The sequence below is a fragment of the Platalea leucorodia genome, assembly GCF_965183815.1.
Source record: "Platalea leucorodia genome assembly, chromosome: 4".
Taxonomy (NCBI): domain Eukaryota; kingdom Metazoa; phylum Chordata; class Aves; order Pelecaniformes; family Threskiornithidae; genus Platalea; species Platalea leucorodia.
The window spans coordinates 5,732,220-5,804,308 of NC_138826.1; the positions used below are offsets into that span (position 1 = coordinate 5,732,220).

At 40.6% G+C, this 72,089-nt stretch overlaps 1 protein-coding gene across 9 annotated transcripts; it reads right to left on the bottom strand.

Annotated features, from left to right (window-relative positions):
• Positions 1-9,496: 9,496 nt before the first annotated feature.
• Positions 9,497-48,879, bottom strand: PLEKHA1 (pleckstrin homology domain containing A1). Of its 9 annotated transcripts, none has more exons than XR_014228058.1 (13): positions 48,704-48,879; positions 32,949-33,109; positions 30,284-30,340; positions 28,326-28,371; positions 26,147-26,244; positions 23,836-23,967; positions 22,025-22,168; positions 20,884-20,952; positions 17,600-17,664; positions 16,692-16,755; positions 15,326-15,415; positions 11,321-11,982; positions 9,497-11,118 (listed from the first exon to the last, which is right to left on the bottom strand). XR_014228058.1 is itself a non-coding variant. In XM_082310713.1 (13 exons), the coding sequence occupies exons 2-13, from the start codon at positions 33,087-33,089 to the stop codon at positions 11,757-11,759; spliced, it is 1,173 nt and encodes a 390-aa protein (XP_082166839.1). In that variant the 5' UTR covers positions 33,090-33,109; positions 48,704-48,879; the 3' UTR covers positions 9,497-11,756. The 9 variants fall into 9 exon arrangements, 8 of the variants coding, with proteins under 8 accessions (XP_082166839.1, XP_082166838.1, XP_082166835.1 ...); XM_082310713.1 differs by adding an exon at positions 14,140-14,180 and having other exon boundaries at positions 9,497-11,982; XM_082310712.1 differs by adding an exon at positions 14,110-14,180 and having other exon boundaries at positions 9,497-11,982.
• Between the last annotated feature and the right edge of the window lie 23,210 nt (positions 48,880-72,089).

The window sequence follows — 72,089 nt, forward strand, 5'->3', positions numbered from 1 at the left end:
CCTTGGTTAGTAGCTGAAGGTGGGAAACCCCGTAGGCTCCAACGGTCCCAGTAAAAGCTCCAATACGAACCCCTTACGTCTGCTGTTTCCCAGTAACTTCTACGCTGTGCAAGGCGAGAGATTGCAGGAGAATGACTTGATTTCAGAAGTGACCAGGTAGCAAGGTAGTCATCTGGAACACGTCACAGCAAAACTTCCTCAGTATTAAAATCATTACAGTGTTAAAAAGTCTAAGAAAAAGTTTGAAAATGTTTATAAGTATTTTTAAATGTATGTATATATATATAAACATATATATATTATATGGATAGATATCATGGTAAAGTGTTTCCAAATTATTTGTTTTCCATTACTTATTGGCTACTTTTAATAAGCTTCGGGGCTTGTTTTGGTTTTTGTTTTGTTTTGTTTTGTTCTGTTTTTCCCTTTATTTTTAAAGAGAGACTTTTAAATAAAGTCTTTAAGGAAAGATGAACAGTGTTGAATTTAAAAAAAAAAAAAAAAAAAAGAAAGAGAGGTTCAGAAAAGATCTTATAAGCTCCTATTTGGAAGCAGGAGCAAAATATTCAAAGACCAGTGAATTACCCTGGGGTTTAGTCCTGCCTTGCCCAGAAAGGCTATCTACTTTTCTATCACATTGCCTTTGTCGGATAAGTTACTGTTTGAAGCCATTGGAGCCCTATCTCTGTAGGTAGGAAAAAATTACATGCAGTGGGAAAACTCCTTGTTCAGACATCCTCTCTCCATGGAGGGTTGTTTGTTTGTTTGTTTGTTTGGGGGTTTTTTTGAGTCTTTTTTAGCTTGGTATCCTTTGATATCGGTCATTGTAGGGAGCAAAGGCAAGGCATGAAGAGAGGCTCAAAACAGATTAACAACAGCCCTGTTGACAGAAGCCCACTTGGAATGGTTATAGTTCAGTAAATCAATGCCCTAGTTCAAAACCGAAGTAAAGTGAATGCATCCTTACCTCAAGAGAGGATTAATTAATCAATGAAAGTATGAAGTGTTGACTTAACTGTTCATCTTACAAAGTTTGCAAATCTTAAGCTAAATATTTAACTACTTCAAGAACTACTGCAAGTTTATAGTGTTCTCACATGAAAGTTTGAAACACCAGTTGAGTGTATTTATCTTATCCGTGATGTATGATTCTTTTTTTTGCACAATTCAGCCAGCACTACCAGCTTCAAGCTCTTTTACAGACTACTAAATACACTAGCCAATATTTTTTCTTAAATGAATAGCACAGAAAAGGGAAGTACATTTGTTGATAGACAATCAAGGGTTAAACACCGCAAAGGAAATAAAATATATCCCAAGGTCTTATGTGAAAACCATTAATTAGCAGTTCGCTTTCAAAGAAGTGGACTTGTATTGAGGGCCTTCTGCTGTTATGCTTTTTGTTTCTTAAACCAGGTAAGGATGTGAATCTTAATCTGAGTATTAAAATATACATTTTTTGTAGTATGAATGTTATAGGTTTCACATGGGTGCACACAAAACTGAAAAAAAAAAAAGAAATCTCACTTTCCAAAATAACTGAGGTTAGTCTTTGGGGGGTTTAATAACTCAGTTTACTGACAAATATATTTGCTAATTACTTGTCTAGTCTGTGCCGAAGTGCCTCACACCTGAAAGGTGCTATAAAGCCAGAAATGATTATTTCTCCCCCATCATAACGTTTTCACACAAAATGGCTATTCAAGCCAGAAGACATTTATCAGTGCCCATAGAGGCTGAAAATGTGGTCTGAAAAATACTTACACTTGAGAGGCTTCACTAGTGAAGTATTTCATCTCCTGCTTCTCGAATGGAACTCAATGACAGGAGGCTCCATCTACAGATGACACACTACAAATTCTTCTCAAGGAATGGAGGTTTTGATGTTGCTGGCAGGGATCCGGAGTTTGCCCCGATGTCCAGCCTGGGCCCTGCTCACACCAGGGGTCAGGACAGAGGCGGTCGGCCTTTCCTGCAATATAACGGTGTGCTTTATATTACTTATTATGAAAGTAAGTTTTCCTGGATGCCCGTGAAGATGTCGCCACATTAGCCAAGACGTATCCTTTACTGCCTTTGAAATCTCGGGTTCGGAAGGCAGCAAAACGCGCCGTGGTAAGAGCTGCTACCTCCAGCGGCCTCCTGGGCAAAGGCGGGAGCGAGGGAAGGCAGCAGCGTCTGCTGCAGGGTTCTTGCGTTGCTCCTGCACGTGGGGGCCGAGGAGGTGGCTTTGGAAGCATCTGGGCACGCGTGGGAAGCAAGAAGCAAGTAAAGGATGAAAAAAAGAGTACACTTGGGAGGAGAGAAAGAGGTTAACCTTATAGTGTGGGGCTAGAAGGATCCTGGCCAGAAAAGGGGATGGGGGAAGTTGGGGATGGCCAGAACGCCTATATTCTGAGCAAACTTAAACAGCTTGGACTTCGCAGAAAGCTTTTCTAGGTTTATTATGACTGCGTTATCATTTTGCTTCATTCATTAATGGCTTTCTCCCAGATTTTCTGTGGGGAAAAAAAGTATGCTGTCCTGCGTACTTTTGGCCAGGAGGCAACCCCCCCACTCCCCAAAAAACCCAGGCACTACGCTACAGGCAGGGGCTGTAAAACAGGCATACAAACTTCATAATTAACTTAGTCTTGACTTACAGAAAACAAGTGCACTGCTTTGAAAACCCGCAGCTGGCACCCACCTATTGAGAACAGACATTGCTTAGGTGTCCTGCTGGGCTCGGTTACCATTAGGAGAATGGGGGTACTAGGAATGGCGTGCAAGAGTGGTTTAAATTCTTAAAAGATGTGTTCACTGTACATATTGATATGCAAAATTACAGTGCCGACAGTCGTTTTAAATGCAAACCCCTAATTACAGTGTCAAAGGTACCACTTTGAAGAGCAATATTCAACTACAACTACACCATGACATAGTGCCTTTACAAGTGAGCACCAGTTGCTTTTTCTCGGAGAGGTTGCGGAGAAAATCTGAAGGGAAAAACCGAGGCAGACGTGTGGGACATGGTTCGGTTACAGAGTAGGACTCACACTTACCTTTTCCAGAAAGCAGCTTTCATTCCTTCAGTGGAAGGTCTCAGTACTACTTCAGCAGCTTACTGGCTTGGAGCATCAAATAATTATATAGGTTGTGCTCCAAAATACAGATGAATATTAAGACTTTAAATAACACTGATAAAAGGTAAAACTATACATAGCACAGAGGGCTTCAATTTTTTTAATTTCATTTTAACTTTTAGACTAAAAATGCCCTGTCCAAATTTCCCCTTCTTTCATTTCTTCCCTCTCTCCCACCTCAAATTAATATGGAATCTTTATAAGACCAGTGATATTTCTGTCCCACACCTTCAGAGCGCACCTTTTTGCTGTGCACACTAACTTCTCCATCCATTATAACATAGACTTCCTATAAATCCTAAAAAAATCAGCCTTTGAATATCAACATTTTCTACTAATACAGCCATTTCTATGACAGGAGATAATCAGTGATGCAGTATGCACTTTTAACTCCTTTCTATATAGAATTTTGACTTCTGAACCTATATATGCAATTACAAAACCTCAAAGTCAAAAATTAAAATTATTAAAATGGCAGCTCAGTTAGTAAAGAATGACGTTTCAGACTGGTTAGGTCCCCTCCTTGCGTCGTAGCCCCGATGACTCTGGTCTGCCTCCAAGCCCATCTCTCTGTCTCGCCTTACTTTGCTTGCTGGAGAAGCAGAGATGCTTCCTTTCCAGTCCAGTAGTTGAAGAGCTTGTACTCGGACGAGGCGTTTTAAAGGTCCTTCTGGCCAGCTGCATCGCTCTGGATAACCAGTTCCCCAGGTACATTCCAGGGTTTTTAAACTGCAATAATTGAAAGTCAACTAGCTCAGCTCAACATCTCTTACTACAGAAGAAAGGTACTGCCTTGCACTGCTAGACATCCGCATGTCCTTCAAGTGATAATTAATGTTTTGAGCATGCACATTTCATACAATCATCTAACACATACTTGCTTTTCATTCAAAACAGGCTGCTCTTACCAGAGTGAATATCTAGCTATTAGCAATAGGTTTCTCTCGTACTGGTTTATCATAGGAAAACATCAGTTCTTTAGGACTGATTTATTTCATTAGTGCTGTGGTTTGAGTTTTGCTACTTTGAAGTATGAAAAAGCAGATTCTCCGAAGTGTCAGTTCTTCAATAAATTCTTTTTCAGCTATTTTTTACTACACTCTGATTGCCTGTAATCGCTTTCCACAGTCAGTCGCACCATGAGAAGCCTCACACTGTCATTATTGACTGGACAGGTTAACAGGTTGTTCACTTTTTTCCTGTAGCACCGTAGCTTCCGCAGGAGTAAACTGGTATCATAAACAAGAACAGCAGGGAGAAAAGGTCATTTTGTTTCATCGCCAGCCAATTTGCCGCCATTGGTAGTCAAAGCTTGCAAGGGCCAAGAGTTTTAAAAAACTTTGAGTAGTCCAGTGGCTTAACAACTGGAGTTTCAAAATTATTTTTTTAAGATTCAGAAATATACTTAAAAAGGACCACTTCCAAAGCTAGAGCCTGACCTCTAGGTGGTGCTGCCATCCTGTTATTCCAGGAGATTGAGGTATACGCCAGTTTACGAAACTATATTCTGGACCTTTACCCTTTGGCAGTTACCTTCAGGCACGTGGATTGCAGGTTTAGCAGTTAAACTTCTGCAAATTTCTTATTGCAATATGGTGGGTTTAAATCTATAACCATAAAGAATAACTCAATTCCCTCTTCAGTACAGGGGCAACGGCAAGTACACGGCAAATGAAAACGTGCAAGACAGCACGTAGTAAGACAGAGCATCCAAGTCATTCCAGGGACGACAGTTCAGGTCTCAATGGGCTGTGAAAAATAACTTAATTTTTATGAAAATAATTAGAGGGTAAAGAAGTTGAAAGCTAAACAGCAGAGATGCATGCGATATGATAGATGAACAATAAATGGTATTTTCAGTGCCTTGAAATGAGCTTGAGTTGCAGCCAGTAATTACATTTTATTCTGACATTTATTACTAGGAAGAATAAACTGTATTGCTGTATATGGATTAGAATGATAGAATAGTTTGGGATGGAAAGGACCTTTAAAGGTCACCTAGTCCAACCCCCCTGCAATGGGCAGGGACATCTACAACCAGATCAGGTTGCTCAGAGCCCCATCCAATCTGACCTGGAAGGTTTCCAGGGATGGGGCATCTACCACCTCTCTGGGCAACCCCTTCCAGTGTTTCACCACCCCCGTTGTAAAACATTTCTTCCTTATATCTAGTCTGAATCTCCCCTCTTTTAGTTTAAAACCATTCCCTCTTGTCCTATCGCTACAGGCCCTGCTGAAAAGTCCGTCCCCATCTTTCTTATAAGCCCCCTGTAAGTACTGAAAGGCCGTAATAAGGTCTCCCCGCAGCCCTCTCTTCTCCAGGCTGAACAACCCCAGCTCTTTCAGCCTTTCCTCACAGCAGAGGTGCTCCATCCCTCTGACCGTTTTGGTGTCCTCCTCTGGCCCCGCTCCAACAGGTCCATGTCCTTGTACTGAGGACCCCAGAGCTGGACACAGGGCTCCAGGTGAGGTCTCACCAGAGCGGAGCAGAGGGGCAGGATCACCTCCCTCTCCCTGCTGGCCACGCTGCGGGGGATGCAGCCCAGGGTACAGTTGGCCGCCTGGGCTGCAAGCACACATTGGCAGCTCACGTCCAGCTTTTCATCCCCCAGCACCCCCAAGTCCTCGGCAGGGCTGCTCTCAGTCCCAGCCTGTATTGATACTGAGGACTGGGTAGTGAAACACTGGAAGGGGTTGCCCAGAGAGGTGGTAGATGCCCCATCCTTGGAAACATTCAAGGCCAGGTTGGACGGGGCTCTGAGCAACCTGATCTGGTTGTAGATGTCCCTGCCAGTTGCAGGGGGGTTGGACTAGATGGCCTTTAAAGGTCCCTTCCATCCCAAACCATTCTATGATTGCCCTGACCCAGGTGCAGGACCTTGCACTTGGCCTTGTTCAGCCTCATGAGGTTCACACAGGCCCACCTCTCCAGCCTGTCCAGGTCCCCCTGGATGGCATCCCGTCCCTCAGGCGTGTCAACTGCACCACTCAGCTTGGTGTCATCTGCAAACTTGCTGAGGGTGCACTTGATCCACTGTGTTATTGATGAAGATATTAAAAAGTACTGGTCCCAGTACAGAACCCAGAGGGACTCCACTTGTCACTGATCTCCATCTTGACATTGAGCCATTGACCACTGCCCTCTGGATGCAACTATCCAACCAATTCTTCATCCACCAAACAGTCCGCCCATCAAATCCATATCCTTCCAATTTAGAGAGAAGGATGTTGTGGGGGACCGTGTCAAAGGCCTTACAGCAGTCCAGATGACATCCATAGCTCTTCCCTTGTTCACTGATGCAGTCACTCCATCACAGAAGGCCACTAGGTTGGTCAGGCAGGACTTGCCCTTGGTGAAGCCATGCTGGCTGTCTCAAATCACCTCCCTGTCCTCCATGTGCCTTAGCACAGCTTCTAGGAGGATCTGTTCCATGCTTTTCCCAGGCACAGAGGTGAGGCTGACGGGTTGGTAGTTCTCAGGGTCCTCCTTTTTACCCTTTTTAAAAATGGCTGCAATATTTCCCTTTTCTGAGTCACCAGGGACTCACCTGACTGCCATGACTTTCCAACTGTCATGGACAGTGGCTTGGCAACTACATCAGCCAATTCCTTCAGGACTCTGGGATGCATCTTGTCGGGTCCCATAGACTTATGTATGTTCAGGTTCCTCAGGTGGTCACGAACCTGATCTCTTCCAGTGGGAGGGACTTTGCTCCCCCAGTCCCTGTCTTGCGGTCCATCCACTCGAGAGGTGTGGGAAGAGAGGCTGCCAGTGAAGACTGAGGCAAAGAAGCTGTTGAGTACCACCACAGCCTTCTCCTCGTCCATCGTTACCATTTTGCCAGCCGTGTTCATCGGAGGGGTACGCTTTCTTTGGCCTTCCCTTTCTGGCTGACATACCTGTAGAAGCCCTTATTATTATTATTTGCATCCCTTGCCAAGTTCAGCTCCAGCTGTGCATTGGCCTTGCTGACCACATCCCTACACAATTGGGCAGCGTCCCTATACTCTTCCCAGGATACCTGTCCCTATTTCCACTGCCTGTGCATTTGCTTCTTGCCCTTTAGTTTGACCAGCAGGTCTCAACTCATCCATGCCAGTCTCTTGCCTTCCTTTCCCGATTTCTTACATCTGGGGATTGAGAGCTCTTGCATTCTATTGAAAGCGTCCTTAAAGACCTGCCAGCTCTGTTCTGCTCCCTTGTCCCTGAGGGCAGTTTCCCAGGGGGTCCTATTGACTAACTCCTTGAAGAGCTGGAAGTTTGCTTTCCTCAAATTCAGGGTCCTGACTTTACTCTTCACCTGACCCGTGTCCCTCAGGACTGCAAACTGCACCAGTCCATGATCACCAGCCCAGGCTGCCTCCAATCTTGACATCACTGATTAGCTCACTTGCGTTGCTCCAGTACCGCATCCCCTCTGTAAGGCTGTCTGTTACCTGGCTTAAGAAGTTATCCTCAATGCACACCAGGAGTCTACTCCTCATCGCCGTGCTACTTTTCCAGTAGATATCGGGGTGGTTGAAGTCCCCCAGCGGGACGAGAGCCTGTGAGCACGAGCACGATGCTTCCTGTAGCTGGAGTAAGACGACTTCGTCAATAGGCTCCCCTTGATCAGGCAGCCTGTAGTAGACACCAACCACAAGGTTCCCTTTGTTGCCTCAGTCTCCAATTCTTACCCATAAGCTTTCAGCCTGCTCATGGCTATTCTTCAGAGACAGCTCTTCATGCTCTATCCATTTCTTGATGTAGAGGGCAACCACTCCACCCCTCCTTCCTCATCTGTCCCTTCCCAACAGCTGGTAGCCGTCGATAGCCACACACCAGTCATGGGATTTATCCCACCAAGTTTCAGTAATGGCAACTAGGTTGTAGCTTTCTAGCAGCACGGGGGCTTCCAGCTCCTCCTGTTTGTTGCCTGTGCTGCGCACAGTGGTGTAGAGGCACTTCAGCTGGGCTGTCGGCCATGTCACCTTCTTAGAGGAACACCCCTTAATTCCTTTGAGGTATTTCACCAGTGTTCCCCTGTTGGCTCCTATTGCCTCAGGAGCCCCTGGCTCATCTCCGTAAGACTTCAAGTGTGCTCCAGTGTACCCAGCAAGTCTCAGAGCAACAGGCTGAGGGCCCTCACTAGCACCCCGACCCTCTAACCTTGGTGCGTGATCCCACAGCTTGTCACGGGCAAGCCTGATATTATCCCCTTCCCCCTTCAAGTCTAGTTTAAAGCTCTGCCAATGAGCCCTGCTAGCAAAGACCCTCTTTCCCTCTTTGAGAAAGGTGAATCCCATCTGATGCCAGCAAGCCTGGTGCTGTGTAGGCCTTCCCATTATCCGAAAACCCAAAATTGTGGCAGTGACACCAGCCACGGAGCCATGTATTAATAGGCTGGGTCCGTCTGTTTAGTATCTCACTTGGTATACCAACGACCATCAACTCCACGCTGCTGCAATCAAGCCGCTTTTGGAACTTCGCGATGTTATGATAAAGCTGCAACTGTCAAGTTTAAATGTAGCTGGGCTAACCAAAGGTACAATTGTATACACATTTCATACCAACTCTGGCCTGTGGTGCAACTGGTTAGAAGGAAAGCTTCAAGACAGTGCAGTGACTCCTCTAGAAGTCGTATGTTACGGAGTAAAATGTTGGAGGCAATAGCATGCATATTTTGACATTAGTGTAACTGCAGATGTGTACATACCTGGAATAATTCACAGTCGGAAGATGTCACGGTCAAACCGGAATTTGGGTAACTGTACAGCGTATATGAAAGATCTTATTCAATTACCGTTCTTTATCTGAAGCTTGCATACTGTTGAGGCAGACCGATTAACTGTGCTGCATTACAAAAGGGAAAAACGGACTCGAGAAATGCGGTCACTCAAGTGTGATCACACTGTCTGCTGTACAGCTAGTGAGGTGCTTCCAGATGTCTCGTAAGTGCCCTTATTTCAGGAAAGCATTTTTGAGAGAGAAACTTTGTTATGCAACAGTATAATGCCAGAAAAATGCAAGTTACTTTTGTTGTGGGCTTTTTTTTCCTCTTTCAGACAGTGCCCGAGTGCTTCCAAATGGTTTACTTGACATTATTATGCATCGTCTCTTCCCTTCTATTGATTAAAAAGAAACCTGATTGACTTCCCTGGCATAACATGTAAAAAAGTCACGGCGGAAACTGAGAACAGTAAAAGAAAAACAGCTCATTCTGTTCGATTTCTTTCTTAGGCTACAGGACCTGATCAGATTTGAAGAATTAAAAAGACATTATAGCTGAATAAGAGAGAATCTGACCTCTTATATGCTAAAAACGAATATATCTGATAAAATAGTTAACATGGTGCGAGGAAACTCAGTCAGATGTTATTTTAAGTTACCCAAACTGATTTATTGACAATTTCAATGTGACATATTTACAGTACTGTTTCTAAAATAATTTAACAATTTTCATAGATTTATAAAAGCACTGATAAATAGGAGACCCTGACAATTACTAACCACAAATATTTCCCTATGCTACTGAACTACAATAGTAGTTCTTTCTTTTTGCTTCCCCTCCTCCTCTAAGTCCCATAATGGAGCTGCTTTACCTCCACCCAATGTGTAAAATTGCCAATACCAAAATATAATAAAATGAACATGCAGTGTGAAAGCTGTACCAGAGAAGCAATTTCAGATGTTAGACTACAGTAAAAATATGTCAATGCAAAGTGTCTTCCACACAGAATGTACTTGTGAAAAAATAAGCTTTTAAAGAGCTATTGTTTTATCTTTATAGAAGTTAAAACCTACAACACTAATTCAGACATTTACAGTAAATTCCAATTCTGTGCTAGTTTTCACATATATGTAAAGAGTCAAAAAAACCTAGTAATTTACAAACACCACTGCCTTAAGACAGTGGTTAGTTAGCTTATGGATAAAAAAAAAAAAGAAGGTGCTGATATAATTTAAGGTTTTGAAATTAGATTGTATCTCATTCTTATCCGACACTAATTATTCTAGCCTTGGATCAACAAATTATTGTGGCAAAGCCATCCATATCTCTCAAGCAGGAAGTCAGTTTGGAAGTTGGAGAGAAGATGGACTTGTATGATATGTATCTTAGGTTACAGTAGACAAAAAAAAAGTATCACAAAGCTCCACAATCCGAATCACAATAAGCAGCAGCATGAGATATTTGTGGGGTTTTGATTAAAGCAAACGTTTTTCAAAACCGATGAAAAGTACACACTCAATCAAATCCAATACTTGAAATGTAAAGGTTCTTCTCATTTGCATCACTGAAGCCCCATAACACAGTGTACGCAAACAACAAATATTCATTTTTTTAAAAACATATATTGCACAGCTAGTGGGTGCAATACCAGAACACTGGTATCCCTAGCATAAGTTTTCTATTTTAAATAGCTGTTTTGAAATATGCTATTCAGAGCAACTCCAAGCCAACGTTCAAGACCAAAAAGAACGGTTTATGTACATAATTAATCCAAAATTGTTTCAACAATGTGAGAAAAAACACAGGCACTTAAGATTATTAGTGCACCAAAAGTTATAGGCCACAATTGCATGACTATGAACAGTTCAGTACCAATAATGACAAAACGAAACGAGGAGGATCCATATAGAAACAAGAACTGTTCACAAAGCACTGCTAAGAAAACCGTTCTCAAAACAGTAATCAAATGATACGTTCAAGACACTTAAGAAAAATAATTGCTGCAAAGCCTAATGTAACACAATATAAACCCTACTTAGTTCAAAAGATCTAAAGTGTCCAAATTCAAAAGTCCAATTTCTCTTCTCCCCCCTCCAAAACACCATTACATGCATTCCATCAAAATCCAAATGTGCAAAAAGTTATAACCCACCTTTAGGAGTGCATCAAAAATAGGCTGACTAGTCAAAACATTATTTTAGTGGAAATTTTACAGCACCATAATTAGAATTTCAAGGGTGTTGAGAATTCTTTTTCTGATAACAAATCAGTTGACGCTGTTGATCCTAAAGAACAGAAGAAACATTTTGTGCATTTCCTGGTATCTGAAAGTCACGGAGAGAAACAATTCTCATCTATGCCTAAAATCTTACTGTAGTTCAAAATGAAATGAATCAATCACATTTGTTGGCAATAAGTTCCCCACAATATAGCATTAGTTGTAAATTTAGTAAATTTGCCAGATTAGGAATGAAAAGTTGCTGGTACCTTGCTTACTTGCAGAAGTACTTTTTTGGTTTTGTCTTTTGTTTTCTTTTCTTCTAAATGGTGCAGTTTGGCCCCTCCCTGGTAAGGGATTTACTATCAGACTTTAAGAAAATGCATAAGGTCCATTTCTGACCCTCAGCTGAAAGGCAATATACAAACACATTATATATAGACGTGTGCACAGAACCACACACATACATATATATATATATATATAGAAATCAGTGTTCCGGTTTTTTGTTCTCATTTCCTATAATTTTCTTTGGTTAAAAGTCCAAAACAAGGAAATTAGAGGACCGAACAAATGGATCATTCTCCAAACACTTCCATCACTACACATCACTAACTGGAAGGCTTGCATCATCCAGATCCACAAGGCCAGGATCCTGTTCCTGAGTGCCATTTTTACTTCGGGGTTCCGAGAGGCCCCGTTCAGTCACTTTGGAAGCTGATTCTCTTGGAGTGACAGCCTGGATCTTGTAGCTCCCTGGCTTGCCCTTGGTAAAAGATTCGTGAAATCCTCGCTTCTCCAAGGCAGGGTATTTGGCGTGAGGGTTTGGGACCAGAGGGCTGCTGTGAGCGGCTGTGGAATGTGAGGCGGCTGGGGCTGGGACGGCAGAACGGAGAGCATGGTTGGGTTCGGAAGAAGACTCGGTATGCTCCTGGAAAAGAAGAGCAGGGGTCAGATGAAGTCACTGACATCATGTTGGAAAGATGCGGTTTCAGATTTCACTCTTGGGGGGGAGGGGGGAAAAAAAAAAAAATCAAGACAGAAAATACACAAAGCGAAGCATCAGCCACAGCAGCAGGAGGCAGGCGCTTTCTCGAGGCAGCGTAGTATTAAATGTGAGCTTACAGCAGGATGTGACAGCAACATCAGTTTCTTCATTTGAGGAAATTAAATTTCTCAAATCAAGCGCAGCAGCTCTTTAGACTTTATAATATAGTCCAGCAAATTGAAGCTTCTCATTTTACTAAGATGTTAAGTAACCTTTTGAAGATACACACTTTAAAGGCCACTGAGAATGACATCTTTCCAAGAGAAAAATGTATTCAAACATATTCATATACATCAGGCACTTATATGCTAAATCCTGAAGTAATGCACGTTTTACTGTTCCCTTTTTTGGGGTACAAATCTCCCCAGTTTGTTCCAGGGACCAAACAAAAACAGTAACTGTTTTGTGCTATCAAGACTGTATAACAATTTCCAAAGTTAATGGACCTAGAAAAGCAACTGATCTTCAGGCTATTCCTTCTGATTATCAAGTTATTTTCTTGTGTTTATTCTTGTTAACTGCCACTCTGTTGACCTTTATGTAACTCTATTAGACTGATACTGTGAAAATCATCTTCCACCATTTACTTACTGACAGAAGCAAGTTCCCAGACTACCTAGGAATGATTTGGATATCTAAAGCATAGGCACAGAGTGCCATTTTAGATGTCCTAGGATATCCTGCCTGACCTACAGCTGTATCTCCAGAACAAAAAATTCCTCGGGTCCTGCATCGTATCTATCAGTTCTGTAAGGATGTCTCAGATACCGAGGGATGTCTAAAAGAGCGCTGGATACAGTGTTAAGTGATATGATCAAAATGATGTGCGACGATGCAGTGAATACTTCACCCTGCATGCATTAGGAGCTGCAGCTGCTGCCACTTCTGCCATCACCAATGTTAGTACATGAACTGAAGACACCTGCAAACCCATCTGTGTACACAAACCAAGTCACTTCTCAAGCACATTTGTTAGCAAAAAACCATCACAGATGTGTGTCCAAGATGCAAAATATACATCCTAAACGAAATACTTCTTTTTTCACCGCAGTTTTCCAAGTTTCTTTTAGAATGCTATGACATGAATTCATAAGTTTACTCATAATGGATTCTGCCAAGTACTACTGTATTTCTTTTCATAAATTAACTAATATTATTGGGTGAAGGAGCTGTGCAACTTTTTTTTGGACTTCAGTTTTGTGTTCAATTTCAGTGAAGTATTTCACATTATTCACATTGCCATATTTCATACCTGACTTGATACTCCACTTAATGAAAAACATTTACTTTAGCAGAACATATGATTCAGTGATTTACCTACTATTATTCTTATAATTAATAATTTTAGTTCGACAAATAGGACAAGATCTCTATAATAAACATTTTGCTAAATTGAACTGAAGGATACTCAGATTTTACTACCCACACTGACGGTAATTTCACAGTTAAAAGGCTATGCTGCTGTATTACTCCTAAGGTGTACTGCTCTGAACAGTGTACCGATTATACACTGTAATGCTTCTACATTTGAACTAATAATTTCATGCAGAGACTTACAAGCCATGCAAATCAGGCTACAATATTACCCTTCCAATTACTAGAGTTACGACGTGCATTTTTTGGGTGCACGCATCTGTATTAGTTTGTGGGTAGCTTAAATTTAATTTTGTTTTTGCGCAGTTTCAAAAAAATGTAAAGTAAAATGGAAATATGAACTCTCATGCAAATTAGTTTTAATACTTTCCTATTAAAATGACATCACATAACTTACATTTAAATACATAGTATGCTTTGAAGTACAAATACATGTTTTTGCCATTTTTAATTTCCAATTATTTTAAAAGTAAGAAAAAACAGTGCAAACCTGTAAGTGAATGATATAATTTATGAGTTAGTTTTCAGTAATGGTAACGACAACAGGTAGCATTATTTTTAGTTTTTTATAGTGCAAATTAGTCTCTAGTCCTAGCCCTCTGTTAAGAAGGCAAGTTTACATGAGAGCCCACATACGTGCTGCATTCACCAGTTCTTGATGTATACCTCTGTATACAAGGATTCGACAGCCTTCTGGCCTGCCGCATCTGGAACACAGTGCAAAGCTAAGATTAGAGTAACCTATACTTGGGGAAAGAAGAGAAGAGAGGGAAAAAGAAGAGTGATGCAGACAGTAATAGCTAGATTGCTCAGCTAGCCCCACGAAATAAAAAGCATACACAAAGGAAAAAGTTATCTGCATATTTTCATTCCCCCCAAACGAAACAAAATTTATGATAGGAAGTTCTATTTAAAAGCATGAAGCGGCTCCCAGCTTCAAAAAATAGAGAGCTTAGATTGAGTTAACAGAAACACAATATCAATGCAAATCTGTAGTCAAAAGCCAGAATTAAATTATTAGATTTCAGATTATGGGGGTAATGATATATTCAGCTTATTACAAAACATTCCGTAGCCAGAAAGTGAAAACCATAGCTTGCAACATCTGAACTGTAAAGTATTCCATTTGTTGAATCTGGACACACTTGGAGACAGCGTGATGCTACAGTAACCTTCGCTAGTCACAAGTTAATGCACTTTGTACTGAACATCTAATGCAGTTTAAATGCACGTAGGTATGAAATGTTAGCATCCACATGGCTTCCCAAATATTAAGATTTCTCACCGTGCCCCAGTTCAGTAGTGCTAGATGGTATTCACACTACGTTTCCACCAGCAAAAAAACTAATTCATGCGAGCAGAGATCTCAGAGAAGTTACTTTAAATTTGAATCTGTACCTGCATATACAATAAATTATCAACAACAGAGAATGACAATTTAGTAGTGAGAATTGTTAAAAACAAATTCGGATATTGTAATTTGATTGCAAAATTCAGCAATTAGCAGAAACACCTCGCAGGAATTAGAAAGTTTCTATTTTACTTCCAAACTAGTAGCAGCAGAGTGACAAAGATCATACTGAACTCAGAAGAATTTTTCTAGGTTAGCACTTGCATTATCTACGTGTTCAAGACAATACAATGCACATAAAGTTACATACATGTAAGACTAAGATAAATGCTCAATTAAAAATGCAAAATATTTTATGCCAGTCTGTACGAAAGTTCATGCAAAGATGCCACGTTACTACAGGACAGGATAGAGGACAGGCAAAAAGGAAAAAACAACTAGACTTTCATGTGCACAAGTGAACAACAAATCACATTTTCTCTGAGGTTCAGAATAACATACGGAAGCCGCTGATCTTCCAGGTCCCCGCTGTGCTACAATGGCCCCAGAAATTGCTTTTATCCAACTGTGCATGTCTTCTGGACTGTCCGCCTGGATCAGACAATATGCGTTATATTTAGCATAATCAGCTCTCAACTTTCCCAGTGTCCTGACCATCTGCATTAAAATGACAGCCTTACCCTACTTTAGTAGTTTGTTATTTAAAGCCACAGGGACTTCCATTTCTTAACCCAGACATTTCTTCAAATCTTACCCTGAATTTACTAATATATATATATATATAAAAAGTTATAACTTTATATATATATAACTATATATAGTTATATAAAATAATAAGGAAGAAATAAGTATTTTTATACTATTTGCATACTCTAGACTCAATTTTTTTTACTTTCAGCAAACAAAAAATTAAAGCACCCGAAGAAATTCTTACAGGAGATCTGTTGACCCTTCTTAGCAGACTTTGGCCAACAACCTAACTTCTGTACTTTTCAGTCACTGTTGCACTTTACTTCTATGAGGTATTTACCAAAGAGTTACAGTAAAATAAAAATCAGTCTCTGTCGGGGGTCAGCTGTACATTTACTTAGAACAACAATCTAACAAAGATGCAATAGATTAACAGCGAATACCAAGGGTGTACATATCTGGGATAAAGACAGCTAAAAAGCTAAAGCTATCTCCTAATTAGGTTGCAACTTTATTAAACTAGCACATCCACCCAGCAAGAAACATCTGCAACATGTCACTTAATTATTTTCAGCTATAGGACAGCTCATAACTCGGCATCTGGCACCACTGCCTGTATTAGACTATACAGGCCTTTCTGATCCTACAAGAGAAACTCAAAAATTATTTCCAGTACTATAAGCATCGCGTTCCCACAGAACTAGGAGAACAAGTCTTTGTGATTTGCATTACATCCAAACATTTAAAAGATAACATGGTAAGGATGCAGCGAATAAAGCGCATATTACCAAATCAGTACTGAAATCTAAACACTGCTGTGCTTTAGTAGATGTTTTAATGTGGAAACCAACTTGAATCTGAGAACTCAATACATAAAAATTCAGTACTTCAAAATAAAACATTTAAAATACTGAGTTGATCCTACAGAATTTGAAGACCTGAATGCCAACAAAATCACATTAGGATTTATTGTTTATTGCTTTCATACACTACCGACATAACAGTTGCTGTTACGTGGAATATTTCTTATATGCATCTTTCTGGGACATAATGAAGATCACATTGCCTCTGAAACCCATGGCATAGTTAAATACAATGTAAAAGCAAAACGGCGCTACTGCTTTGCTTTGACTATGGCAGTCTCCTGGTTTTGCCCAAAGTTTAAAAAAGAAATTACCTGTACATAAAAGGTTCGGGAAGTTGTTACAATTTCAAATAGGTTGTCTCTCATCATTATATCACTGTAAATGAAACACACAAAAATACTTCAACAGTAAGTACAACTTCCTATTTTAAAAAGCCTCTAGGATGTGCAGAGAACCAGACCATTTGTTGTCTGAAGACCTTTGCATTTCTTTATCCCTCTACTGTGTTGTTTTTTTTTTTTTGTAAATACCAAGTAGAAAAAGAAAACCAGCATCTCTTACTCATTTTAGTCCTAAGACTCTTTATCAGTGACATGTGTGCTACTATATATACTTTTAATTGGAACATTCTAAACTATATCATGTTAAGTTTAAAAATATTTCTTGTTCTAGTCAGATTTCTGTAAAATTTCACATTTATATTTCGTTATGTCTTCGCAAAGTATTTGTCCTAAGCAGTGGCCTGCTAAAAAAACCCTACCGCCAAGGCAATTAATTCCTTAGTATATTGCCATTTAGTGGGAGGGAAACAGTAGGAGGAAGAGTGTTCTCATCTAAATTCAGACATTTAACATAAGGTAATGTCCTCCAAAGGTTTAGAGATTCTATAAGCAGAATAGAGACTCCTAAAATTGCCGCCTCAAATCAGACAGCACCCATGCATCTCTAACTCATGACTGCATGATACTGCCGTGTCCCACCCTTGTCCAATGCATTTACATTCTACTGAATGTTGCAAGTTTGAAACACACACTAATGCAGAACCTCAAAACCAGTTTTATGCACAAAACTTAGAGGACAGCAAGTAGTTAAGAGTATCACACATGCATACATCAGCTGAAGTTATTAAAAAGTTCTCCACTGTTTGCAGTAAGCAGTCTAGCCATGACAGAGCAACGTACTACATCCCATGTAACCACATCAGTGCTTCTCTCCTCACCTTTGTTTGCATTCCTGAACTTTATGGACCTCCTTAAGTGGTATAACCCTGAGAGGTTCCTTTTCCTGGAAAAAAAAGGCAAAAACATTTCAGTAGAGTATATCTAACAACTAGGATACAGTTAAAAAGCCAGAGGTCAGGACAGTTGACAGCAGCAGACTTATGGAAATGAGACTTTCAAGGCAGTCACTTATGCAAAAGGTGACGTCAACCAAAATTTAATTTGCTTTTGTAAGTATTAAACCTACCATGGCGCTTGCAACGAAGAGGAGGTGAAATGAAGAAGTAAAAAAAACCCCAAAACATTCATTCACCCTACCATAATGGGGACAACCTCTCCTGTCCCCTTCCCCTAACTAGATCAGAAAATTGAATCTGGCCTCAGGCAGCTTATTTCAGTAAAACCATGATTATGTTCGTTTGCTATGAAATGCTACAATACAACATGCTTTGTTAATGGTACTGCATGACATGACTTTAAATAAGATTAACTGTATCCTATACTCAATACAATGAAAAATAATAGAAAGAAGTCAATCATACCAAAACCAGCAAAAGAGAAAGTATTCTTAAAACATACGAAAATTCTGTTACCATAACAAAAATAAGCGTTACAATTCTGTTAAAGCTTCACACAGCAGGGAAAGTACGTGAGAACATCCAAACAGAAATACTTTCACTTTTGCCATGACAAGGTAATGCCGTACATACTATTATTTTCCTGCGGTTGTTGCAGTAAAACACAAACAAACCACAACTTATTTTACCTCCTAATATGTTTTCTTTAAGCAATGTTACAATGGAGTGCTTCAGTTGGCTTCAGCTTATAGACAAAACAAAAGCTGTCAGCTCTGGAATGACTACTTCCTCTACAATTTCTATTATGTATACCTAAGAGATTTATGCTGTTACAGCAAACAGCAAGTGTCACCCAAGTATAACCATCCTCAGATGCCAGTTTACACTAGATCACTTGGCTCTATAGCAGATCAAATGTACAGAGTTTAAAACTCAATGTTTTCTGTTATTTTGCCACTCTTCCCCCCCTCTCCCCTCCTTGCTCTTCCTAGGTTCACTCATCCATTGAAAACTCTGTTGTAAAGTAATACATCAAATGTGAACTGCAAGATCATCCCTGGCATACAGACACCTGTTGCAGGGAACAGCTCGCCTCAGAAATTATAATTTTCCAAGTCTGATATTGCCTGTATTCCACTATGCTCCAGCTGAAGACTGGCATGAGCTCTTCCTCAAACTGAAAAGAGGAGATCATTTAGGGACAGGGGGAGACGACACCAAGCAGCCACAAGAAAAAAATCCCCAGAATCTACAAGTTTTTCAATTAAACAAACAAACAAACAAAAACCCCTCAACATTTTTTTACATTTTTGAGAACAGCGAACTCAGATATATATTTCTACAGATGCAAAACAACAGCACCTCAAGATATCCAGTGAGAGTCACTGGAAGTACTGGTGAGCAGGCTGGCTGTCAAGACAAGCTAACTTCAAGAGAGAGCCATACTTGACTGCAGACTGCAGCTATTGGGAACTGAAGTCCAACAGAAAGAGTTTTTCCAGAATTAGAAGTCTGATGCCACACTAGCTGAATACGACCTCCATGCCATAGCCTTCTTAACCACAAAGGCATGACAAACAATCGCTATTGAACTTTTTTCCTCTCTTTCCACTACTCTCATTAGGAACAGGAGATTATTAGGGAAATGGAGATCCCACACATTGCTGAAAGAAATCATTCACCACTTGAAATCTTCAGAAAAGAGCACTTTACCCTTTTTGTGTTTGTAGGAGAAAAACAAAAGTCTGATGGACATATTGGTTAAGTTGTTGCAGGTATTTTCTTCTTGGTGGGCTGCTCTCTGTGAAAGTTTTGCTTTTTCCAGTACAGATTAAATGTCTCTCCAACATGTATGTTGCAGACAAGGGAGATCCTAATTGTTTAAAAAACTATAAGAAACGTGACTCTCATAATTAGGTTCCATGACCATGGAATTCTTTGATTAACCACTGCAGTCCAATAAAAGGACACTATATTCTCCATCTATTCAGCACTTACTTCCCTGAAAAGAGAGATGACTCTCTTAAAAAGGAAAAAAAACCTAATTTCAGTAAAAATTGTTAAGCAAGATCTGCTTCCCTGTTGTCTGACAGCTGGTGAGTCCAGTACCTTCTTCAAACCGCAGCAAGGGGATAGAGGACACTACAAGATTTTATATTGTTCAAAATAGTTAAACTGGAAAGGAGCATGATGAAACACTAAACGCGTATGCATTTCTACCATCTTTCTAGTATACTCTCACATAGTACAATTCTTCACTGAGTTAGAATTTGCTTGTGAGCAGCATGCACTCAGATTTTTTTTTTTTTTTTAAATAAAAATAGTGGGTTTATTATAGGCAATGAGTCAGAATTGTGTTATGCTGACAGTTTAACAAAGACAACGATGCAAGATCAAACTCCTGCTATTAAACTCCTGCTCATTTAAAGTAAAGCAAAAGTTCTCTTCAGGAACCGCCTGAAATTTGGGTTCTTGACATTTTACATCTTACAGTTGGCCTGTAAACTCAATTTTCCTTAATTTATAATACTCTACAATTCAGACTTCGTTCCTTAGGTACAGATTTTCTCATGTTTAGTAAGCCTGGGGCTCCTTTTTGGGGAAAACAGACTGTCTCTGGTACCAGCCACTTCATTTTTAAATGAAGCCTGAAGGCACTTAACATTTGGTCAAAATTGGTCAAAAGGTTGAAGAGCGATGAGTGGGCATGAAAGATCATGAAACCAAAACAAACTCTGTAAGTGTTGCTTCTGAACAGTAAAGTTCTCTGCCTGTCTTGGCTGCTGGCGAAACAAGTCTGTGGGAAAGATCCCATCATTTGTATGATAAAACACCCTATAATTCTAACTTTTAATTAAGAATGGCAAGATTACAGTTTTGTCTCTCCACATAATGATCATCTGTTTCAAGAACACAATTAATTATGTGAGTACAAAGTGACATAAGATACTAATACAAGATTCAGGGTGATTGTAGAATATATCTTATTACTGTTCCTCAGTGCCCTACAGACAGGTTCCCAAACAGATTGAAGTCCAAGTTAACCACCACCCTATTAATTTTTTGTTCTTCCTGATCATGAGAAGTTATTACAGAAGAGAGTTAAGAGTTGCGGGAGCAGCACAGCACATTTTTCAAATACAAGCGTATTTGTTCAGGTTTTCTTGCAACTATCACTGGAAAGTCACACACATTTGGAAACTTACCAGTTCAGACTTGAAATATCCTATTGTGTTTTCATCTAACTGAAAGTATCTTCTCTTCCAGTTCTTCATCTGTTACAGGAAAATAAATATTTATGTATTTTATAAATAAAATAGAAATACACTTACATGTTACATATTATTCATATATATTTATTTACTTTTATAATTCTACTTTATATTTATAATATATGATATTCTATAATTCATATTTCTTTATAATTATTAACCTATAATATTTAGAATTTATACATTATATTTATTTACATATTATATATAATATATATATTTATATATTATATATATTTGTTTATATGTGTGCTGTATATAAAGTGCCCCCAAAATAATTCTGCAACTCTGCCCAATTAATTTTTTTTTTTTTTTTTTGAAGACTGCAAAAATTAAAAATTCTGGAAGCTATTATTTTCTATTATAAGAATTTTTCAACAAATCTCCACTGAAAGTGTAGCAACTCAGCAACATAAATACGCTGTAAAAAATGTTAAAAGACAGTACACTAAAAGTTTCTAGTTTATTTTTAACTAAAAAAGGAATATTACAAAAAGAAGCTTCATAATCCAAGATAAAATGAGTCTGAGAACTCACGAAGCATGCATATCTTGCTTAATCTGAACTATTTGTTCCTTCTTTTAGCAAGGCATTAGGTGAGTAGTTCCACTTGTGTTAATCAGTCTGATAAGTTGTACAGTTCTTCCTCTGAACTGAAAAATTAGCTTTTTCTAAACATTTTAGTGATTTAAAAAGCATGCAGACATTGAACTTCTGCCTTAATTTAGATGCTTCTAGTAAGTGAAATAAGGATCTCTACATAACTGTAGAACAGAAGAATTCCTAGCTGCATGCACTAAATATGTGACAGTCTCTGCGCGCACAACTTTTCCTCTCCAAAACATCTCCAACAACATAACACTGAAGAAAGTCATGAAAAGAAGTAATATAGACATAAATTACATGCTACTGGAGGGTAAGTTTTATCTTTAGCCATCCTTAATATTGTTAGTAGTGCTAAAGTTCCTGGTAATTGTGTCGTCTTTTTTTTTTTTTTTTTCAAATCATCTACTTGATAAATACAACTACCACCATTGTTCTTCATTAATGAAACACACTGATCCCAAATACTTACCACTGCTCCTTGTTTTACACAGTAGCCAGCTTTGATAATAGCATTATCTGGGGGATGCTTAGCAGTAAAATAAGGAAAGTGACTTTGTGACCGTTTCAAATAATTCCTATCAGCCCCTTCACTGCACTCACTGGTTTCTTCTTTCTAGAAAAAAGCAGAAAAGTTCAGAATACTCTCATGTTTTTCTAAAGGTCAAAGAAGAACTATGCTAGTGATAATAGGAAATAATTGTATCATCCCATGCTCGTAAATCCCATTTCCAATTTGATTGAAAGGATAAAATATTTCAACTGATTTCTAGAGACAACTAATGAGACCCTCCCAGGGCTCTGGTTGAGTACTTGCAAGCTCCATTTAGAAATTAAACTAAGAAAGTGCCGAGTACCCTCAAACAATATTGACGGACACTCAGTGAAGAATGTTACAGACCTGGAAACAAGATGCATGTATTTAGGGCAAACTCATAACATGACTTTAAGGGCAAAACGCTAGAGGTGGCTACAGCAAAGAACAAGCTATTTCTAGGACCATAAGACGCGTCAGAATTCACCAACTTTTTAAATGCAATTCAGGTGTATATATGTCGTTTACGTGACATTAATCCAATCTGTAACTATTTTCAGCTCAGGAAACTTCCAGAAACAGACACAGGTCTATCTTTAACACTGCATAAATTCTTTTTCCATCAGCTTGTGCAGCCGCTCAAACTCAGGAAAGTTTCTTGCATCCATGCCATCTTTTGCAAAGGAGTACTTTATGTTTTATTACCCACTGAAAGAACTCCTTCCCTTCGTGTCACCTGGTTACACCATTAGCTTTATTTAAAAGCCCATAGTTCTCGTACTGGAAAAGACAGTTTACACCTTCCACTCCTGCCAATTGTGATTTTGTAGAGCTCTTACATCCTCCTTTAGTTACTTCTTTTGCACACAGAAGAGTACTAGCCTACTCAATTGTTCCTCATATGGAGATCATTCCACATGGACCAATCGTCCTTGAAATCTTTCTCCGAACCTTTCCGGTTCTAGTTTATAAGATGAGAACAAAACTGGACACAGTAATCAAGGTCTGGTCAGAGACAGGATTTATACAGCAACAAAGATGTTTTCTCTTTTGCTCCTTATTCTTTTTCCTCCACTGTTTTTTTTTTTTTTTTTAGTGGGTTTTTTCCCGCACTGTTACTGAACACTAAGATGATGTTTTCATCGTGTGACTGTAACTCTTACCTCTCACTCAAGTGGAAATGGTTATTTCACAATCTAGTATTTTCTATAAAAGCTAGGATTGCTTTTCCCAGAATCCCTCACCTCGCATTCATTTTCACTGAATTTCACTTGCTATCTTATTTGTCCGCACATGCCATTTCAGAAGGCCGTTCTGCAATAGTTTAATCTGCTGTCATCCTTACTACCTCTAACAACGCAGTGTATACCTAATCAGCTAACTTAATCACTTCCTTTTTTGCCTGCTTTTCCTGGCAGTTAAAAAGACAGAACTTTGGATTGTCAACACCAACAATTCATCTCACACACACAAAAAGATGTTTTCAGCATACTAAATGATATCTGTGAGCAAAAAATCAATACTCAAGTAATTCTTTAGTCTCTTGTATAATTCTCTAATCTTGTATAAAGGGAACAAAATACTAAAAAAACCCCAGTCAGCATCAATAAAAGGTGCACATCAAAGTATAAGTCCTCTGCGCAAGGCGAGAAGCTGACAGCTGTATCATGATACATAACCTATTCTCACCTGTCAAACAACAAAGCTTCCTCTGTCAAATAATAGCCCACTTGTTTTCAGGGTATTACCTGGGTGGGTGTAATGATAGGAACACCGCCAACAATTTCTGTCCTGTAAGAGACTTGCTTCTTTCCACCTGGGCTTTCAGCTTGACGATTTGCATTATCCATTTGACAGAGAGGATCAGACTGCTTTGGTACCTGAAAGTGGAATATGATAATTAACATAGAAGTTTTACGAAGACCTAAAAAAGGCCTAATCATTACTCAAAAATTTTTAATTTGTCTTCAGCAGGATTTAACAATGTTCTCTAACTGGAAAAGGCTAGAAATAGCTTACATGAAAATTTGTTACAATGGCTATGCTTTAGTTCCCGGAAGAAAACTGGTACCAATAAAGACATTTCACCAGGTGTCCTGAAATCTAAAAATCAATTCCCAGTTTTGCCATGCTGGGATGCTTGGCATGAAGACTGTATGTACTGCCTCCACAAATCCTACATATATTGCTAAATTCTGTCCAAAATGACCTTAACTACCTATTTCTAACTGCCATTAAGTATGAGACAATCCTCTCAAATGTGGAACTAAAGCAATCAAAACAGCACAGGAATTTAATTTCCCCAATAAGTGTTTTGATCTTAAATGTTTACTCAAATTTCTGAGTTTGTGCAAGAAGTAAACATCTGTAACCTAAGAAATGCACTGACTGGCTACCTACGACATTTTCATTTATAATCTCCTTTCACCCCTAATATTAATATAGTAAATTTGAAGTGACTTCAACACGAAGAGATCAAGAGTCTCACACTAAAAGATCTTAGCCAGCAACCTACTGGCTATTTACATAGGACATCCAAATTCCTTCAGAAAGGACATGCAAATTCTCTTTACACAGTGAATTACCGTGCAAGACTGCGGCACATTCAAAACTTGAAATTGAACTGATCTAGACAAAAACCAAAGCTACTTCATAGTCTGCTGTGACTCTCAGTTCCTATGCCCAGGACTGCTTATTTTACCAAAAAAAATAAAACAAACCCCATCCTGCAAAGAAGTGCAAAGAGTCCCAAGAGCCCAAATGTCAGCCTAGGAGGGCTCCCCCCGGCCAGGCGAAGGTGGCACTCAGCAGCTTGCTCAGCTGTGGCGTCAGGCTCATTCTCTCATTCGCCTTGCACAGGGCCCAGCTCTGCTGGCCCAGGTAAAAGGTGACTCCATTCACATTACAATCTACAGCAAGTAATGCTCATCTGAAAATTAATAATTGAATGACCTTAATTATTTGATTAAATATTTGATTAAATTTGATTATTTGATTAAATAATTGGCCATACTAATGGCCAATCACTACTCTGAACAGATTAACAGTTCAAAGGCTTGTTCCTTCAAAGGCAAAAAATAATAATGATTTCACCAGCTATTTAGAATGCAAGTTAAACATCTGATAAACAGCTTTCAGACTAAATTCTCATTTGATGCGATTTATTCTTTATTCACTCTATTTCTTGAACTGGAAACAATTCAAGCCTGGTTGTGGTGTGTCCTCCTTATGAAAAATCCAAGTGAGAAGGCTTTGTGTTCCTGTTTTTTTTAATTTATTATTAGTAGTAATGTTTTTATAACGCCAAAGAAAGGGCTGCATCATTAAAACAATGCAAACAACTCATGGAAACATCCTTAGATAACCTAAAAATGAGAAAGTTACTGACAACAAATATGAATGTGTGCACCCACGGTCAGAATCCCTTCTTTGTAAGGGTATGCTCTCAAAACAGTTCATGTCATCACTTCCCCGAAACTGGAGAGAAAACAAAACCAGAACTTCTGCCTCCTGAAAAGACCGAGGTAATACATGGGTTTTCCTATCATGTGATAACAAGCTGTCCTGGTACAAACCAGAAAAGTAATTTAACACTTATCAGAAGAAGGCACGTTTCTTTGCATGGATGTTACTTGAAATCAGGAGAGCGCCTTTGGAACATGGCATGATGTGTTTGCTCATTATTTTAGTGATACTTTTAAGAAATACGAACTTTTGACACCAGGCCAAATGCATGTGTATCTTCTCATTGCTTGCAAGTGTCTTCTGGATATTTCAATTAATATTAAATGTGTATGGTTAATTTTAAATTATTAGAAACCATCATATGCTGTAATGAAAAAGATAATCACATTTTTGTCCAATTTTTAAAGCAAAAACAAACTCAAGTTTAGGGGGAGTACTGTACAGTTTCTCCAAGTCTTGGAAAGCCAAGCCAAGACTTGACTGTAGAGATAAAAAGACTACTCTAGCATAAAAACTGGAGCCAAAGGTTACATTTAAGCACCTTGAGACAGTAATCATTTGAAAGCATTGCTAAATATCAACTAAACCACTTACTGTGATTTTGGTAGCTTTGTTCAGAACATTTACCCATTCAACTAGGTCCTGCTGATCATTGGCTTGTAGAAAGTATTTTCTCATCCCTGCATTCATAACTGTTAAAAACCATTATGAGAGGTTAAACATACTGAAATTTAAGAGCGAACTTAACACCATCATAAAAAGATTTGATCTCGGATGGAAAATCCAGTTGAAGTATTTAAGCTCTCTGCTGCATTTCTTTTTGGAAAGTCATCTTAAGATACATACATCCACTTGACAGGCTTGCTTTATTCTAAAAAAACCAAAACCCTATTTTTCTTTTCTTTTTTTAAGCTCTCCACTTAAATGGCACCATACAGAATGTTAAATGATTTTTATTACATAGAAATAAAGCCTTGAATTTTACCAGAATTTTCTACAGCTCCATTTCCCTTTTCTCAGTTTCCCTAAGCAACAAAATTTTATACGTGGGGCCTTCTACAGTTTCTCCTTTTAATCCTCTGACCAGTATCTGTTGTCCTTTGCAACAAACTCATTAACATGACTATGATCACTGATTTTTTTTTTTTTTTTTAATTTGTGGAAAAAAATCAGTATTGATTACTAACTATATGATACTCAGGACCAAACAACTTTAAAATAGCCAGAACATAAAACTTTATTTTACTTTAGTGACTTGGCAGAGAAAGCATATCTTTAGTAAGCTTATATATCTACTTGGCAACAGCTAGCATACCTTTATCCAAAAAGGACAAACATATTTCTGTGTAACAATAAAAAAAAAAGGTCACAGCTAGTTTTCTCAGAAATTCTAACAACTTATCTTGAAATTAGTTTTAAGGTGAACAGTGACAAAAATCTTCCCAGAATTTTGAAGCACCTCAGCTAAAGTCTGAACAGATTTCACTGCTCTACCGATAGCATAACAGTTCTTCAGGTCATTGCTAACAGCAAACACATGCCAGAAACAGATACTTTTTACTCTTCTATCATCTTTCTCTCCAAAGTGGATGGTTTGAAGCAAACATTATTAGATGCAAACATAAATTGAAAATACAGAACTGTATAATGAGTTGACTGAACCAACAACTCCAGGTATTTAAATAAAAAGACAATAAATGCAAATTTTTCCTCTAAAAAGTATCAAAAATGCTTTCATAAATCAGAAATATTAAAAGCTTTCAGCCAGCACCCTAGATCATTAAGGCTTTTTAGAGCTGGCCCACTGACAAGAGCAACTTTACACTTGATGAAGAAAACACCTCTAGACATGCATGTGCAGAGGAATCTGTAGATGGCACTGAATTGACGTGCCAGATACCAGTCTAGAATCTCCGGAGCCTTACACACAGGGGTGATTTACCAAGCGTTTCATGAGCTCCAACACAGAGATGACACAAGTCTGGTGGAGCTGCCTTCCCTGGGCCTGTACAACACTGCACATGGCAAAGGACACCTTAACTCATGGTCATAAAACCTTCAGGCATTTTCAGTACCTTATCTGAGCCAAAACGCTTACATGAATGCAGCATAAAGAATGGTTATTCATAAACAGAGCAGAGGCTGATTCCAGTCTCTACTCATATTTTTGTGAATACCAATTGCTTGTCAAAACAATCTGGAATTATGGTAAATTCCGGACAAATTACTTATAAGAAAAATCTAAAAAAAGACCATAAGGGGCTTTTATGATTAAAGCTTTACTCGAGTTTAAACAAGTTTAAGTATCAATAAACCTAGAAGGTACCCCAAGCAAATTCTTTTGTCTTCGGTGCAGCAACAGAGGCTGAAATTTAACAAAAGAGCATTGGCTGACAGCATTTTTAGATCAATTAAATCAACTCTTTTATCAGTAATACAGATTAAAATAGTTAAATTACTTGTCTTCATAGCTGACAGGCATGCCATGTTTCTGAAAACACCCATCATTTTTGATTAGCTTATTAATGCCTCAAAAATTTCAAACATCTGAAAACCAGCTCTCACCTACTCCTCATTGAGCTGCAGTATGAAAAGCCACAAAACCACCTTATGACGAAGCCAACATTTCCCTCATACTAAAGAAACAGTCAATACAAACTGTTTTTAAAAAATACACTACCAGCTGTTCTGCAATTCTGTTGCTAGATACATTATCTTTGTTTCAAATTTCTGAAGAATGTACTTGACACACATGCCATATGCAAGAACTTACCAAAACAGAATTCTGCCTTTGGCCTGAGCTTAGTTGCATCGCTAACCTAGTAGGGAAATTAAGATTATAAATATCACTGTGCATACAAAATATACATCAGATATCACAATTTTTTTTTTCCTCTTTCAAGTGGCTAAATTTGAAAATTAGCAGCATAGCAAGCTTGTTAGGTAGAAAGACATATAGATATAACAAAAAAATACTATATAAAATTCAGTTCACAATGTGCAACCGATAGTAAGACGACAGCTTAAGCCATATGTTTCTATTCCTTAAGTTTAAGGATTCATTACCAGACAAGTGTTGAAATCTGAAAACATAACACTTCTACTTGCATTTTGAAGTTCTGCATCTCAACTGAACAAAAAATTCAAGGGCATTTCATACTGTCAAGGATATTGGTTATATTTTGGTTCATTAACATAAAAAGAATAATAGCTACTTTTCTTCAGGAGTCTCTAAAATGTTGCAGCGCTGGGGGAGGAGAGAAGCGGGTGTCCTGTTTTGAGGGAGACATTGACATTTTTACATTATAGAGCACTTCTATCAAGAGTGCGGGAGAAGGCAAAGCAGTCTTACATCAAAACCTTTTTTTGGCCAGAAACAAAAACCATGTACTACGTAACTAGAAGAACTATGGAAAGTTACACAGAGCATCTGCATAGGAGGCACGCTTGAGCTGCCTTCAAAGGTGCACACCGGTGCAAAGGCACAGGTGACCACCCCTGCTCCCATTAAATGTGAGATACAAGATTTCAGATTTCTTAAGATGACAACTGTGAGGCCTAGAGCAGAGTAAGCATAGAAGGAGGAAACCAGGAAGGACATAGAATCATAGAATTGTTAAGGTTGGAAAAGACCCTTAAGATCGAGTCCAACCGTTAACCCAGCACTGCCAAGTCCATCTATACCATGTCCTCGAGCACCACATCTATCCGTTCTTTAAATATCTCCAGGGATGGAGGCTCAACCACTTCCCTGGGCAGCCTGTGCCAGTGCCTGACTACCCTTTCGGTGAAGAAGTTTTTCCTAATATCCAACCTAAACCTGCCCTGGCGCAGCTTGAGGCCGTTTCCTCTCATCCTATCGCTTGTTACTGGGGAGAAGAGACCGACCCCCACCTTGCTACAACCTCCTTTCAGGGAATTGTAGAGAGCAATAAGGTCTCCCCTCAGCCTCCTCTTCTCCAAACTAAACCACCCCAGCTCCCTCAGCCGCTCCTCATAGGACTTGTGCTCTAGACCCTATAGACATAAGCAGCTCTCCACAGACATTTCTATACTCCTGATATAAGCAGCAGCAATGATACTTTTTTACAAGAATAAAAAAAAACAGAACAAGGAAGGTGGAAAGATGCAGTATCACACCATGAAAAGCAAAGGAAGAATGAGAAATGAGCAGAAAGACAAGAGAAAGTAAATTGTTTTTCTCCAGTTATTTGTTCATGCATTATCTGCTACAAATTTAACCATGGAGACTTTCTTACTTCAGTTTTCTTTCAGACATATTTGGAAGTGAGTGTATACAGAGTGTAATGAACTAAGTATTTTCCAGAAATTTTTCTGTTCCACCTGTTAAAGATCATTATTACTTGCAGACTATCACACCCAAAGACTTATCTTCCACTTCATAAATGGTCTGTCTTTTCTCCAAGACTAATTGGAATTAAAATACTCATAAAGAACTGGAACACACAGTTCATAAATATTATTTGAATTATATTAATATTAATTATTTGAAATCACAAAACAAACCTAGACAACACAGTAATTAGTCTGTTCTTATTTTAACCTGATACTATTGACACTTCTCTAAAATTCAGGAGTAGCACACAAGCAAAAAGCTTCCCATGCACTACATAAGAGGCTTTTAAAATTGTCTAAAGTTGAGGCCTTCAGAAGCGGCCCTTGGTAGCTATCACCAAAATTTAGCAACAAGTGTCTTACATATTATCTTACCTTTGAAATATAGGTAAGTTTAATGACTCCAACAGGTGGAGATCCAGAGGGAAGATTCTGAAACAAATCATATATTACAAAGTGAAACTAGTTTATTCTCGTATCACAGTCAGTGTTTACGTATAAAAAGCAAATAATTCAATTCCACAAACAAAAAGAAAATCCTACGTGTTTTTATAGACAATACACAATGTATACTTGAAACAGGATCTAAACTACTTGTTTATTATACACACATCTGTTAACCAACTAAAAACAGAAAGACTGCTAGAAACAATACAAATAGTAATTGTTTCAGAGGTTTATGTATTTTACTAGAGGAAAAAGGATTCTTGCAGGTCTGCATCCAGGAAATCCGGAAAGAGTACTTTTTCCTTAACAGATGTTGGTGCCCTATGCATTTTGACCAGGGCAGGCGGAAGGGACAAGAAGTGACATTCATCTATTACGTCAGATACTTCAAAGGCCGTCCCATGTATTTTCCAAAATGGGTTGAAAAAAAAAAATCAGTTTTAACATTTAATATTAAAGTCATTGCAGGGAAAGACCATGATACTTCCTGAAGTTGCAGTTAAGCCTAAGTATACATACAATCCAAAAAGGAGCTGTCCGTTTTACTCCTTGCTTAGCACAGTCTTAGCATTTACATTACTATTCACAATCAGCTAGTAGCCTAGAAATACAACAGTTAAAGAACTGAGCATCACAAACCATGGTTAACCTTTTTATTAACTGTTTCTTATGAAACAGTCTTCCTGATTTCATTCCTTTAAACAGAGCATTGTTTTCCATACACTTTTTTCCATTACAGTTTTTACTTTCAAACTGGCCCTTTACGTTACAATATCATTCTTCCCACTACAGGCCTCCCTGGGGGCCACAAGAACGGTACTGCATCTGCTCGCTGATCCTTTCCCCAGCTAAAGTGCTCTTCATTACTCCGTTGTGCCTTATGAGCTTCGACATTGCAAAGGGGAGCCTAATGCCACCCACAGAGTCAGAAAGACAGACAAATAATTGGTTTATACTCCGTTCATATTTCAAAGGTAAGAAGTAGGTTAGGTTTACTATAGACTGGTAACACTGAAATTTAAAAAAAATCTTCCCATTCTGCCCAAATAAATAAATTTAAGTTTTACTTTATTAGAATGATTTTCATCCAAGCATACACCAGTTTTATAATCTTTTTATCAGGATAATAATGTGTGGTTAACGGTGGACTTAAAAACATTATTTCTTTGAACAGCTGCACTGATTTTCACAGACACAAATAGAGCACTTCTGTCAGCAACAAAGGGCCCGGTGAAGTTCTGCACACACCGTAGGCTCATCCTATAGGAAGAGTTTCATCGCTTCAAGGATTAAGAACGGTCTCCACACAGTGGCTCTATAAACGCTCTGTAGTTCTTCAAAACTAAAGCAGCAGTGGAAGAAAATCAAGAAGCTTCAGCTTGCCCCTTGCAAGGCACCCTTTCATTTGTGCATGAACTCTAACATTAAAAAAAAAGATAAAGTTTTTAGCTTAGGCTTTCTGAAGAGTTATGCACTGTGAATATCATTAGTCTCGAAACTTCCGATGAACTGCAATTTCTATGGCATTTCAAGGTTCTGCCCACATGTCCTGGTTATATCACAGGAGAAACTGAGGAAAAGAACTGCTTCATATCACTCCTTGAGATCAAACGTTTGAAGTCTCTTATTTCCAGAAATTATTTCTTCTTTCTCCTCAGTAAGAACTTCTGAATGCTTCAGTCACAAGTCACATTCCTTGAACTACACATTGTTTAATTATTTTTTTTCGTTGGTTCCTTTGAACAGTAGACTTCTACTGCATTTTAACTGTAGTCTTCCTGGCAGAACGGTACATGAATATTCTTCTGGCTGACAGTTGTCAGCTGACCTAGATCCTACGCTTTCACTGCCTCTGCACCCAAACCCAAAGCAATTATCTATCTGTTCTCCCCTATACTAGAAAACTGATGCCTGCACACTGTCAAAGTAGCTTTTATATAAAGGATGCTCTCCATCATGACGGATACAAGCTTCTCGCATTCACATACCATTCGTGCTGTATTGAAACTGCAAGCATCATTAGAAATTGCTTTTCAGTGACTGATTCAGTTGAAGTAACATAAAACTGCTAACTGACCCATGCAATGCAAGGAAAACTCCATACTTCCACACAGGCTTAAAGGTGAATTAAAAAGAGCTGAAATAATGAAGCTAGTATGTGGTTCAGCTCATCTGGTTATATTATATAGCACTATCTAGGGCCTGCGAGAACCTGCAATGCACGTTCAAGACACTTGATAGAAAACAAAATAAATATAGCACATCATGATTCAAAACAGATAACTGATTTACTACGGTATTAAATTCAGATTCCTATCTGATCCGCAGTTCTCCTGTCGGCAATTCACTGATGCTGGAGTCGTTTTTAATGTTTTACTGCAATTTAGCTGCAATTGGTAATGTTTTAAACAGAAATATGAATTCTATCTTTTCTGACACTGCTTTACAATGATTTCACTTATGTATCTCCCCACCACCAGCTTCCAGGTCCGTAAAGTAATATTAAACCCCATTTTTCTTAAGTCAATTTGTTAGGAATCTAAAAAAGTTTGAATTGATAGAAGCCAGATAACTATGGCCAAGAACATCTCACCTGTGGGTTATCCATGTACCATACCAGACTGTCTTCTCGTGTGTCCAGAATGAAGTACCGCCGCAGAAATTTCCCACTATTCTCATTTTCTTCAATATCTAGGAAACCACAAATGCGATTCTGACGATCCACATAAGGCATTTCTGACCCTGAACATCACACTGCAGAACAAAAAGCATAGAAGTTAAGCAAAGTTCCTCGTTACTAATTTTAAGACTGTTCTGTGCCTACCCATGACATTTTGAGCAGTTTCAACTAGTAGCTTAAAGAAGTTTCTACAGAAGAATAAGTGAAGCGTAGCCGTTTCCCCCCCACTACTACCACTGAATTTTTAGATAGGTCTTTCTTACTTCTTTGAAGCGTATACTTAGGATATCTAATACCCCAAGTGCAAAGATACAAGTGGTAAATAGCAGATGAGCATCAAGACTAGCTTTTACAAGATCACTAAAGAATAATTAAAGATTCTCCTTCACAACTTGCATGAAGTTGAGATAATGCTAGGTTTACGCTTCCTTCTTTGACATTGCCTTTCATGGTCAAGAGAGGATCTTTGTCAGCAGCTCTACCGTCCAATGTGATTTTTCATATTTTGCTTAAGTAAATTCAACAAAAAGGCTTTTAAAAACATTGTTCATATTTTCTTTTCTCCTACAAGGAGAACTTCATGTCTAACAATGTCTAAGAACAGACATCTTTTCATCCTTACGCATTAAATAGTCAAAATGAAGTTGTACGTGCAGAAACAGAGATGTGAACACACTTCTTAGTCCAAAACTGAAATCCTCAAAATCCATGTGGTACTCAGTTTGAGGGTGGTAGGCTTTTTTTTTTATTTTGTTTGGGTTTTTTTCTTCCTTTTTTTGTTTTGCTTTTAAAAAAATAAATAAATAAAGATCTGTACTGCTGACCACCTATTCCCATTTTGCCTGCTTCACCTTTTATGGCTCTGTCTTAGTGCAGGGTATTGCATCATTTTTTTTGCTTCCTTTTATTTTACGGGACAGTCATTTTACCTTAAGAGCCAGCCTTGTAAGACCAAAGATAAATTTGCGTACTCATCTAAAAATGGCAATAAACCAACATTTAAATATCATAAAAATCACATCAATGTCAGTGTTTCCCAGAGCAGGAAAGAAAGAATTCAGTCTTCTTTACATTTTGTTACAAAACTCAGAAATAGTACATATCCAATAATATTAACATGAGACATAGAAGGTTTAAGCACTTCACACTTTTCACACCATCTTCCAGCTTTCACTCTGTAATATGCAAGATTCTTTTTAATATTTCTTGAAATTGTTTTCCTTCGCTATTCCCTTGCTTAGAGTTATTTGATTTAAATATAGTTATATACACACACAATGAGGCAGACACCTGATAACTATCTGTAGCTAGCTATTGATACACCACAGTAAAACATGATATATGGTTAAGCACATTTTAAAGTGTTTTGGGGAATCAGATATACAGATAAGCATATATTTATTCTGGTGGATCAGATATACAGACCTGTAGATATATGCTTGTATTTACAGCTGTCCTTTTATATGACTAATTAGAATACTAGTCAAGTTTTGCTTCAACCACTTTGAGAAACAATTTTTAAAAACGCTATTATCATGATTTTGATACCATACTAGAATAATCTCTGGTAAACAGTTTTAAGTCATTTAACTCAGTCTGTAAAATAACTAACCTCTTTTGTGCTCAACACCAAACTAATCCTCTGGTGCGAACTCAAGTCTGCTAGATCAAGTTGGGCATCAGGGACCAGATCTAACAATCTCAGTTCAGCAGTATTTGCAAAAAGCTGAAGAGACTGCAGTATCATAGTCATGATGGACTATTAAAAATATTAGTGGTTTGGGTTTTTTTAGTATAAGCTATTAATTCTAAAGTTAAATGCATTTTTGTGTATAACAAAGTTAACGCACTTTTGTTTGAGATGCAAGACATTTTCTATGTAGCTACAAGGACATTAAATGTATATAAACCTCCCAATAAGCACTTGACTGATTTGTTTTTCTTTCCACCTCCAAAAGGTAAATGACTCTCCATATTTAAGGTATGCAATGATGGTTTAAATCTTCAAAGGCATAGGTTTGTTCTTCAATAAAGTAACAAAATTTACTAAGGTAATCTAAATTTTATTGGTATGTTCCTCAATTTAAATATCACAGGTCTAAGACAAGGTCTGTAACTGAGTTATAGTCCTAAGTAACAGCAAAAACAAACACTTGAGCACTCTTAAGACAGTGTCATAATCATAACAAACATCATCAGTAATTCACATGCCAGCTCTTGGGATCACTTTACACTGAAGTAGCATCTCACTATAAACACATCTGTAGCTAGGGACAAGCTTAAGGGTAGCTATCCTCTAAATTATACCTCTAAGCAGGCAGAACTTGGCATCACACGTTGTTTTCATTTAAATGAATTAAAAAATTTGTCATTTACCAGTATTGTCCTCAATTGTGCCAGGTGGTCCCTCAACAAAATACACAGCAGTTCCGGGACACAACTGCAGCTTAATATCAACAGTTTATGAAGCCCAGAAAAGCCTTGTGCCTAAAAAAAGCAAATATTGGTGGCTGGTTTCCTGTTTGAGCAGGCTTAAGCTGCCTTCTCTGCAGATGTGAAGAAAACGAAACAAGGAAAACTTGTTTTTGAAACAAGATACAAATTGATTAAGATTCCTTGAATAAAACCAACTGAATGTTAGAGCATCTATATTTCAATAAAATTTTATGAGAAGTGAAAGGAGGATACTCATAATGCTCCATTATCAGCATACGATTAGCTAAAGTTGAACTACTCCAATACTACCTTTTTCCCCCCAGGGCAAAAGACAAAATTCAGAAGCTTTGTCTTATTTGTCAATAAACCAATTTTCACAGGAAAAAAAAAAAAAACCTAAACTCATACAGATTCTCTATTTCAGATTACTACTAGCTAATTTCTAGCCTACAAAATAATACTACTTGCAGTTCCTTCGTCCTCTGATGAAAATACAGGATAACTATAATTAATTTAAAAACTTAAGGTGTATAACTGCTGTTTTCTTCAGACTAGTTCAAAATTCCTCACAGGATTACTGACATCTACCAGACAGATGCTCTTAAAGAACAAGAGAGAAAAAAACGCCTCTAACTTTATTATAAAAGTGAAATCAAACATGAAATCATGCAATTATTTTCCAGTTTTAGAAGTCTGCTTCCATCATATTACACCTTGGCAAGATTCCATTATAAATTAATACCAGTTCTATTCAGCATTCATTAACGAACCACAATTTGTAGTGCACACAAAAAAAAAATAAAATCAATTTGTGCCTTTCTTCTAGTTACTGAAGCAACTGAACGTACATGACAAAAGCACCACTACGACACCCTTCCTGGCAATGCTAGACTGACCAAAAAAGCAACAACGACAGAATTACTACATTACTTCTCAAGATTCATAAAAGGAATTGTAGAACTCCAACATTAATCCTTCCGAGTAGGAAATCTGGCTGGAAGACCACCAGCCTAACAATTCACCAGAACTTCAACTTAAAAGTGTCTTCAGAATATGGATCCTGTCTTATATAGATATGATTTATTTTTCATGAAATTATTATTTTGGGCAATTATAAAACAAAAAACTCCAAGTCTGTAGATTTTACAGCTCTTATTACATGCACACTTAATTATTTTCTGCAGCAGAATCCGCAGCACAGAACAGTGTAATAACTCTTCTGCCCACTTTTAGAATCAAATACTATAAAAAGATTACGAGTTCTTAGAGAGAAAAGCTGAAGGCATCAAGCCTATAACAGATTACATACAACTTCATTTTATTTTGCCTTCCCTGGCTGGAGGCAGGGGGGCAGGGGGGGAGGAGATAGGAGTCAACGACAGTGCTACTGCAGGGGAAAGAAAAAAAAAAAAAAAAAAAATATATATATATATATATATATATATATATATAATATCTCTGTGGCCCATTTCCTCTTGGTTCTTGCCATAATCCAGCAAAAGCTAAAGAATTTTTGAAAACCCATTTTGTGGTCTATATTGACTTTCATTTGTAAGAATTCAGAAAACCCTCGTCTCCTGAAAATTCCTTCTTGGAGGGTTGTGTTATAATCCAAACAGGAGGTCTTGCTTATTTTTGAAGTCTTACATCCCTCTTTCCAGTAGCGGTGTACTAATTTAAGCAGGTACATACCTCATCAGCCCAGCTTCTCTCAGATTTCCCCTCTCACCACTGTTTTCCTCTCGGGTGAGAGAGGAACCAACATTCCTCAACATTTATATCACAAACTGAAGGCTGCCTGGCCTCCTGGGCACTGCTATAAATAAAAATCACAGATCACCTTCTCCCAGTCCACAACTGTAAATGCATGACTGCACAACTAGAACCTGCAGAGGCACACAAGCATCTCGTTTTCACCATTTATAACACACTGCTTAAACTCTCCTACATGAATTTCTATTTTTAGTTTCACACCAGCACCTGCTCTTGAGTTCACCTCCTTTACAGTTTGGTTGCAGCCTCCACATCTTCAAGTACAAAGTCTATACGAGACTATTAAAGTGGCACGCAAAGTAATGTTTCTATGGCCCAGTCTCGCCTTTGACAGCTAATGCTTGATTTCCACACGCAGGCATAAACCACGGATGCTGGCTCACTAGATAAAGTGGAACTCCGTATGAATAAATGACCATGCAATAGGCTTTGTGCTATCCACATGAAAGCTTGACTAAGAAATACAGCAAGATGAGCACTGCTCCTTAATACCGTTCAGCTTTATTTTACATGTGTTTCCCCCAAGCTTTGTATATAATTTTATTATTATTTTTATTTGTTTAGAGTAACACTTCTACTTCCTGCTCTATTAGCATATGGACATTTTGAACTTTAGATTTAACTTACCACAGGACATAACTTTGGGGTTCTTTTTCTATTAGCTAAGAAGATTAAGAAACATACATTAATACTTACTCATCTCTATGAAATGATGAACAACATTCATGGCATCATTTTATATTTATCAAGTGTAGTTTTATGAGTCATACCCATCCCTCCTCCCCACTCCCCTTTTTAAGCTCTGCTGTTTAACCTAGCTCCATCGCCGCCAAGGGAAGGTAAGCAGTATCCCCAGCAACCTCCAGTCTTTCCCGCAGTTCCAGGAACAGCTTAATTGAATGCTCTTGGCTTTTGCCTAGGCAATTACTATCAGCTTCCTGCTGTAAATCAGCTACTCTCCAGTTGGTCATCTCTTTTACTGGCCATTTACTCCATTTACTGGCTCCCAAGGGTAAGGGATGAGTTCAGACTGTCCTGCTTAAACCTTGAAGAACACAGCAATGAAAGCTGTCCTTCTTGCATACATCCAGGACACCAAAGGCGGGGGGGGGAACCCCAACCCTGAGACAACCAGCTCAGAATGGCCTCTGAAAACAAGTCACATAAATCTTCCAGGACAGTTGTTCAATCTTCTTTATTTTCAACCCCTTGACAACCTTCCAGTAGAGGCAGAACACCATATAGATAATTTAAGCCGAAAGACGACATCTCTGCTCATCTTTCACAAACCAGTTAAAGCCACAATTTTTTAAGTACCCAAAACATGACAGAAAAACACTAATCCAGGAGCTGGAGAGATGACTTGGGTACGATTCTGACAACAACTGAAGATAATTTAGGATTGACTGTTTTAAAATGACATGCTGAACTTTTCTATTTCCCAAAGATCCTTCACTGATTCTTTTTTGTTCTGGAGGGCACAACAGACCTTGTATGCTTCTGTTAAACAGAGAAGACATGACTTTGATAAGCTAGAAGCATATGAAACTATTAGCAACATTTTAACTATATCTACAAACGAGAACGGGAAGTCTCCAGGGTATGCTGACCCCTAAATTTAGATTCCTTCTCTAAAGTGGCTAAGAAGAAGGAAAAACACAGCTGCAAAAGGCCAGCATTCACCTGGAAGAGAATTCCTAGGCATAAGAAGTCAATCTTCAAACTTAAAAAACCTGAAATAAGTACCAGTAGCACTGACAATATATCCCTCCCTCAGCATCTAATCCAACTTCCAACCAGGCCACAAAATAGAAGAATCACTATTTGCACTGATGAATCATCTAACAAAAACAGCAGTCTTATCTTGCACTGAAGTCTTGCTCAGTCATCACTTTGTCTTCAAAACACATCTGATCTGCTATTTTCTGGGAAGACTTGTTAAATCAGGGTAGAGCCAACTATTCCCTTCTTTCCAGCGTACCTCAGCAAGTCCAAACTATTCTATGATTCTAAGTCAAATGACGATAATTTTATTTCATACTACCTACTACTTAAATGCTACAGCATTAATCCTGGGTGCTTTCAACATCCACATATAACCAACGTTTATTAACGTATACATTTTACAACAGAAATGCATCAAATCATACAGTTTGATATACCTTCTTTCAGTACAGATTGAATCCAGTAAAACCTGCAACACTCCAAGACCCTTGGTACAATAATATGCCAATGAGAAACAGTTGGCTCAAACTGAAGCAAGACACAACTGAGATGAAGTTAACCACAAAAGATGCATGCAATTAATTAACACGGCCCACCGCAGTTAAGGTTTTTCACAGCCATTTCGGTCTGTTCTCCAACTCCAGGCACACTGCTCGCCAGAAAGCTGCAATCCTTCACCATGGGCACCGACATCAATCCACGCACAAGCTCTTCATCTTTAGGCTAAACTGCAGTAATGTTGCCTTTCTCTAGGTCAGAAGTTCAGTATGTTTTGGGGGAAGATTGGAGTTCTAAGGAAAATGTTCTCAAGTTACCTGAATCCACCATCTGCTGGCCTATTTCAAATACTGATCTACAAGTTCCACGCTGGAACAGGCTGGTACTTCCTCGAAAACTTTTGCAGGAATTTCTGCAAGTGATGTTCCATGCTCTTATTTTAACCCCTTTCCTCCATTTTAAGGTATTTGCAATAGCAGCCTAAAGCTTTGGGATACAATGAAATGAGGAAATGCACTGCACAGGATGCAAAATTCCTCTCTATCACTGATCTCTTAAGACAGCCAAAACAGAAAAACCTCACCGATTAATGGTTTTTGCCTAGCTAAAACAAGTATTTTAATTGTCCCTCTAAATGCACCAAGGTAACGCAGATAAAAGGAAGCTTCCTGTGCAATGAGGCCATTATAAACACACTCTTGAAATTTATCTTTTAATAACTTATGAGTGACGACTAGCCTAGAAAGCAATAAAGTAAAATAACAAAGTTAAAAGACAGTGAAGGAATATGTTCAATAACGCAGTTTTTACAACAGTCAGAAGTACAGTTTTCATCACTTCATATTAAGTCTAGGTAATACAAAGTTACTCAAAATGAGATATAACCAGAGAGATGAGTACAACAGAGGAAAATAAAATATAGTTACATTAATTTGCTTTGACTTATCTCATACAATCTCAAAAAAAGTTTTTAAAAGCTTACTAATTTCAGTTAGAGACTAGTTAAAATGCTTAATAATGCAGGTTCAGAGTTAATTATTATTTACAATTATTTTTAATGTAGTTATGGGCCTTTTCAAAATTTTAAATAAGTGCTATATGTAAAACTCCAAATATGACAAATTAGGTCCTTGTTCTTGAAAACGCTTACAGGCATTAGTCTATAGAAATTGTTCCATTCATGACAACTAAAGCAAATTAAAATTAAGCAGGGAATAAGCACATTCCGTATTAGGATTACTTATTATTACTAGTTACTCATTAGTAAAAAACCTGTTTAATTTCGATTACTAATAACTGTTTCATCTACGCCAACTGCTCTGAGAACTCAGATTCCACACGCTGCCAGCTATTTCAAATTCCACCCAAACTTGTCTTCAAATATGAAAGGGCAAGAGTGCCAAAAAGCATCCCAATGACTCTGAAGCACTAAGGCTATCTCCATCAAACTACAAATCCTGGTGAAGCTCATTTGACCTGAGGAATTTCAATAGAAAAAGGTGAGGCTGGTTAAAAAAAAAAAAAAAGTTTGCCATTTTTGAGCCAGTGTTGCCGATTTTCACTCTGAACCCTGGGTACAAGCTCACCAGCACAAACCTACACCTCCTTCCTGTGAAGTATGAAAAAAAAAAATAATCAGAAGGCCAGCTGGTTAGGAAGTTAACAAGTTGAAAATATCTTCTTCAGTTTTCACAGAGTACTCTTACATTGTTAAAGAAATAGCAGCATGTACATAAGTGCGTGTTAAATTAATTTTGAAAGTACTACTTAAAAAAAAAAATCATCTGCCTTAGTAGCACCAAAACGTTGTGCTGAAAACATTGGGTAGAAGCCAAACAGAGGGAAACTTAAAGAGCATTGCAGTAGTAAAAAGATTACCTTTTACATACAGATCCAAGGGCAAGTTCCAAATTTAAATGCATGAATATCACATTCAGGCTAATTCCACTAAACCGGACATTTAAGACACTCTAAAGCCAGCTCAGAGCAGCTGAATACCTGCAAACTGTGATTTCACATTTCATGTCTGCTAGTAGCACAGCATATTACAGGCCATCTGAACACAAGTTTAAGACAACATTTAATAATTTTATCTACAGTGAGCTCAGAACAAAGCAAGCAAGCATATTTTTTTAAACACTCATAACCAACTGTGGAGTCTAACGAGGACTGTAAATAACTGATTTTTCAGTTCATTTAAAGTATCAAATAATGAAAAGAATACTATTAGGTGAGTATTTGGTTTTACCTTTTTTAAAAATGTAAAAAGATTTAATGAAACAAAGGCACACAATGCAAGTCACTCATTATCAAATTTGATTTTATAGCACTAATTTAGCAAATTCAATGTAGAATAAAAAAATGCGATGGTTCATCTACATTAATACTTTGGGAAGGAAAAATTATTGCCATTGAGATTTCACCTCACTGTTATTTTAATACCGTGGGACTTCACAGTACCGACGACGTTCAGTTCATTGCATAAGCCACTGTGCGGGCCAAAATTCCCGGTACTGCAAGGACTAGATGTCTCCTCCAGAATCTAGCTTACTTCTCAGCCATGTTCGTACTGCACAAGGATTCACAGCGATTAGGACTAATCTCCAAGCTCTTCAGTAAGCGCAAGTTAGTGAAAGTTTTTTAGGAAGAATAAGGCTTCGTCTGTCTCCTGTAAGTGCACCAATACTCATTTACAGAACACGTGGCAGCTCCTGTTTACCGTGGTGGGAGAGGAAAATTAAGCTCCCACCAAACGGCAAGGTTTTCAGGTCACTACCTTCCCTCCCCTGCTTTTTTATACTTCTTAAATTCAGAAAATGAAATCCCACTCTAATATATTTATTAAAAGTCTCACCTGACACAGAGAGAAACCCCATAAAATAAAAGCTTATCTGCAACGATAGGTTTTGTAGCATAGTGCCAGCACGCTAACACTTCACTTGAAGCACACACTTCCCTGCAACTTCTCACACAACTCATTTCCAGCAGCCTTCCTCCTTGGAAGCAAGCCGTGAGCCCACGGAATTGTCCTCACATCAGCCCATGTCTGGTTGCTGACCTTCTTCCTTACCTTTCTTCTTATTTATGCAACGACACAAATACCAGTTTACTGCACAGCTGTTGTTCTGCACTGACACTGGGGTTTCTCAAAGCGTAAATTACGATGCAGATGGAGAATAACAATGCTCCACCTACAGAGTAATCCCAATACTACCAGGAAGTCATCAGGCTCCTGGCACTTTGCAGGATTCCTGCCTGACCTATACACAGCGAGACGGAAATACTCTAGAAGAATTGCAAGTCCTGTGTATGTGCAACAACATGCCTGGAAATCCTGAACTTACCATGAGTATGCAACAGACCGGTTTTCCACATACGGTACTGCAGCCTTCCCCCAAGAAGGGAACAAATGGATCTCCCAAAGAAATCCTGCTTCTCCACTCGAAAAAATCAGGGCACCAGCACAAATTAGGAAGACAGTATAAATAAATTACAGCACCTACAGTGAACTTGATTTAAGGAAACAAAAAAAAAAGGTCAATGAGGAAAAAAAAATATAATCAAATCCTGAAGTCCTGAATAAGCAGGAACAATTCTGAAGCAAGAACATCCTTTAAGCACTGCTACCTAACTTTGCAGCACTAGTGCGCATACGGGCACTGAGTCTACTAGCTATAGAAATAACTTGCCAGAAGAATTATTAGTACAGCCTAAGTTTCCCTTTGTTATTATAAGCCTCCCTAAAGAGTTAACCAATATATTTAACAACATCTTTTGAAATGCAGTTTTAAGAGGACTGCTCACTCTTCTAACAAACCCGACATGTAACTGTTCTAGCGCTTAACAGAACACTTAATTAAGTCACGAGTCTGAACAAGTTCAAACATTTTTCTTGGACATGGGATGTAAACGTGGTGGGTACCAAAGCACTCACGGAGAGCATACACATCCAAATAATTACTTATTAAACTAACGAATTAATCACTTGTCAGTATAGAGAGACTGTTCCTGGGAGTGTTGACTCTCAAAAATGAAAACGCATTTGCAAAGCTTGATAATTGCTGTCTAGTCTACATTTTCAGTTTATAGCAATGCCAATACCATCTTATATTTCCCACCAGAAGGATTTTAAATCCAAAATACTTTTAGCTCTATGAAGTTACTAAAGACACTGCTGTTTAGAGGTGGCTGCAAATTCTTTTCCCCCTCGGGGAGTGGGGAGGTAGAAAAGCTGATCTTTTCTCATCCTCTTTCACATGAAAAGACAATAAATCTGTCTGAATTTAAGAGATTCTGATTATTGTGCCAGCAGAACAAATGAACAAAATTGATAGCTAAAAACATTTGGATGTAATGATTAGCTAGAATTAAAAGCGTTTTCCAAAGAAGAGAACAGTCGATAAAGGAACAGAGGCAGCTTTGTTATTGTTCCTTGCGTGGCAGAATCATAATAGAAAAATTTTGCCTGGTTCATTCAAGTTTTTTAAGCATTGTTTTTATACTTTCTTAAACAAACAAAGCAATGCAGTGCTCCTTAAAGTTTTAAGTACTCGCTTTCTCTCTTTTTAACTGATCCGAGAGATTTCCAGTCAAAACTTCCCCCCGCCCGCGATTTTTCTGCTTTTACTCCTTCTGCCTGGAACTTACCCCGAGCGTTGAACTTGGGCAGTCTCTTAGACCTCTCCCTCCTAGCATAAGGGAGCTATATGCCCCATGTTACTACCACACCTGAACACATCAAAACCTGACCGATATATCCTTGTAACACTTCTGCGACGCAGACAGCTGCGACTCCTCTGCAGTTTCAGTATGAGAACAGAGGGACAGAGCAGCAGCTCGTCCCAGGCCACACAGGAAGCTTTTGGCAACGCAGTGAGCTGAACCTGTTTCCCAAGTCCCAGAGCAGCAACCTCACCATCGAACCACCTTTCTTCTACATAAAATACCTGAAACTATTCAGATTTTCAAGGCAAAGGCATATGTTCAAACCTGAAAACTGTTTAAACTGTTGAATGCCACGATGTCTACCAGACCTGCAACTCCCTCTTCGTGCAGATAACATCTGTTAAAAGTGGCTCATATAGTTCTGCACCAGAAAGCTTAATAAGTTCCTTCTCCAAGATTAAAGAAACACCTACACATTCTAGATGCTTCTGCAAGTCCCTGGAGGGAGAAAATGCTGCTTAGCGCTGAGACAATGAACCAAGCTTCCTTCCTCAACAGTAACAAAACCCTACTGCTTTACCTAGCACTAACAGGAAAGTGTTATTTATAAAATTGAGCCATATACAAACACATACCTAAATGTTTCTCAAAGTCTACAGCATGTGTCAAGACGACCTTAGACTTACAAATTTTCAAAGTCCTAATTTCAGAGATCAGTGTAAGAGCAGAAAAAATTTTGGAACAGCTCAGCCATAGCTCCCGTTCCAATTCATTTCAGCCATTCTGTGCATTAAAGTGTAACATCAAATCCTGAACTTGACCCATACTTGTTACTCTGACCTCTTCGGCCGGTAATTTTTTAAAAGCAGCTACGTTATTTCTATATGTCAGATAAGCTCACTAGAATTTTGATATTTATGTTTCTTATATAATTTTATAAAGCATTGAGAGCAACGCTTCTAGCCACGTCTTGTTGCATTTAGGCTCAAAACCAAAAGAATACACGTACTGACTGTTGTATTTCTTTTATCATTTGTTTCCTAGTGACATCTACAGCACTTGCTCCACTTTGTAAAAATGTTTTATGCTAAAGCCAGTTACCTAAATTCCCATATTTTGGCACTGAAGTAAGTTACTATTCTGTATTTTCATGCAATTATGCAACTGCACAAAGGTTTATTTGGCTCCAAACCCCATTAAGTATTTTCTAAGAATGCTTCTATTGTTCGTAATTATCACGAGGGGAAAAAAAAAAGCCCACACCATCTTGCAAGAAACATCCATGCTCTTGTATCACAAGCTGTTGTTTAGACAAACACTGAGGTACAGCTGGATACAAGAAAGTGCACACTCCTGCATGCAGGGAAACTTCCCAGTCACAACATGCACTGACTTCCCAATGCTGCTGGTTTGCTGCATTTTGACGGAAATATATTAACTATGATAACTGTCAGCTTAAATAACCAGGAACATTTAGTAATAAAGACATTGATGGAATTCTAAATCTACTAAAATAGATTAAGAATTTTGCAGGCCTGGCAGCTTGGGCTACGTCCAACACTACACTGGAGACTGTATTACAAGTAGGGATCTGTTCACATTTCAGTAATGTCCTCAAGTTCTTTCTAATCTGTCACAGGCAATAAAAACTGACTTTTGCACTTCCTCTCTTCTACATTAACACTCTGACATACAGTCAGCCTTTATAATTCCTGCTGATATAGCTTCCTTGTCTTCTGAAATAAGCTGCAGCTACCTGGAAAAACCAAGGCCTTTTCCTGCATTCAGGTCTTTTTCTCAAATACACACCTTCCTCATTCCCTGTGTGTGTGTGTGTGTCTTCTCTGTCACTCAGTTACTACTCCTGAGGAAGAATAAGTACAGGGGGAAAGGAGGAGAAGGAAAAGCATTAAGATGCTTCCTACTTTATTTGTACACTGGTTCTTATTTTGTCTATTCTCTAATTTATATGAAAGCACCTGCTCCTCTGAAACGTTTAAACATTGCAATATACCTGTCAGTGACCTACTGTGCATCTTTATTTCCACCCTTGAAATACATAGCTATACAATGGAACATAAGGCCAACTGTAGTCATAAAACACAGAAATAGCTTAAGAAAATAAATTTCATTTTTACAATTTACTAACTCGAAGTTAAATTTTCCACACTAACAGGATAAAATCACAATGTTTAATAACTGCAAAAAGAACACAAGGTAGTCACGCAAAGTTTTGCTTTTTATGCAAAGCTGTCTCCAGCAGTCTAGTATTCAGTGATATCCAGGATACACAAAAATCCCGTGTATTATCTCTTGAATTATCATGTTCTGCAGCATCAGTGCTTATTTATCGCTGAAGTAAAAGGCTCTCCTGCAAATATCAACAGGCTAAGAATCTCCCTCTACCATGAGAGATTTCAGCCCACTTTTAACACTTACTCATGTGACAAACAGGAAAACAGCACTTCCACACTTCTCTGCTTTACACAACTGACAGTTTTATGTATTGTTACTTGCATGACTCTCTCAAGTAAAAATAACAACCAGTAGCAGGAGGCAAGACTGCAGGGACCTAAAAGGCAAGGCCCCTCTGCCAAACCCACTGTTAAAACTTACTAGAACGCAGCGAGTGTCCTGTGAATTTATCCAACATGGAGCCTCATGGGAACAAGTGATAAAACTTAAAGAAGTCCTCCTATACATAATTGGATGTATAGACCTTCTCAAGGACTACCGAATTTGCTTTAAAGTTGCACCTCTAACTCAGTTGTGAAATAAACTGATACAAGATTTCATCATACTTCACAACTACTTTCAAATCAAAAGTATTAAAAAACCCCATCCTTAAAAGCGTATAGTAAATTCATTAAGACAGAGTAACTCATCGTAGAGCAACCAGGCAAAGTTGCCATGCACAGCTCCAACTCAGTAAAGATTGTGTTTGTGCTGCATCATAATGAACACAGCCCAAATATAAAAAGGAAGTGGACAAATCAAAGAGAAAAACAAACAAACAAACCCACCCAAACCCTGCTGGATTCAACAGTGAGAAGCTTTTCGTGGCACCTCATAGGCCCAAACTGTATGATCAAATATGGCTCTGTCTTCCAGTGTCATGTGTGGGACTGGGTAATGGGAAGAGAACAGAAAATGTATCTTTACAGACATCATGGCCTCTTTTAGTAAAGTAAGCAATTTGCCAGAAGGCAACAAAAAAGCTGATGCCATTCAGCTTAGTATATACAGGGAGGTCTAGTAGTCTCTTTAAAAGTACTATGCTTCTGTGAGAAGGTGAAGCATGGAGAGATCTAGCTCGTAAGAATCTTAAAAAAAAAAAAAAGTAATTCTCCCTCTAGGCTTTACTCAGATAAGCAACGCCAATTTGCTCATGCCGAATTCATACTGCTCAGCCTAACAAATTAATAACTGTTTCCTCACTTGAAGATGAACTGTTCTTTTTGCTTGTTTATAAACTAACATAGTACCTTGGGTTAGTGAAAATTAGATTTTTTTTTTTTTTTTAAAAAGGCCTCAAAACAGGACCTTGTTCCCCAAAGAGAAATTGTTGTCCTCTTGATGTTACTTTGCAAATGTTTTATGCAATAGTATAATGCCTTTTATGAAGGTTATGCATTAGTTACACCTAAGGGAACTGCACAATACACACAGTATTTAAGTCTGCCTCAAGTCAGTAGCATGTCAAATGCACATCTGGAATTTTACAGGTGCTAAAAACTGCGAGTATAACAATATTAGTTACAGTTTAACATTCATTTATAGTCAAGTTATCCATTTAAAGACACTTTGTTTCAGTAGGTAACCAGCTAGATGAACAACCAGCTAAATAAGACGACCAAGCGAGAACACAACGGGGAGGCGCAGGCTTAGCGTTGCTAGCCCAGGCGACAGCTTTCCAAAAGAGCCCTCTCCAGGGCTAGGGCCTTCGACAGCCACAAGCAGGCTGGACAGCAGGCGCTGGCTGCCCCAGCCGCGCTCAGCTCGCCCGGAGGCTGCAGCCGGAGATTTCAGCAGCAGGAGGGGGAGAGGCCCGGCTGGGCAGGCGGGGTGCCCCGGGAGCCCACACCCTCCCAGGCACCATCACTGCAGGGCTCTGCCCAGATAAGATCGCTCCTTCCCATCATGCTCAAAGACCGAAGTTGAGAAGAAGAGAAGAAGAAGAAAAAAAAAAAAAAAAAATTACGGGTAATGAGATCATCTTCTTACCTCTGGGGATGTGACAGAGCCTTGACTGCTTTACCAGGGCAATTATGGCACGGCCCCCGAGGTGAAAGACGGGGAGATCCCCCACGCCGCGGCGGCGGCTTCGAGGGAAAACGAAGAAAAAGGAGAGGGCGGAGGGAAGGGAAAGGCACGAAGCGGCTCCCACCGAGGAGCGACACAAAGGCAGAGGCGTCGAGGGAACCGGACGGTGCCCTGCCCGCTCAAACACCGGGCAAGCGCGGAAGGGAAACCATCAACCAGCCGCCTTCCCCGCCGGGCCGGGCCGGGCCGGGCCGCCTCAGCCCCCCCTGCCCCGCCTCAGCGCCCCCGCCCCGGGCCGCGGCACTTACTGGAGTCCAGGGCAGTGCGGGAGCCCCCGTGAGGAGAGCCGGGCCGCGCGGGGACCCGCCGCCTCCTGCCGCGCTCCCCTCCCGGCCCGGCCCGGCTCAGCTCGGCGCGGCGGGCGGCCCTTTCTCTTCCCGCCCCTTCTCCCTCCGAAGAAACTTCACCGCCGCCGCCACCGACCGCGGCGACACCGCCGAGGCCCCCGCCCCGCCCCGCCGCGCGCATGCGCCGCAGCCCCGCCTCCCGGGCGGCACCGCCGCCGCGGGTCCTTCTGGGATTTGTAGTTCTGCGCCGGGGGCCGCGGCGAGGCGCGGGGCCTGCGGCGCAAGGCCTGACGGGAGTTGTAGTTCCCCGGCGGCGGCCGCTGAGGCGGCACGGGGGAAAGCATCAGCTGCCAGCCGTGACACGAATACATCTGGCACCGCTTATTTTCTGCAGCTCTGTCTTCAGAACATGCGGTTATTTTGATTTTAATATTAAATTTAACGGGGAGAAGGAATTAGCCGTTTGGATGTGTGGAGACTCTTGCCCTGCACTTCTCACAGAAGGCTTGTCGGTTCGCGGGCTACCTCAAAGCTTTTTGAAGCTATCAGTCACTATGGTTATAGTGGCGAATAACAATTTCCAGTCACGATATTTAACTTATTTTAATAGCAATTATCTCCTAAGCGTATACTATACTTACACTAAAACACCCGGTGTTTTCCGAAATAGTAATAGAGACTTTTTTCCTAGCTTGAAGCTGTGATATCCCTAAAAACAGAAATCATTTGAACTCAGCCGTTGCATGTAAATACATCTTTGTTTCAAGCTGGCATTTAACACCCCTGCTTCAGCGTGAACCGAAAGCTGTAATCAGAGCACAACAATAAAGGCTGAAGTCAGCCGCAAACAGTGCCCCGCCATTCCCATGGCAACTTTTTCCTATCAGGCCCTGGCTGGGTCACACACTCGGCAGCTGCACCGGCCAGCGCCTTTTCAATCTGCACTCCATTCACAATTATTCATACATTTTTTTGATGATTTTCACTTAGCAGTGTTTTACTGGAGTTAATGCAAGACAATTAACAGTAGCCAGCACCATGTCCCTCCCCCGCCTGGGTCCCGATTTGACATTTCTCATGCTGACAGAACTATCATGACTCTGGCAGCTCATGAAACGACTGCAGGATGTGGCCTGCCCTCGCGCTGCGCGTGGAAGAGCCCTTTGCAAAAACGATATGCCCTTTTGGCAATCACAAAGCCGTGCAATCAAAAGCTGCTTCATAACGCAGGTGCAGAAGGTGGCAGAATGAAAACCATGGCAGTCTACTGTCTGATATACCTTAACTTTCAAATGTTTTCTCCAGCCTCCCAAACAAGGTTTGAATAACCTTGCGTTGTGATAATAGGACTCAGGAAAGGAAAAAAAGAATATGACTACATTTAAGAGGGGGGATATATTTTATTGGAATCAGGTAGCAAACCTCATATTGTAGTTTACCATAGTTTCCATCATGGAAGACGATTGCAACCTTCCTTTTGAGATGGCCTGATTCTTCCCATGTTTGCAATTTAGTGAGGAGGCAATCAGGTATATAAAGAACTATCTTTGCTTAAGCTGAGATACAAACTTTTAAAAATAGCCTAATTGTGAAAGTTTCACCGTTCACAAATGTATGTTCACTAACTATGCGTGTGGAGAACGAAAAGATGAGCTCAGCCATTGACCAGCGTGAGACGGAGAAGTCGGCTGCCACCGATGCGGCTTTTCCCCCATGAATTACACAGACAGTGCAGGTGAGCCCGACAGGGTATGTCTCCATGCTAAACCATTTAGGTATCAATCTTTGATGTCCAAGACAACCTTATGTGTATAGAAACACAAATACAGTCATCTCTAATGACTTGATTTAAAGCAAAAATTACTTTCAGTAGGAGGCTGCTCATAGTTCTAGTGTTATGAAATTGTACTTACACACAGGCTACTTAAAGCTCAGCTGAGCCCACTGATTTCAAAGCAATTCAATACTTTCAGTATTCCTATTTGTGGAGTGTGCAAATGTAACAATTGAAAGAAATTGTGGTGACAAACAGGTAAACTTCAGATCTGAAGTGATTAGAACACGCAGATACTTTCCCATTCCTCTGCAATACAAAGTAGGTGTGCAAAGATTACGAAGGACAGAATCTATTTTTTACCTACCCTGCAATGTCTAAAAAATCTTCAAGGATAAAGTCTGCACTGGCTTCTGCCCCATGCAATGCCACTGACTTCAATTTAGAAATTGGCTCGGAGCCCAGTATCTTCCAGCAGAATTATGAGACAGGCACTTATTTCCTCTCCAGTTGTCTCTATTCATAGCTTTCAAAAGCTGGCAGGTATTCTCACAAAAGTCTTCATGCCTGGGAAAAAATATTGGCAGGCCCCTTCTGTACTGATCCTTTACTCCAGAGCTGCTTGTGATTCTCATCACTTAAATGGGTAAGAGAGTTTGGACATCAGTGCCTGCTGAGATTCCAGTTACTCAAAATACAGTCTATAATAAATAACATTTGGTGGGTGACCTGCGGCGATATGCACCTTTAAGAACACGGGTTTATTTCACAAGGTATGGAAACTCCCAGTAGAACATACGTGTATAACAGTAATACCAAAAGGAGTAATACGTATCTATACATATATGTATGTACAGACATACAGGTATAAATATGCATATCACATATATACCCTGTATATATAAAAACACATCTTGCATGTCCTGGTAATGAAGCAGAAATATTAGACGACTGCAAAATATCCCAGTTCTTAACTTTTCTAATTGTATGTTCGTGATGGATAATTTTATCCAGCAGAGGAAGTTCAGCAACTTCATACATACACAGAAATAAGAACTACGAACAAAACCTCACTTCATTGCTCTAAAGAAATTAATTCTGCCTTAGACAAAACGGTTTTGTTAAAACTAACAGTTATGTTACAGTGAAAACCAGGAAAAAGCCTGGCTAGTGAATTACTAAGTGTAGAGCAAAATGCTTTCACTATATTCTTTTTTTATGGGTTCAATATTGCAAATTCCATCCACATGCAGTACGCCTCCTGTGCGCTGTTTTAAGAGGGGTGTTACTGAACTCAGTGGGACTACTTTTCTTAGAGGCGAGGTCGTTACTCTGCTGACACCTTCAGTGTTAGCAAGCAAGGAAAGCTTTTCCATCGTTAAACTGTATCCCAGAGGATGAATGTCTGAGTTTTCTGCAATGACATGGGATTGATTAGGTAATGTTTGTTACCTACTTACATTATTTACCATAATGTAGAGATAGACAAAAGTTCTCCAAGGTTCCTGTCAGTATGGCCTGGGGAGGAACCCCGCCTTCATCCTTCAGGGTTGCCAATCGCTGTGACTTCAAACACATGAGCAAGGTGGACTCCAAGAAACAAGGTTGTCTTCTCCACCTCGGGAGCACGCCCTTGTTCACCTCCAGTTATGGACGGTTTCTGAAGCTTGAGAAGATAACAACACTGATCCCCGAGCTATCATAGCTAACGGGTAGTGCAGGAAAAATATCCCCTGGATCGTTGCAGGCAATTAGCTAAAGCACCGGAGAAGGAGGTTTCCCTACAATCATTGCCTTACAGCAAAACTGCGTGTGTGATGGGCACCTTGAGGGCAACACAGGCAAGCCTCAGCCCTCCATGCCTCCCAGGGAGAGGAGAGGAGCAGAAGCATTAAAATCCCTGTGTGTATAAGCAGAGAGTTTAATCCAGAAGCTGCTTTAAAGCATATTTAAAATATGCATTTTAAAGCCTCTAAGTGAGAGCCCAAACTTCATCTCCTCTGATAAAATTATGTTGACAGAGCTTGGAAATTTAATCTCACGTGGAGGTTGAATTCATTCAGCTTCAGCTTCCAGTCGTTGGATCTTGTTATTAATTTGATACTGAGGTAGCAAAGCACCCTGATGTAACTGCTGTGTATAAGTACTGATACACAGTGATGATGTAATTTCTCAGCTTTTTGCTTTAAGTACCGTATTGCTCTGAAGGTCATAGTTAAACGCTTTGAGCTCATTAGCACTAGGAGTTGAATATTCTTATGTTGCAGTTGTTTTCCTCATTCCTATGTGCATAGTATTATATGAAATTTATATATTTTATATATATATATTTATATATATATTCATTATATTATGAAATATATTTGTGATGATTCTTCAGATTCTATCAAACAGTGCATTTCTAATTTTCTTCCATCATTTTTAGATATAAAGTTTATTACTGAAAAACAAAAAGCCCTTTTTTCCTCCTTATTCTATTTTAGCCCAGAGCCCCTTCACTTAAAAAAAAAAGTGAGTTATTTTTAAAATATAGTGTCTCTGTAATAAAAACGTTGAAATGTTTTTTTCAGTTGAGGACTCTCTCTTTCATTCCAAAGCTTAAAAGACGAGAGCTTAATCTTCTTCAGAAAAGGGCGTATTCTGCACTGAAATACACGCAAACCGCCCGGAGGGCTTTCAGCTCGCACGGTTGTTGCAGTCACTTACTCAGCTCAGGACGGTGCTTTGCTTCTCGCTGTGGCTGGGCTCAGCAGCGGCATACCCTAGAGAAAGGCAGCACACCATGCTCGAATGGTCTTGGGATGACGATTGAAGGTCAAGACGTGCGAGCTCGCTTTCTGGCAGCGTCACGGATGCGATGCTGGGCTGCTCGCAGCCTCCCTGTGCCTTTCCTTCAGCAGATGTCCTTCACCAGGTGCAACATACGCCTTCTCTTGTGAAGGCTTTGAGGTCTACATGTGAAGGCATACAATAATGTGAACACGACTTAGTATTAGAAAAAGCGATACTCTGTGGGAGCACACGCAACGTGAGATGGAGGCGATAAGATATACTATTTTATTTATTTAATTTTTCACTATGCACTATATTCCAGAGATCATTTATATTAGGTCGTATAGTGCAGATCAAGTCAGATGGTTGAAGCTGCTCTCATTTGTACTTTTGCCTGGAACCATAACATTATATTTCACTGGAACAACTTGGAGTCTCGGAGTGACAGTCTAAGTCGCAATCCACGATGGGTGGAAGTATGGAAGCTTTCATTCAGTTATAGCAAGATCCCAAAGTACTTTGCAATGCCCTGCCCCTGGCACACCCTTCTGACTTAGCTGTGGTTAATATTTCCCGTGCTGGGGAATCCCTTGCTGAGGGCACTCTGGGTTTCTCCACCTGGTTGTGCCAGGTGGCAGGTCGAGGCGGTGTGATATTGGCAGCGACTGATATTGGTGGCCATTAAAAAATGTACAAGAATTGACGTGTATGGGGACCCTGGTTAACCACTAACATTGTAACTTTTAAGCTCATAAAATAAAATGCAAGAAGCAAAAGGAGGAGGTAGCGAGGTGGGGGTCGGTCTCTTCTCCCAAGTAACAAGTGATAGGACGGGAGGAAATGGCCTCAAGCTGCACCAGGGAGGTTTAGGTTGGATATTAGGAAAAACTTCTTCACCGAAAGGGCAGTCAGGCCCTGGCCCAGGCTGCCCAGGGAAGTGGTTGAGTCCCCATCCCTGGAGGTATTTAAAAGACATGTAGATGTGGTGCTTGAGGACATGGTTTAGTGGTGGCCTTGGCAGTGCTGGGTTAACGGTTGGACTTGATGATCTTAAGGGTCTTTTCCAATCTTAACAATTCTGTGATTCTATGATTCTATGAAATACTAAAGATCTATTGAAAGGTAAGGATACCTCTATGCAATCCACCGTATTACATTACACAACTTCAAATAGATAACAAAAATTACAACCCTGTGCCTACATTTAAAAAGGAAAATAGAAACATTGGTTACCATTTCAGAGTATCTAGAAAGAACACAAAAATCTTTGAATGTTCAGATTCAGAAAATGTGTGAAATTCTGAGGTTCTGGTGACATTCCCAAATTCCAGCTTTTTAGCCCGTTGGTGTCCCCTTTCTAGGTTGTTCCTTGAGTGCTGTTTTACATCTTCTTTGGAAAAACTCTTTTGTAATGTCTCAGGTTGGTTTCTGAGCAGAAGATGCCAGTCATCCTTCTAGGACAATTCCCATTTTTCCTACCTCATTGCATCTTCCAGTATGATTTGCTTTTTATACCTCCCTTTGTGTCGTCCTGCAATCCCTGCTGCCTTCAGTAATGTCACTTTTTATTTACATTGGAGGAAAGATTAAAATTGACCATTGGGATTAAAGCAGCTAGAAATTTGGTCCCAAACTCGACCAAATTTCAGTGTTTGTAACTTCCAACTGCTCTAATTTTTAATATAGGAAGCCAAAGTCTTTGCACATTGTGCACATCATGCAATGGGTTACTGATGTAAACTATGGACATTTTGTCATCAAAAGCTGCCCAACTCAGGTCTTACCAACTTAAAATACTTGCGTCTTTATTCCATTCTCTCTAGGATTTACGCTTTTATTGAAGTCAGTGCAAGAATAAGGCTTTTTTAATATATTCTTATGGTAACGGATGCAGTTATGGCATTGTCTATAAAATCCCCTGTTGCCAACAGTGTCTACCCAGAAGCCACCCTGAACTGATAACTGCTGAGGGGGCAGACAGCCGGAGCTGGAGCTGGAGCCGGAGCCAGCTCCAGCCAGGCTGAGCAGAGGAATGGGGTTTTGCACCGAGACAGCAGCCCCTGTGGGCACAGCAAGCACTCCCCATGGGGCACAGCTGCAATCATGGCCTCTCCTTCTTGGCCCCCAAGGATACTTTAGGAGATAACAATTTTTCTCTAGATCCCCTTTTCTAAGCCCTGTTGCCATCAATGAGTACACCCAGGGCTGAACATGGATGAAATTGAACCGCTGCCGAAAATTATTTAACTGACAATGCTCCCAGCACCGCTCCAGATATTGCTCTAGCTTGTCTGGCTTTTCAGCATTTTCTTTCTCTCCACAGATTTTCCACTCTTGCTAAAACCAGCTCCACAGGTTGTGGCAATATCTTCAAGGGGTTGTGTAAACAGCAGCATTGCCAGGTCATCTGCGCCTCTGCTCAGCTGGTGACAACGCTGGCGTCTCTGTGCCCTGCAATCTGTCATCCTAAAGTAGACAGATGTTGACAGTTGTTCTCATGCCGAATGCTACCTTTACCGTCAGGCTACCGCGCTCATCCAGCCATAATTTATCAAAGTAAGCCAGGTGGGCTTTATACTTCAAAGGTAGAGAGCCTATTTCTGTGGTGAGTGGATTGGATTTTTGTTTCCCCTGGTATCTGGAAAGGCAACATTTCCAGAAGGTGTATTGCGCTGCTGTGTGACAGTTTAGGATTTTTTTATTATTATTCTGTAGACAGCTGGGCTATGAAATGCGTCAATCTTTTCTTTACGACTGAGTGCAATTCCGATATTAATGATGAAAAGATGACTGGCTCTGTCAATCTTGTTTTGTCTTGGGGAAAAGAAAAAAGAAATGACTTATTCTTTGGATCATTTGGTAGGCTCATCACATCTTAGAAACATGTAAAAGCAACTCTAATGGCATGGGCCATGTGTCTGACTGGGAATGACCTCAGCGCTATGAAAATACCTCTGTAGATGTTAAATAATGTCTTATGAACCACTAACACAAGGATGAATTAAGGTCAGAAAGGAGTAAGGTAGAGCTGATGCAGGGGAAAAAAGAGAAAATAAATATTTGATGGCAATTAAGATGCATATCTTTCTTTTTACAGAGATTAATTGAGTTATAGTTTTGTTAAAAGCATCTTTCAGTTTTGTTAAAAGCAATAAGAACCCAACAGAAGTATCTTATGGTCCAGTTTTGAATTAATTATTAACCAGCAAGACTAATAAAAATCATTGAATAAATTTGGCTCTGTCCGTTAAAAGCGTAGCGGTGTGGTTCGCAGTGGCAGGCCGTGGCCAGATCCGACATTTCTAAGGGAAGAAAAGATGGGCGAAAGAGAGCAGCTGGTTTTTGTGGCACGTGCTGGGAGAGAGCAGAGGTGAACCCATGCTGGGGGCAGCCCCGAGCTGCGCTGGGGCACAAACCTGCCCCTTAGGGCACAGCCCCGCGGGGTTGCCTTATGTGTTGGCAAGTAATGGCATGCGTATCTACCAACCTCCGAGTCCTTAAACTGTTTTACAGTTTGAGGCTGGCGGCTAAAAAAGTGTCCTATTCGCTTAATGGCAAACGGTTCCCTTGTTTGGAGTTACACGGTCATTTATTCCTTTTGCGCCTCTTTCATTTGAGAAATCAGCAACCGTCGCCGCTGGAGGCTGAGGAATTTCAGTGTGGCTTCTCCTGGGTGAAGGCTGGGAGCGCGGTACGGAGCTGGCTCTTTGATCTGCGGGAGCGGAGGTACCAGCGATGGGCACCAGCCTGGACCTGGGGAAGCATCCTCCTCCTTTGAGACTAGGGAGCTGTCTAAGCACCAACCGTCCCTGGCTCCTATGCCCTTAATTCAAGTTGTTTAAATGAAAAGACTCTTGTGAATGCTATAAAACTGCAGTTTACGGAGAAATCAAGGACCAGCAGGCTGTGAGAAGAAGCCAATTTAGTCCACAAAATGCGAGAGCTGTGATAAGGAAGAACAAAGGACAAAATGAAAAAAGGCAGAAATCATGGCTAACAATGATATGACTAACCCACACACTCCTCTGCAACGATTAAACATTAAACTCCCACAAGCTAAGCAAACAAGAAAACCACGCTCTGAATTCCCCCAAGGCTTTGTCTTTGTGGCAAGGTCTGAACGCGAGGGACGGGTGCAGCTGCATCCTCCGCCGAGCTCCCCTCCGCCCTGGAGGTGCTGTCTGTAACGGGGGTGTCTGTCTGTAACGGGGTGTCTCTGGCCGGGCTGGCCTCAGCTTGGGGTGCCGAGTACGCTGTGCCTATAGCTCCCATACCGTCCCTATAGATACAGCAGGGTGTCAGAGGCGCTGTCCTGCTGCAGAGCAAGGCGTTGCTCCTTATCTGCATGGTTTCTAGCCCTAGGAGGCAAAACTGTACCTCTTCTTTTTTTTTCCTGCAAAGGAATAATTTGGGTTTACCTCTCCTTAGCTGCTATACCCCACTAGCTTGTCCTCATTTGGCTTCATTTTATTCATCAAGCAGATCCCAGGCACATGCAGACTGCCTGTGGCCTGAAATTTGGCTTTTGCTACTTATCGCCTCCTCTGTTTGCCAGCACAACTTTAATTATTCTGACTAACTTCAAAAAGCAGAAAAAGATTTAAAGTCATCCCAGATTACAAAGGAAGGAACTGAATTTACGCTTCCAGAGCAGCCTTGCCAAAACAAAGACCGCAAAAGTGGTTCTTTCATAGGTGGACTCAACCACCACTTTATCAAAGAAAGGAGCGCAGCAGCCAGCTTCCCACGCAGCTCCCGTCCCGGCTCCGGCTCCCATCCCTGCAGAAACCCAGCTTCCCTCGGGAATGCAGCACAAGCATGCACAGGCATGCCGGAGCGAGCAGCACACAAACAAATCTTCCTTTCCAGGGTCCTACGATGCACTTGCTTAACAAAAAGCTCAGCTTTCCACCTCCGCTTTGGTCTGCCGCCTGTGTTTGTGTTGCAGGCTGTAAATGGGGTCAGCAGAAGTTGCTGAGATTGTGATTCATTTTTTTCCTATGGACAGCAGTGAGTCACTGCAAGGAGGGTAGGGGATGGATTACTGGCAGGGAAGGCTCTGGGAACACTGGGTACAAGTTGGTGGCGTTATCCCAGAGGTAGGTGTCTGGGGGCAGCTGGAGAAAGGGGACTGAAAGTCCCCGGTTGCTGGCAATGAAGTCTTTCCCACTGGAGCATCTCCACTGCTGTCTGAGCAGCAGTGCAGCAGTCAGGTACCCGGCAGGTCTGGGGCCATGGTGAGACTCTGTGAAAGGGCTACAATACAATTCCAAGTCACCACATTGAGGTGTGTAGAGGAGGTAAACAGAGATGCCCTGGCTGCACACTTGTTCACAAATACACCGACTTTGTTAAATCGCCATGATAAATGGGATCCAGTGCTCCCTCAGCAAGTTTGCCGACGACACCAGGCTGTGTGGTGCAGTCGAAATGCTGGAGGGAAGGGATGCCATCCAGAGGGACCTTGACAGGCTGGAGAGGTGGGCCCGTGCGAATCTCATGAAGTTCAACAAGGCCAAGCGCAAGGTCCTGCACATGGGTCAGGGCAATCCCAAGCACAAATACAGGCTGGGCAGAGAATGGATTGAGAGCAGCCCTGAGGAGAAGGACTTGGGGGTGTTGGTTGATGAGAAGCTCGACATGAGCCAGCAATGTGCACTTGCAGCCCAGAAAGCCAACCGTATCCTGGGCTGCATCACCCGCAGCGTGGCCAGCAGGTCGAGGGAGGTGATTCTCCCCCTCTACTCTGCTCTCATGAGACCCCACCTGGAGCACTGCGTCCAACTCGGGGGCCCCCAACATAAGAAGGACATGGACCTGTTGGAGCAAGTCCAGAGGAGGGCCATGAAGATGATCAGAGGGCTGGAGCACCTCTCCTATGAGGACAGGCTGAGAGAGTTGGGGTTGTTCAAGAAGAGAAGGCTCCAGGGAGACCTTATAGCAGCCTTCCAGTACCTGAAGAGGACGTACAAGAAAGTTGGAGGGGGACTTTTTACAAGGGTGTGTAGTGATAGGACAATGGGTAATGGCTTTAAACTGAAAGAAGGTACATTTAGATTAGATTAGGGAAGAAATTCTTCACCGTGAGGGTGGTGAAGCACTGGAAGAGGCTGCCCAGAGAAGCTGTGGATGCCCCATCCCTGGAAGTGTCCAAGGCCAGGCTGGATGGGGCTTTGAGCAACCTGGTTTAGTGGAAGGTGTCCCTGGCCATGGCAGAGGAGTTGGAACCAGATGATCTTTAAGGTCCCTTCCAACCCAAACCATCCTATGGTTCTGTGACTCTATGAAATACAGATGCACAAAAGGTCAGACATGCAAAAAGGGTTTCTGTTTTCAAAATTTGAAAATATCCCACTCCTGAAGCTCACCTCTGAATGCTATCATTTGTAAGGGAAGTTCGAAATCGAAATCAGAAGTATGTTATCATAAATGTTTATTTCTTCAATGCTGTGGCCAAACCCATGTGACACTTAGCCTATGCCTGGCTGATATAAATGGGGCTGTAGCATAATGGGACTACTCCTCAGCAGAACTAAAGGTAAGGCTAGGCAATTGAAACAGGTCGAGTTATTGTGTCTAACAAGTTAATTCAGCCCCATGAAAGGCTAGCTTAAAATATCTATTTTTTATATTTGCAATAGGCTATGGGCCTGTTTGCAGCTGGGGAATATGATTCAGTGAATGACAAGTGGCATATTAAGCTCAACCGCTTGAACAAATGTCTGCAAATAACAGTGGTGGATTAAGGACTTAGTTTTAAGGAGTAAAAATGTAGAGCTCTAAGGGAGTTAGAGAGCTGAACAGAGGAAAAGTAAATGGAAATGGTAAAATAGGAGGGGAAGGAAAAGAACAGGGAGAAGTAAAAAAAAAAAGAAAGAAAAGGAAATTATGGAGCAGACATAAAAACAGAGGAGATTACCAGGAAGAAACCAAAAACAAATGGGCACTGGATTGTCCCTTTTCAGATGGTGATGGTGAAATAAAAAATCCTCATTAGAACCTAAAGTGGTCACTTCAGTTCAGGTCCCCTGGATAGCCTCATACGTACCCAAAGACACGGAAAACAGCAAGTACTACTGCTGTGTAATTTGTTTTCTTTCATTTGATGGAGGTCATGACTTTGATATTTTCCACCAGACTGGTCCTATTTGGGTGTGGGGCTGTTTGTTTGTTTACAAATAGAGAAATGTCTCTGACATCTGTCTGCATTCTCCTGGCAGCTACCTCATGGTTCTTGCAACTTCCCACCCTTGCCCACGGACCTTTCTTGGAAGGTTAGTTTAGTTTGTGTTCCTTAAAACACCCTTTAGCTGAACTCGCTCAACACAACAACAAAATGACAAAATTGCAAAGGATGAAAACTGTCTTAGCCTTTATGTAATGTTTTGCTAATTTTAACAAACAGGTTGATGGGTAGGAACCGGTGGGGTTGCTGAAGAACCACGAAGAGATTACATAGTCGGATATTTCTGGAAATGTCTAGATTTCTAGAAATACAAATGAAATCATAACGAGATCAGAGTGCAGCTGGGCAGAGAAGAGGCAACTCATTTTTCACCTCCATCGTCAGGCCAAAATTAGTCCAACACCAGTTGGAGAAGTGATGTGGTCGCTTGGCTTTACAGCAGCTAGAGCAGAAACCTGTGAAATGGCCACAAGCTGGGGCTGGGGCTGGGTATTAACGAGTCCCTTGAGCCCTAGGAGCAGCTCCTGGCTCATCCCCGTGTGCAGCCCGCAGCAGGTTCAACCTGCAGCTCATCTCCTGGGGCAGCTCTTGGGGTTACCCGGTGCCGCTGCAGGAAACAAAATTTGGGAAATACGCAGAAACCACAAGGTCAAAGCCTCGAGTGGAAATTTTGCGAAGAAACAAGCTGTTCTCTGCGCAGCCAAGTAATAACCTTACAGATTTGTGTCTGACCCTTATCCCCAGGCTGCGAGGCTCCCAGCTCCTTCCCATGTCCTCCTGGCCGTCCCCTGGGGTGGGCCGGGGCTGTGGGCAGCAGCCCAGCGGGGAGGACCGCAGGCAAGGACCGTGTGTCCTCTCCGCCAGCATCCCGACAGCACACACCTCTCCTCCCTACCCCCTGCCCATTTTTATCATAAGGGCAGGAATGTCATGATCTTTGGGTTTTGTTAGGCTCTTGCAAATCTGATTTTAATTAGCCAGCGGGTTCTGACTTCTGACAAGATGTATTTTAGCCTTAATTCTGCTTTAAAACTGGCTTCTGTGTTAGAACACATGAAAAATGATCTGTGTGAGCTTGGGAGCTTACTGGCTATATGATTTATCTGTTAAAGGCTATCCCTAAATGTTTTACATTTCCTACAATATGTCAATGTTATAATTGTACAGCTAATTGAACAGGGGTTTTATTGAACTGTGTCTAGGAACAGTTTACACTTAAATACTCAGCCAACTGTTAACTGCTAAAGCCCTTACAGAAATGATTGCCTTAAATTTCCCTTCAAAATTGTGATTTAGTGCAAGCACAGTGCCTTTTTTTTCGCAAGCAAAAAATAAACTTTATGCTGTAGAAATGTGCACATGGTCTTTGGCAGACTGTTTTCCTGACCTCAGAATTACTACGAAACATGTATTTTAAATACTGAGAATCTTGAAAGTAAATGTATTTACAAGAATGAAAGCCTGAGCAGAATGATAAATGAATCTGGCTTAATCAGAAACAAACAGCGACCTATTCATAGCTGCTTCAAAAAGGCAAGAATTTTGCAGATGTTGTTAGGTCAAGTTATATAAAAAGACAGTTTATAACAAGCAGAATGTGTGTGCTAAAGTCAAGGGAAGTCTTCACGGACACATGTTTTTCCCATAGCTACATGACTTTATTCCCCAGTGGCGTGGCTTCATTTTGATACATGCTCCTTTTCATCTCTGACCATTGCACCATCCCCTTGGTGGTGGGATTGCTGGAGAGCACAGTGAGAACTTGGTGAGACACAGGAAACTGAAGTTTAGGCTTAAATCCCTTAAGACATCCCAATCCGTATTCACAGGAGAGATGCCCAGTGCCGAGCAAAGCCTGCTCCAGGAACCTGCGCGATGGCCAGCACGGGGGCGATCGCTGCACCGCCCGGATTTTAGGTAAGGTCAAACATTATTCTGACGTGTCCATCAGTGCCCCCACAGTGCCCCTCCCCGTGCGTGGGAAATGCTTGCTCAGAAGGCAGCTCCGGCTCCCACGGGCAAGGCTTTGCCTGTCTGGAAATGTAATTTTGAGAGCCCTGTGTCTGGAGTCCAGCAGGAGTAAAGAACTCATCTAGAGCCGGAGCCCATTTTTCTCCCAACTCAAGTGATGGGAGAGTCGGGCAAAAGGCTGCAATTCAACCAGCAGTAGAGCCAGGGGTAGAGCCAAGATGAGCTTTTAAATGTTCATGAGTTGACCCTGATTTTCGTTTGAAAACTCTCATTATAGAGTGTCTACATTGAAGCCCAGAACACCAGAACCCGCTCACTGGCTTGGAGCCCAACACATGCTCCATTAAACCACGTTTCATTTATTCTAAATAAATAACCGGCATCCTTTATGGGACCATAGAATATCTCAGGTAATATGTCTGCTGTTTTTAAAGTAGAAGAGGCAAAAGAGATTGATAGCCGATGTTTCATGCGCTGAAAGGCAGAATTAATCATAGCCCAGGTACAGGATGGCACTGCTGCATCAGTTCTGGCCTGGGCCTGCCTCTCCGTCTATAACCGTGTTGCACAATATTTCAGCTGTAACACAGAAATTTTGGAACAGAGTCATCCTGGAAAGAACAATTTATACCCAAGGTGTGGATCTAATGGCATTAAACAAGATCCCTTGCTCTGAAACAGGCTGTATTTTGTCCCCTCTGGAGGCAGCAGGGTTGCATCAGCGGCTGCAGAAGAAGTCAGACCTGCAGGGAGCAGAGGCTGCCAAGAGTCGTGCACTAAAATTCAAAGTGTAGAAGTGAGGTAGGAGGAAGGGACGTAGGATGAAGGGTCATAACCAGTGTGTAAACTCATAAGGATTTACAAAAACAGTTGCACAAGTAATCTAGATTAGGCTCATTCATGGTTTTGGTAAAGTTAGAGCCCCCTTGAAAAATATTATTCAATCAAAAAGAAATTAGAAAACATGTGCGGAACTGTGGGAAAGCTGAGACACGAACACCCCCAAACCTTCTCTTCCTATAATCTAGAACCAGGTTTTGTCATCTGAGCCCATGCCTAATACAGAGGAAATTGCCAATTTTCAGCAAGAACCTATGGGTAATGGAAACGGGCTGTTCGAATTTACCCTTCAAATGAGCGGAACATGAGGAGAGGCTGCAGTTGCTTATTTTCACTTGATGACAAACATGATTAGTGGGCTAAACTGATTCCTACTGCTTTACCAACGCCTCAGGTGCTAAAATCAGTTCTTCATGAGAGGAAACACTAGGAGTCAAGGAGGTGGAAGAAGATGAGCATGTGTCTCATGGCTTGGAACAGATAGTGCTTCAGCACCTACACCCAAACCCAAAGCAGGACCCATATTGGAAGAACTGATCTAATTTATTAGTAATTTAAAATTCTAAGATGACTTCTGGCCAAGTGTTTGGTTTGGTAAAATAGCTGCAATCTCATTGCTTTGAACTTTTAGCAAAAAGACCGTTTCTTTTTAAATGAGGAAGGGGTAAGTTTAGGCACTTTGTTTTCCTGCCATGAAGCAGACAGGGTATAATCTATACCTGAAATCTGAGTTTTGCAGACAAGGTGAAAAGAAACACGTTTGACTTCTGAGTAACTATTCAAAAGTCCTGACACAGATGCACACAGAAGAACCACAGATGGTGTCTCTTAAAAAACTTTTTGCAAAAGCTATGCAGGCTGTTCACTGGTCTTCACAGGAACTTGGTATTTTGCTAGGGAGCATAATCTTTTCTAACACTGTTAATTTTAATAAGCTCTTTCTTGTCTGGTGGTTAGACCACAGGTCTGCAAGTCGTAACACAGGGGTACCGTTCCTGCTCTTTGTTAGCCTTGTGTCTCACCTCAAGCAAGACACTTATGTCGTTACTTTTGTCTGAACCTTCAGCTCTAAAACTATAAAATATTTGCCCATCTCTATTGCTCAACCACTATAACATTTGCAGGGCACTTTGTGTTGTCAGAGGAGAGACATTATTTATTAGTGCAATTTCTGATTTCGGTTACGCCCACACAACCTGCTTGTTCATGTGGAACAGCGTCATTTCTCTGACTTCCTTTCTGTGCAAAGGCTTGGTGTTATCTGCGTTAGGAAGTGTGACTAAGGAAAGAAGTATGCTTCTTTTTAAAGTTTTTTTTTACGGATATCTACTTAGTATGTGCTTTTTCTTTCACAGAAATCATTTTACTTTTTTCTAAGCTGAAAACTTTGCTTCAGTGCGTGATGGTCCTGAGATAACCAATTAGCATTTTCCATGAGGGCTTGAGTCCATATGCCACCAACATTTTCTGTAAAGTGCTAAGTATCTCCTTTTGACACCAATTTCAGTAAAAATTAAGGGAACTCAAATACTCCAGAATCGAACCTTGGGTGGAACGATTCTGGTGGAGGCTGTACATGCTTGGCCGTCCCTTGCAGAACGCACTGGCATTGATGCATAAAGTATTTTACTTACAGAATCTCTGCTTATCAACCCTCTAGCTAACCACAACCCTTGAAACACTCTGCAGCTTCTAGAAAGAGCCAAGTTAGTTAATGGTCATATGTAGACGTGACGATCAATGGGGAAAGGCTGAAGAAGTAAAAGTCTAGCAAAAAACCACACCAGCAGCATGTTGAATCAGCTCTTTAAACAAACTGCTGGGTGTCGATGTCAGATTTTGAAGTCTTACGTGCTGACAGGCCCTTGTATATGCCTACTAATGGCAAAGGCATTGTATTTGTCATCAACTGAACAACAGTAATTGAAGCCAGCATTTTTGTCGTTGACTCAAGAGGTGTTGCAACAAGCCTGATGTTTCTGGTACTTCGTGTCTGCCACCATATTTTAAAAGTCATGGACTATGCCTTTTTCATTTTTATTTTTTATGTGTCGTATCAGAGTCCAAGATCTTTTACGTGCAGTAAGCATTTACTTGCCACAAATAATACCACATCAGTGTTTAGACATAGCAAGAATAACTGCGGTAGAGTTCATCCTTTTCCAAATGCCTTTTGCAAGAGGATCGTGTCACTCCGGATTTTGGGTGAGCTGATCAGGACCGGTCTGTGTGTCTGACTCTCTGAAGCGGCGATGAATAAAATTCAGGCAAAAATCTGTAATGCATATGGGAAAACCAACTGCTAGACATTGTTTGTGTCAACTGGTAATTGCAATTTAGGTTGGGAGACTGTAACCCCTGGTTACATGTGGCTTTTTTCAGGTATAAACAGAGATAAAGTTCTCCAAGGTGTGTTCAGAAGGAGTAAAAATACTGAATCCCATGCCAAGGTTTGCATAATGCGTTTGATTTCCCTACCATTTTTTCTCTTAGTTCACATTCATGGGATGCTGTAGAGTTTTGACTCCGGATCATGGGGTTCTGCAAAATTGCTACATGCAGGTTAAACGAGAATGAGTTTCTGTAAAAAGTAAAGGGATTCCTTGGTAGGGATGGCCATTCCTGCCAGCAACGCTGGGAAACACGTCGGAGAGGACCAGGCAAACACTTTCTTTGCCGTCCCGAATGACTGATGCACGTTCCAAACCCGGACACCTCGCCGGTGCTTCCAGTGCTCGTACCACACCCAGACTTGGTCCTGCAAATGCAAATTATTAAATGGTTGGGTAAGGAGGAAGATCCGTTTTGGTTCAAAACGTCATCTCCTCCACGCTGCTTTGGTGTTCAGTTCTGAAGGCACCTTTTGAACTCCTCCTGTGCCAGCCCAGCCCTGCAAGCACGTTTGTCTCGGTGAGGGTTAAGACGGAGCTTGGTAAGTACCAGCAGCTCTGGAAAGCCCCGAGGAGCAGCAGCAGGCTGGCAGCACAACCTGTGTGCTGCAAAAAACCCTGTTCACCACCATCACCAATATTATTAATCGGCCCACGGTTTGCTCAGACAGGAAATTGTTACTGACCACTTTAATTTTACTAAACAAATGAAACCACCCCATTACTCATTCAAATCTAATAAACCGCAGAACACAGAGGAGGAAGTGAGCACTTTAAAATGGCTTGGAGAAAAGTTCTCACTTTGTTTTGCCATTTAATTAAAGCCAGGCTCTTTACAGGAAAGGGAATAATTAAATGGCAACAACACACACTATGATAATCTTCTCCATCGGCATCTCAATGTGCAACTTGCTACCAAAGGCAGAGGGACTTTTCGTGCTGCTCTTTACATTCCCAGAGCATTACCCACTCCTCAGGAAGAAAAGAATTAGAAAATACATTGAATACCAGGATGGATCTCTTCTGTCATGCCCTGTCAGGTGATACGGGGCTTCGTTAGGAAGGGGCCGATGAAATAAATTTCCTGACACTGAATGTCTGCAGACGTTCAGAAGGTGACTTCCTGAAGATGAGCCCTGCAAAACACCTGACAACCATCTGTTTTATCAACGCCTTGGCATTTCCTCATCATCAAGTGTCTAAAATATCAACAAAATATCATTGCAATTTTCCTATTTGCAGTTCTAGCACTAGTTAAATAAGCGATATGATTTGTATGCATATGTAAATATTGTCTTTGCAGTCAGACGGCAGAAAAAGCATGAACGTACTTACACCACAGAGAGCAATTGCTGTAACTGTTTGCCTTTCTTCTCAACGTCAAATTACTACTTTAAATGAAGGTAATTTCACAAACAGGCAGAAACACCATTTTTGCTATGGGAATGCTTACTCCAGCATAAAAGCTGTATGATGAAGCTTCACATTTAACTGCTTCTACCTGAAAGAAGAGTTCATAAATGGGAATTATTCCTTTGTTGTGATTTGGCTCCTGAAAGACGATTAAAGAAGAAAAACACCAGTACCAGATAATCTCAATAATAAGGGCAAATATCACAAAGCAACTAACACGCAACATGTTTTTGTAGCGCTGCGAAGGCCATGAAGGCTTTTTCAAGTACATGCGAGTTTGTTCCTGTCTGTACAACACGTGCTGTTTGGGACTGTTGGCGTTCGGCTCCTTCACGCTCAGGGGGATGGAGAGTGTTTGCTGGAAGGTCCTTGCCAACTTGGAGCTGGACTGAAACAGCTCTCACCTGGTTTGCTGTAGACACTTGATCTACTGCAGCCTTAATCCAACCCACACAGGAGGAAAGTCAACAGGAAGATGTATTAATTGTATTGCATATCAAAGAAACCGGCAGACAGTAAAATCCCCTTTCAGTCACCACCAGAATGAACCTGTGTCTGATAAGATAAATCATTTTTGTTACCATGCATCACTCCCATGCATGCACCATGTTATCTGCATGGTGCTGGCGTGGAGCCGGCCCCTCTTCCCTTCCCCATCACAGATGCGCTGCAAAACGGGATGCAATCTGCTCCACTTTCCATTCTTCAAAATATTCTCCTTACCAGTTTAGCTAGTCTTACTTAATTTGTTTTGCTATTTGGAAGGAGTTACAGATTTGACATCCTAGAAAACAGCTGTCATTTTTTACAGGAAGAAAGTACGTGATTCATAATTTTCCAGAAATATGCACATTACACATGTAACATATTTCAGCACCTTCCGAAAAACACGCTTAATCTTGAAATTTGTAGTGTATTGTTTCAGTTTCTCAGCTTTACGTACCTGTTCAAACACCACACCAACTCTCACAAGTCACAAGGAAAAATCTTTGTGGCCTCTCATGCCATCACCGTTCTCCGGCTGGAGGGAAAGTAATCACACCTTACAAAGAAAATTATTCAAAACGGTGCCATTTTGTAATGGCATGTTCCAGTGGCATAGAGGACTACGGAAGATCCAAGGAGGTGGAGTATCGGGAGCTGTAGGACAGACCTTTTTGCTAAGCCAGAGCATGCAAAAGAAATTCATAATGCAATTCTGATTCAGTGTTTAATTTCAGTAATCACTTTCTACTTGTTTTTGCTTTTTCTTTCCTTTTTAAAAGCAGCATCCTCAGCTTGCCTCATCAGGAGCCATGGGGTAAAACGCCGTGATGAAACCAGACTGTCATGACAAGGGTCCGGAGGGAGGTCGCCAAGAAATGCAATGGAAAGGTGTCATGGTGAAGATGACCCTCAGCTCCATCTTCCTTCTTATCATTTTGAGAGGTGAACTTGCACATGTTGTACAGAGTGGAAAAAACTCACAGATACTTGAAAAAATATTAATAATTAAATACAGTGAGCATTTCGTAAGATGCCAGGGAACACACTCAGTCTCAGAAGGAATAGCTGGATGTTTTGAATAATGCATTCTTCAGAAACCTCCAGAAAGTGAAAAAATTATTTATGAAGTGCATGTAAGGATAACAGTAGTCTATCCACTAAGCTAAAAATGTCTTTCTTTCTGTCCTCATCTACTTTTTAGCATCATTTATAGGGTTCCTTATATCGCAAGGTGTACCACCAAAGCTATTTTATACATGCAAGAGGAAAGTAAAAGCTTTGCAGTTCAGAGGTTGTTTCCGACACCCTTCTTCTGACACAACGCAGCGCAAATCTTACCAGGGCTTCGAGGCGCTTTGTAAGGATGCAAAACAAAAAGCAGTAATCTGAGTTTCAAGGAATAACCTCCAACATTTTCTATTTCTGTTCTGCAAAGGGATCCTCCATCTCAGTGCATGGTGGTGCTTGGCTGGGACCCCGCCACCCGAGGCACCGGGAAGAAGTCAATCTCCTGCAAGCCTCCAGCCGCAAGAGTGCCAGGGGGAGAGTTTGGCTTCAACGGCCGCCTGTCCAGCCCAGTGCCACCCTAACACCCTGTGTTCCTACCTTATTAAGACAGTGGTATTTCCTGCTCTGAAACTGTACATTCCCATCGCTTCCTCTGAAAGAATAACTTTGGCATAAGTAAACAGAAGCCTTCAAAGGGAGATTCCACTGCGTTGCCGTTTAACCTGGCTTGCCGCAGCTCTGGCAGTCTTCGAGCACTCAGTGCCACCAAAGCAGTTTCTCACCAGTTTTCCCTACGGATCCCCACCCAGCAAAGGGGGATGATGGGGAGCCCTGGCCAGGGCTATTTTCCCCCTGTGCATGCTTTTTTGCCACCCCCGGACTGCAGGGACTGGGCTGCAGGAGGCTTTAGGAGTACAAGTTCCCTGCGAGGGCTCCCCAGCAGCGCAGGTAGCAGGCTTGCCAGCAAAAAAGCCTCATTATACAAGTGCTGAGGGTCCTCTTCCTCTCCCATCACCTCCCCGGCGGTTATAAGAAGTGATGGTATAGCTTTGTTAAACAAAAAAACCCCACCAAGCCCCCAACTTTCAGAGCGTTTTTAGAATCCTTTCCAGTGTACCTCATTCTTCATGTTTGCTTAAACAACTGTTTAAACAGTTTGTGTTTGCTTAAGCAACAAGATTTATATCCTGGATCAGTAAATAAACCTGTAACTGTATGCTTTCCTACAGTTCTTTCTACCCTGATTATTGCAAAATAAAACAAGTAGGAAAAAATGACATGTACACAAAGAAAGCTGGTGTCTTCAATGAAAAAGATCAGAAGTTATAGGTCTGGTTTGATGTATGCAAACAGACACGCAGCCAGTTGTGGCTGCTTAGCTCCAGGATTTAGGTTTAGAAACATCTCTCTAAGCAAAATGACGCCGAAGCAAAAATGTTAGGGTAGATGATAAAATATTGAATCCAGAAAGTCTGCGGGTTAGATTTTACTGAACTTTGGCTGGAGTTGCTGGATCGAGGAGCTCTGTCTCCTCTGGCTTAGACATTACATAGCAGAGCTCGTAATTTTTCATCTGTTCTGGAATGTAATTTTGCAATAAATACTGATTCTAACTACTAGGTGCGACGGAATTTTTTTAAAATAAACTTTTACATTGTCCTCCTGTGTTCAGAGCAGGTAAGAGTTGGGCAGAAAGGTGCCCCCCTGCCCAGGAGAGAGGTACGGAGAGGAGCTGTGCTGCACCCAGACCTGGTACTGGCACTTCAAACCTTTCCATCTGAAAATAGGAGCCAGTAAGGTTTAAATCACAAACACACGATAAAACGTACTTGAAATGAGTCCATGTAAACGAAGGGATTGAAAAACAGCTATGTATCTCTGTCCTATTTCCCTTTCCAGGAAGGAACATCTCTTGGGTAATCTAAAAACAAAACAAAGTAGCAGAAAACTTTACTTAACCTCAAGCTAATTTCCTATCCGGACTAAATTTAGCTGTTTAGATTTTGTTTGGTGTATGTGCCTCCCAACGTACTGACTTTCAGAGAGATATTTGCCATTTGCCTAAAGCAACTGTTGTAGCACTCTGGTTAAAACTGGCTGATTGAATTTCGCATCTTAGCGTTAATTTTTAATATGAAATGTCACTTTATGTTTGGCGACGGCAGTGCTGGAGTGGCAGCCGGAGTCTGGTAGAGCTGATCACTGAATTTTGCTAGCTGGAAAAGCCCAACCACCCACATAGCGAACAGCTGCTGGGAACTGCCAGTGACTTCTGCCGCTCAAAGAGCAGGCGAGGGAGAGAGCAAGAGGATAAAAACATTATCATAAAAGCTTCTCCACGCTTATTTTGAAACAGACAGTCATTAATTCAAGGAAGATCAAGTCAGGGACCAGCCCAAAACACTTAGATTATTTTTCCATGAGTCAAGAGTTATACTCAAAACAAAAATTAGCCTACAAATACCAAGGCCACGCTGGTGCACTAAGCATTTCCCAGCACAGGTCACTGCTGCCAGCCTCCTGCTACAGAAAAAAAAAGATCTGACAAATGGTTTGGAAAGTTTTTAAAACTTTATTCATTCCGTCTGTTGCTGTCTTTTTTAAACCTTTAATTTTAAGGCCAGAAATTATTTGTACTGCTGTCAGCTCAAGGTGTATAAATTCTGGAAGAAGCATAAAGGAGTAACAAGTACACGTAGAAACTCTCTAAAATTGTGGGCAACTAGTTCTGGATATAAGGATTTAGGGAAGCTGAAGACCACAACAAAGTGCTGCTTCTCATACATAACTGAGAATCGTATCGTTTTCGTGGTGTGGGTCTTTCCATGGTAAGGAGATACCAGGTTACCAAACTACCACCGAAACTATGACTAAGTAGTATCTGCTGCTCACCTCAGTCCAGCAATATCAGAGGAAGAAGAGGAAGGGAAGAAAAGAAACAATTTTTAAGCAAGTGCATTTTTAAAAAAATCACAGAAATTTGTACACGTGAAAAATAATGCCTTTATTAAGGTGTTCTAATGTTAGAACAAACCCTGCCAGATGGGGTCTTTGATCCCATGCAAGTCAAATGATTGAAAGGGAATGACAAATGTGCCAACAGACGGGCTAGAAAAGGTAATTTCAGGCTAGGTTCCTGCACCATGTCCCCCCCCGGACCCACGGGGCCCCCCTGCCCCAGCCCCCTGCCCGGGCTCAGCCCTGCCGCACGGGCAGCTCCCGCGGCTGCTCGGCTTTCCAGCCTGGCATCCAAGGTCCCTGTTTTGTTACAAACCAGAATTTGAAGTCTTGGAATGACATAAAAAGCTTTGTGTGCTTATAAATCCAGCGGCACAGGCTGCAGCCATCATTTTCTGTTGCGCTGGAAAGAGCAGCAACCGTGATAGTGGGCATCCCGCTCTTGCTAGATCAGTGGGTTTTTCTTGTTTTTTCTTTTCTTGTTTGTGGGCAGAAAAAATTAAAATTTAAAACTAAACTGCATAAACCATTCTTGTTAAATTGGACCTT

What these genes read in the sequence shown, in the direction of transcription:
- PLEKHA1 (XM_082310709.1), bottom strand. Translation starts at nt 33,089, where the DNA reads ATGCCTTATGTGGATCGTCAGAATCGCATTTGTGGTTTCCTAGATATT. An exon ending in AAAGGCAGAATTCTGTTTTG is followed by an intron (nt 26,245 to 28,325) that starts GTAAGTTCTTGC and finishes GGTTTTTAACAG; the next exon opens with TTATGAATGCAGGGATGAGA. An exon ending in CCCGAACCTTTTATGTACAG is followed by an intron (nt 15,416 to 16,691) that starts GTAATTTCTTTT and finishes TGTCTGATCCAG; the next exon opens with GCGGACAGTCCAGAAGACAT.